We start from the raw sequence: 72,089 nt of genomic DNA, 5'->3' as shown, positions 1-72,089 counted from the left end.
AAGATGAGGAATACGAGCTACCTAATTTTGAGTCCAAAAATGTAGAAAAACTTTGTGACGTAAATATCCAAGAAAGTGAGATTATTGATATTATTTCTATCCTCCCCGTAAATAAAGCTGTGGGCCCTGATTGTATCAGCCACAAAATGTTAAAATCTTGTAAAGAATCCATAGCTAAGCCACTTTGTCTGTTATTTAATAAATCTCTTAGACTCAAAGTTTATCCTGAAAGTTGGAAACTAGCACATGTCCTTCCATTATTTAAAAAAGATGACCCATCAGTCACTTCAAATTATAGACCTGTATCTCTTTTGAGTTGTGTAAGTAAAATATTTGAGAGAGTTGTATTCAAACATATATATAATTTTTTTCACGCAAATAATTTGTTCTACAAATATCAGGCAGGTTTTCTGCCTGGTCACTCAACTGTGTACCAACTTTTAGAAACTTATCATACTATTGTAAAAAGTATTGATGAAGGGCAATATTGTTGTATGGTTTTTTGTGATTTATCAAAAGCTTTTGATAGGGTTTGGCATAGGGGTTTGATTCATAAATTAAAAATGTATGGTATCTCCGGTAATATGTTAGAATGGTTGGAAAGTTACTTGTACAATAGAAAACAGAAAGTTATGTATAAAAATTTATTTTCTTCTGTGAAAAATGTGCATGCTGGGGTACCTCAGGGCTCTGTCCTTGGCCCTCTTTTATTTTTGATATATGTGAATGATGTAGCTGAAAACATGATAACTGTTTGCAGACTATTTGCAGACGATAATTCTTTACAAAAAAGCTCGAGTGACGTTCGTCTCATTGAACATCATCTAAATCATGACTTAAAAATTCTGGATGAGTGGTCCAAAAAATGGTTAATGAAATTTAATCCAAGTAAAACAAAGGTATTATTCTTCAGCTTAAAAAATACAAACCAGTTACCTGAATTATTTTTTGAAGACTGTCAGTTAGAATATGTATCTCAACATAAACATCTTGGTGTTATTTTTTCAACCAAATTAGGTTGGTCAGATTATATTGATAGTATTGTCAGTAAAGGCTACAAAAAACTAGGACTTCTCAAGAAACTTAAATTTTCAGTGTCTAGAGATACGTTATCCAAACTTTACACTTCTTTTATTCGACCACAACTTGAGTATGCATCTGAAGTTTGGTCAGGCTGTTCGCTGGCAGATATTGATAAACTTGAAAAGCTTCAACTGACAGCCGCTAGAATAGTGACTGGTCTTTCAGTATTAGCATCAAGAAATTCGTTGTATATTGAAACAGGTTGGGAACCTCTTGTAATAAGAAGAGACAAAGCAAAACTTTTAACAATGTTTAAAATCCACAATAACCTAGTTCCTGATTACTTAAAAAACATTGTACCGATGGTTAGAAACACTGTTTCAAATTACAATACTCGAAATTCATTTGATTATTCTTTACCTAAATGCAGGCTTGAATTATATAACAAATCATTTGTCCCCGATACTGTTCGCAAATGGAATTCACTAAGCACCGAAACAAGGGAAATAACCTCAATAGGAATTTTTAAAAGAAAATTGAGTAATAATAAGGATAAGCCTCCCAAGTATTTTTCATATGGCAAAAGGTATCTGAACATTTTACATACAAAATTAAGACACAATTGTATTTTAAATAATGATCTGTATAGATGTAATATCATAAGTAATCCAAATTGTTCTTGTGGTATGAAAGAGGATAGTCATCATTTTTTCTTTGTTTGTAGAAAATATTTTGAACCTAGACGCCTAATGATGAATGCACTACTTTTAACTTATAATGTAAAAATGATTAATGTGCACAAATTGCTATGGGGAGATGATTCCTTATCTTCGCAGGAAAATGAAAAATTTTTCGGTATTGTTCAAAAATTTATTCAGGAATCAGGTCGTTTTAATTAACCCTATGTAAATTGTATTATCTCTATTGAAATTATTATATTTTTATAATATCAACACTATATTTATTATCACCATTATTAATACCTGGTAATTGATATTATTTCCTCATTCAGAAAATAATTATCTTTGTTCTTCTATGTATATGTATTTATTATTGTAAAATTTTGTAAAGTATGTTGTATGGCTATGCAGATTTTATATATGGGAGAGGACTACCTAAGTTGTTAGAACTTGTGTCCGATCCCTTTGACATATTGTCAATAAAATATGTTCAAAAAGTGTATACTATATCTGATTCATTAATTTTTCTTAAAATTTTCGTGTCACTTTGAAATCTTTACAATAAAAGTTTGATACAAGATATACAAAAAATTATCTTAAAAAAAAACTATGAACTTGTATAGACTTCTTTAAAAGGGATGGGGGTTCTGGAAATGAAAAATAAAATATCCGTTATTAGGACTGCTAGTTACTATGTACCGGTACAAGCTTACCATTTGTCGCATCTGAGCGACTTGGTTCACCCAGGCTGCCGTCCGCTCTAGAGCTTGAAGACTTTCCACCACGGAAGGATCCATCGGTGATCCAAGATTTTCCGTCTCCCGTCCGGGGCCTCACAAATTCCACCAGACAGGTGTGGTTTACTTTTCTCTAACACACCTGAGGAAATTAGAGAGAGAAAAAGTCAAGTCTCACGATGTATTACGTTGTGAACAAAACAGAGACAGTTTCATTTTTCCCCCATGTACAAAATTTTTCGGCCATATTATTATTTGTTTCTTGACGTGTACACACGTTCAATGTCCACATATTTAACGTCTAATCACTCGGTCGTCTGCCTCGAGGGAAAACTCGGTAGTTTAATCGGACCAATGAAAGACGCGTCAATCAATCTCAATATATCATAATCAATCGCTAATCAGAACGCGGCCGATGCATTATACTATGCTACCGTCTAACACTGCACGAGAAGGAGGAAAAATACCGTTAAATCTGATTAATAGAAGGATATATATTTTGTGGGCAAGTTTTAACATTTTTCTGTCTACGCTAAACAAGACAAATGCCCGACTGTCTCGTGTACTGTCGTCGGTGGGCGGGGCCTGTGCTCGGACTGTTCATTAAATGCATGTATACTGCACACGCCGACATTGACATGAACAGCTGTTTTAATATTACTTAATGTCAACCTCGAGAAAGATATATATTTACTTACATAGGTACATATTTGGCAGTTTGTCTGATACAGAGAGTGCGCGTGTGGCGGATCTTGACATAAAACATGCAGACAAAACGTCAATATTCCATGCGACTTAATCATTATCATGATTATGACTTAGCAATAGTTGAGAACAGGAATCTTTTAATAAATTTGTTTTTTTTAATTTGCAATTAAAACTTTTGAAATATTAAGTACTTTAAATTTCGCATGATTCTGCGTTTCTACACCCCCTTTTCTCTCTCTCATGGAAAGTTAATAAATATAATTTAGTAATTCCTGTAATTAGCATCATGATTAGAGTAGTTAATTAGTATCATATCAATCAATTTTTTTTTAAACTCTGCTTTTGTTTGAAAATCTTGTTCCAACTTATCATATTAAGACAAGTTAAACCACGAAAGTCAGATCTACGAGGGGGTTATCAAAAAGTTCGTGGACTGAGGCGATAACTTTAGTACTATATAGTCCGTGCTTTCAAAATTTATAGGGAACATAAAACAACAAAAAATAAAGAAATGTTGAAAAATTTAGCTTGATACGTTCATTATTTGCCAAATTATTATAAAATAATACCGACAATTTTTTTGATGAAACCCCAAGATGAGTGTGAACTTAAAACCGTCTTGATGATATAACTTTAAAGTGTCTTGCACAGTTGCTTTCCATACATATAATATTGCAGATTGTTGCAAATGGGATTATACATTTGGAGAGATCCTCGCTTGGTTATACCAGCATATTTTGCTTTTTGGAGTTAAAAATCTACCACACATAATTGTGGTAGTGTCAGATAAAAGGCATCCTACTAGCTTGGGCTAGTGGGTTAACCCTTTAGCTCAATCGGTAGAGCACTGGATTGGCAAGCCAGAGGTCCCGAGTTGGATCCCCAACAGAGGCAATAAATTGTCTCTGTTACATTTGGCGCCCATGTTGGGACCCGTGTGTTCTCTGGCGGATGAGAGTGATTGCCCTAGAACTTCACCCCACAGGTGTCGGCACTCCGAAAGAGATGAGGACATCTCATTCTCTGGAGGAGGACAATGTGGTAGTGTCAGATAAACGGTATCCTACTAGCTTGGGCTAGTGGGTTAATCCTTTAGCTCAATCAGTAGAACACTGGATTGGCAAGCCAGAGGTCCCGGGTTCAATCCCCAACAGAGGCAATAAATTGTGTCTGTTACATAATTAACGTCATTTTTGACGTGATTGGCTCTTCACATCACGACTTCAAATCGATATTAACTGTGCATCCCTTTTCTCTCTGAATCTATTTTGGCAATAAAGCAACTACTCTAAATGTATTTCATTTCCCTGTAGCTAATTTTTAAAATTTCTATGTCTCTACCAGTTTTTTCAATTGCAAAACTCTATAGAATGTTGGGAAAACAAACCCAACCCCCTTTTTGAGTTAACTTTCAATCCCTTAATTGTTTGGACACTCCATACAAAATTTATGATAAAATTTCATAGAACATACAACCTGAGGTAAAAATTGTATATCATACGGAGCAGTTGTGTCCCACAATATACCTGAATTAACAGGAGTTTAGATGTCAAATAGTTATAACAAGAGTATTTTCTTAATAACACTGTTTAAAAAAAAAACACCATGTTTGAGGTTGTGCTGCCTGGACATACCATTGCTTACAAAAAAATTACTAATTTATTGAAAAATTAAATTTTTTGTTTTGTGGTTTATTCTATTGATAGAAAAGACTATGCTAAATAATATTTAAAAATTCAATGATATACCCAGAGCAGTTTCAATTTTATGGTGCTATTCCACAGGTATTAGATGGGCTAGCTTACAAAAATTGTGTGGGGAAAAAAAAAAAACATTTTAACACCTCAAATTATTTTTCTAAGCAATCTAAAGGCCTGTGCGCTAGTCCACAAACTTCTGAAACCCCCTCGTAATATTAGAAATATACGGAAATGTATAAATGCAATGAACGAAGAGTAAACAGCTAGCATACCGGTATATGTACAATCCTTTTGAAAAAACCTCTGTATTTATGGTTCCAGCAAATACACCCACAGCACTATCAGTAGTATAATACAAATACAACAGACAAAATGTTTATTCCACAACAAGAACTAGAAAAATAATACTCATGGTAAAACCCTGATTAAATTGGAACATATATAATCATATGATGTTTTGTCAGCCCAAATCAATCAAAACATCACTGATCGAAAATTATTAGCAAGATCGATACATAAATATAATTGATTGATTTTTGATCCATCAAATGCTGCCAACAATAAAATGTTTGCTCTATGTGCAATAAAACCAGCTTTTACAGGAAACTGATAAATATGTGTGGGGGGGGGGGGAAGATGACTGACAAGGAATGGAAAAAAAGCAATCACAAGATCAAATCAGTCTATGACAAACTTATGCAACATTGTACATGTTCACAACATTAGTTTAAAACTGTACACTTTTTTAATAAAAAAAAAAAAATTATGTTCTTTTTTTTTATTATTTATCAATATCATTATAATTATTATGCTCGTTTGAAAATAAAGTACTTTTAATTACTTATTCAGAAAATAAAATTTATAGTTATTCCTTTAAAAATGTGTTTCTCTACAAATCTATACAGGAAAAATTCTAACATTTTTAATGTTTTGCTAAGCGGGCATAAAAAAAATTGATGTTAGACTGCTGAGTCAGAGTGAGATGTTGAACCGCTCGATGAGATGTTGGACCATTAATGTCAGAGAATGGGCGGAGCTTAATCTCATTTTCATTCATTGGTGTTCAGAAGTGACGGACCTGATCTTACATCACGACAGACAGTACAAAATACATTTATGTAAAAAAAAAATTAAAATGAAAGGTATAACAAAACATTTATTGACTGTGTTCTTGGGCAAAATGCATTTTGTCGACCCTCGCACCAAACTGTCTGCCCTCGGCCTAATGGCCTCAGGCAAACAGTTTGGTTCTTGGGTCCAACAAAACGCATGTTGCCCTTGAACTCAGTCAATAAATGTATAATGATATTGAATAGTGAATTAATAGTGAAATCATGACATAATCATGATGATAATGATATAAATATTATATTATAATTTTCTCAGTAAAGTTAACATATAATTCATCTTTTTGTTTTCTAACTTGAATAGATAACTCCCTCCTCTCTGATCGGCTGAGATCAAATTTCTCACTTTTTTCTGTAAGTAAATTTACCATCTCTTTCAGAGGCTAGTCAAGGTTTTTTTTTCCAGGTAGTAACATTATCAATTTTTATCTCCACACAATGCAGTTGGAAGGGATTTAGTGAAGTAATTTTGTTTGTTCATTTTTGACAAACTAGTTAATTGTGTACAAAACAGAAGGAATGTAATTTGCATATAGGGATCGATGTTGAATGCAGCCTTGAATTTTTTTTTTTTGATTTTTCTTTAAGGCCATTCCAAGTTTTTTCTCTGTTTAGCGTCCACCCATCTTTCAAAAACCTACCTACCTATTCGCAAAAAACACACAAGCCAAAATATAAAACACAGGCTTAAAAGTCATAAAAATGACGCCCTTCAAGTGATTTGATCTAACTAAACAGCTTTAATAGAAGAAATATCTATTCTTAAGCAAAAACAAGGCATTAAATGCTTAAAATACACCCAATATAACTTACTGCACAGAATTATTTGGAGAAATTGACAAAATCAAAAAATTTCGACTAAATTAATCAATTTCTGGACTCCTCACATTGTGTGTTTTTTCTTATATGGGGTGTCAAAAACCAAGGTGCACGCGGACACTAAACAAAGAAAAAACTTGGAATGGCCTAATCAATATTTCATATATCACAATAAATGGCAATACCAAATTCCCTGCTGATCAATACTCAGGTACCTTCAAATTCACCTGTTAATGGTGGCTTTGTCATATCTTTCTTATGCCTCTGGATCAGAATGTATAAATATATATTTAATGACGGAGTTCGATCTCTGTTATGCCAACATGCGTTTTGTTGGTCCAGAACCAAACTATCTGCCTGAGGCCATTAGGCCGAAGGTAAAAAGTTTGGTTCAAGGGTCAACAAAATGCATTTTGCCCAAGAACACAGTCAATAAATGTTTTGTTATACCTTTTATTTTAATAATTTGATACTGTATACGGGGAAATTTTTGCCCCTTTCGCCCTCGTCGGAAGTGGGCAAATTTAAAATGGGACGAATTCAATGTAAACAGTATAATATCTTAAACAAAAATCTTTCTGGGCGAATTTAAAACGGGGCAAACTTGTTTCCCAATGTAAAAGGGCGAAAATAACACGGGGCAAAAATAACCCTGTATACAGTACTCTTTTGGCACACATATATCTTGTACTGTCTTCAGTGATGTCAACCTCAGACCCGTCACTGTTGAACTTAAATGAATACAAATGAGATTAAGCTCCGCCCATTGTGTGATGCAAGTGGTCCAACATCTCATGGACAGGTCTAACATTTCACTCAGCGGTCAAACATTGATTTTTTATGCCTGCTGAGCAAAACATTAGAATTGATAGACTTTTTTCATATAAATTTGTATAGAAACAAATTTCTAAAGGTTTAACATTAAACAATATGCAATATATCACAAATGAAATTTAACACGCATTCTGCATACAAACATTTTTAGGTAATTTTAGATATACACATTTCAGGCACAGGTCCTTTACCAGTAACTGTTACGCTAAAATGGAATTGATCCTCTTTATAGTATTGAAAAACATTTATTCATTTTTTAAAAATAACATGACCTAAATCTGTTTATAAAATAAAAAGTGCCTGAAAAATACAATGTGATGAGTTTACACTTTAATATTCCATCCTCGCTAACAAATTTTTGTAATCCTTTAGTGCTATACACAAGAGTAAGATGAGATTTATTTGTACTATGTGTGTTCTTCCAATGGATGTACATTATTATTAATTCAAAAACAGAAAATGTAATAGCTTGGTTTCCTGGAGGTAACATCTTTTGGACATGTTTAGGAATTTAAACTCATGTGCAGCAGTAATCCACAAGTATGACATGTACTTTAAAATTTCTGTTGAAAAATGACATAAAAAGTATAACAAGAGGCCCACGGGCCTTATAGGTCACCTGAGTATTGTGTAACAACTTTCAAACAATTAACTTTGGTTCGTGTTTTAAACCAGAGGCCATGAAATTCACAATTTTGAAAGAGGCACTATTGCTTATCATAATTATAAACTTAGCATGCTTACTCTATTTACTTAATACCCAGAGATTGATCGGAGTATAAACAAAGAGAAAATGCACTTCCACTTTATAACCAGTTTTGTATCTCACCCCAAAAGAACCACTGACCCTGGGGCCACATATGTCAAAATTTTGCAAATTTTATCATAAAATGGTTGATTAATGCCAAATAGCAGATTTCAAAGCATAAATTTAATTTCAGACTATGTAACCCCCCAGGGGGGGGGGGGGCATAAAAAAATAACCATTTTGCTAGATGCACCTTTCTTCATCAGAAATACATATACTTGGATCACTGGCATATAACCCAAAGGAGCAAAGGAAAAGATATTCAAAGAATTAATGTATTTTCACTATATAATCAAAAAAGCCCCGCCCTAACACCATAATACTGATCCTGGGGCCATAAAATTCTGAATTTCGGAAGAGACACTCTACCTCATCATAACTATGTGCTTAGTTCGTTTATTTAATACCCAGAAGCAGAGAAGAAGATTTTCATAGAATACATGCATTTTCACTATATAATCAATAGGGCCCCACCCTAAAACCAGAACCCCTGACCCTGGGGCCATAAAATTCACAATTTTTGTAGAGGCACTCTTGCTCATCATAACTATGTACTTAGTTGGTTTATTTAATACCCAGAAGCAGAGAAGAAGATTTTCAAAGAAATACATGCATTTTCACTATATAATCAATAAAGGGCCCCGCCCTAACACCAGAACCTCTGACCCTGGGGCCATAAAATTCACAATTTTGATAGAAGCACTCTTGCTTATCATAACTATATACTTAGTTGGTTTATTTAATACCCAGGAGCAGAGAACAAGATTTTCAAAGAAGACATGCATTTTCACTATATAATCAATAGAGGGCCCCACCCTAAAACCAGAACCCCTGACCCTGGGGCCATAAAATTCACAATTTTGGTAAAGGCCCTCTTGCTCATCATAACTATGTACTTAGTTGGTTTATTTAATACCCAGGAACAGAGAAGAAGATTTTCATAGAAATAATGCATTTTCGCTATATAATCAATATAGGGCCCCACCCTAACACCAGAACCCCTGATCCTGGGGCCATAAAATTCAAAATTTTGGTAGAGGCCCTCTTGCTCATCATAACTATGTACTTAGTTGGTTTATTTAATACCCAGGAACAGAGAAGAAGATTTTCAAAGAAATAATGCATTTTCACTATATAATCAATATAGGGCCCCGCCCCAACACCAGAACCCCTGACCCTGGGGCCATAAAATTCACAATTTTGGTATAGGCACTCTTGCTCATCATAACTATGTACTTAGCTGGTTTATTTAATACTCAGGAGCAGAGAAGAAGATTTTCAAAGAAATAAGGCATTTTCACTATATACTTATTTAGCCCCGCCCTAGCACTAGAACCCCTGACCCTGGGGCCATGAATTTCACAATTTTGGTAGAGGACTCAATGCTGATTACAATCATGCAAACAGTTTGACTGCTTGATGTCCAGGAGTAAAGAAAAGATTTTTAAAGATTTCATTAATTTTAGTGGTTTTTGCCCCACCCCTCAGGCCCCAGGGGGGCAGGGACCATGAAATTCACAATTTTTGTTCCCCTTCACCCATAGATGCTTTGTGCCAAATTTGGTTGAAACTGAATGAGTGGTTGCAGAGAAGAAGCTGGAAATGTTTAAATGTTAACGCACGACGGACGACGTACGACGACGGACAACAACGGATAGCAATAGGTCACCTGAGTTTACTCAGGTGACCTAAAAAGTATTGACTTATATTGAAAGGGCATTCCTTCTAAAGCCATCTTTGAATGAGTATTCTTTAAATTATTAATATTTCAATTAATTGTTTTCATCCAAAAAAGAAGCAGTGGTATTAAAAATTATTTTTACGATGTCCTCAAAAGAAATTATGTAAAATTAAATTTTAACGAATAATATCATACAAGTTACCAAGTGCTGAACAGTCAGGGGCATAACTCAAACAAGTTATTTTCAAAAATAACTCAAATGAGTTATTTTACATTATTTCACACACACAAATTTTTTTTTGAAAAATAACTTAAATAAGTTATTTTTATATCCTACTTGGATATTGATTTCTTGGAAATTTCATGTTTCCTGCCAATTTGCATTGCATTTTGGGATTCCGTTATGTAATACTAGATGGAGTGCACCGACTGCAATGGAGAATTGGTGAGGTGGAGATAAACAGCATTTTACTCCTTATTTTGTGGTTTTATCCATATGGTGTATATGTCCAATTTTAATCATTAAATAAAAAAAATTCCCACTTTTCCCAAGACTTTGAACACTTTTTCTGCATTAAGCAAGGTTTATATTTAGTCAAACATTTGTTTTCGTCTTGGTGCACGAGCAAAATCCTTTGGTGCACGGGGTGTGAAGTTAGAGAGGAATGACACAAAATAACTTAAATAAGTTATTTATTTATTGAAGCTATTTTGGAAAAATAATGTGTTTGAGTTATTAAGGTTGGGAAAAAGTAGGTCATAGCAAAGAGAAGTAACTCATTGAGACAAAAAAATAACTCATTTGAGTTATTTTTGAAAATAACTTGTTTAAGTTATGCCCCTGACTGCTGAATGTATTCAATCTTCAAGTGCAATTTTAACACAGAAGACTTCTGTAGAAATATTCTATTTAATCGTAGAAATATTTCATCACTCTTTTTCAGCTTTTTGCAGTGATAGATATTGTAGTTTTAAAGCATACATACACTTAATAGACTATAAAAATATTTTGAGGAAGTGAAAATATTCTTGTAGTTCATCATTCAAAGCGAAACACCAAAGATGAAAAAAAAAGTAGAGGGTAAGCGAGTAAAAATTCCTGTATACAGCAATGTGTTTTATATTACTGAAAAGAGGAACAATTTTCTTTTAGCGTAACCATTACTAATAAAAGGAATTGTGCCCAACTTGATAAAGCCTGTGGGGTGTTGATCTAGGAAGAATTCGTTTTTTAGTCTCATTGATTCGGTTTAGTACCCGACCTAATTCCTAAGACGAAATATTATTTTTCACTTGATAAACGATATATGACGTATAAATTGTAAGATTGAAAAAGACATAGCTTTACAAAAAAAATACCCGAAATATTCACAACTTTTGTATAGTGCACCATATTGACATCAACAAAGAAATAGACTTTGCCGCGAGATTATCTTAGAAAACCCAGTTTGAGCTCAAGTTTCACGGGGCATGAGATTGATATAACCCAATAGTGTTTCAAAACAACTTACCTGTACACTAATGTGTACTTTAAAATACAGAAATTTGACGTTTTTTCTTCACAAGTTCGACCCAAGACGGCGGGTGAAGGCCTACCAGAAGTCGTCCACGCAACGTAAATTTTAGAATTCTATTGTAAATAATAAAATTCCGGAATAAAAATGAAACGAATGTTATTATTAAAAAGGTATTTTGTAAGAAACTGTGTGATCCATACTTGAAGGCTGAATTTCTTAAAATAATAGACGTCAAATATATTAGTGTCCCCACCTTTTCCGAAACATGAATTTTACTTTATAGAACATTTTCAAAGGCCTTTTTTGTTTTTGTTTTGGTTTATGATAAGCTCTTTACTTTAAAAGTTATCGCCCTTGACGTTTCAGCTCTTTCGTGTCTATTGAACAACGCTTGAAAAAATAACAGACACAGACGACAAAAATGAGGGTATGTGTCTGATGCCAAAGCCCTTTATCTTCGCAGTTTCAGTCTATTTTTTTTACTGTTACGCAACAGAATGAATTAATTCTAACGGTGAGTAACGTTATCTTCTGTAGATCTAACTACAGGAGTTCGCGTACCTATCAATTTGACCGAAATTTTCAGTAAATAAAAAGATACGTAATACCTATAATGTTATTATTATAGGCCTAGGTATTACGTATTTTTTTTTTATTTACTGAAAATTTCGGTCAAATTGATAGGTACGCGAACTCCTGTGATCTAACGTTAGTGTTTCTAATGGCGGTGTAATGTAACGACGAAAAATGACCCCCGTAGAATATTGGCCAGGGGGTCATTTTTTTTACATAGAAAAATGACCTAAGGTCAATATTCTACGACAAGTATAGAGTATAGACCTAGGGTCGATCGTAGAAAAACATTCCAGACCAGTATTGAGGTAATTCTACGACTCCACTAACAAGTGTTACAACGCGAAATGTAATAACAACGCAAAATGTAATAAACCTAGATTATTACATTTTGCGTTATTAGCCTACATTCTGCGTTCATTTCGACGCAGAATGTAATGACGCAAAATGTAAATCACACTTTTGAGGATTATTTAAACAATAAAATGCTTTCTTTGTTTTGTTACTGGAATGAACGGAAGCAGCTGTTGCAGAAAAAATACATAACCCGCGTAAGCGGGTTATGTAAATTTTTTCTGCAATAGCTGCGACCGTTCATTCCAGTAACAACAAACAAAGAAAGACATTTTATTGTTTATATTTATATATGTTTAAATTATCATTTTAAGTAGGATCAAAAATATTAATTATTGTGTTAATGATGCGAACGTCTTTGTACGTTTCATTGATGGAACGGCCACTGATCAAGAAATCTGTACAGGTGATATGCCTAATGTAGTTTATGCAGGGATGAACGCAATCGGTTTTCTTAAGAAATAAAGAAGAAAATATTCAGTGGATGTAAATATTACATTTTGCATTATTTCACTTTGCGTCGAGATCAACGCAAAATGTAATAACAGGATTTTTTGATTATTACATTTTGCGTTGTTACATTTTGCGTCGAGATTTAGAAAAATGCAAGAACGCAAAATGCAATAACACACTTTTTGGTCAGGCAGATTGAGATTTCTTGCAATTAATGAATTTTATAATTTATTGAATTTAATTAACTACATAGGTAATACATGTATTCAAAGCATAGGTGTTGCAAATTAGTAACGTGTGTGTGTGTGGGCGGGGTTGTTTGGGGAGGGGGGGGGGGGTACTGACGAGTGTGCTTTTTATAGACACATGCAATGAATCTAAAAAAAATCATTTTTACTGGCAGGTGTAAATATACAGCAGGAAGGGGGTTTATTGACAATTATGATACATATATATTATTATAACAGTAACTTGATCTGAAGGGTCGTATCACATCGAGTTGACAGGCGCGGATCATCAGATCTAACGAGACGCGAAGCGTCGAGTTTGATCTGATGATCCGCGCCTGTCAACGAGACGTGATACGGCTCTTCGGATCAAGTTACTGTTATAATGATAAATTTATTATATACCCCCTTGTAACTGGCTAAATATATTAAAATAATCCTTCAGAGACCAATGGTATAATATTAATCCAATAAACAAAGCATTAAAACAAAGGACTTTTTAACGCGCAAGAAAAATAACGTCATGTTTCTGCGTACTACGTCATCAGTTTCAGAGAGTGGTGATATGGATTCAGAAAACCACAGTGTGGTGATCCGGAAAGTCGGATCACGACGTTACGTGATTGCATGAATTCAACAGTAAAATCGAGTGATACACGTTAGGTATATAATAAAATGATAAACATACGAAGTAAACACCCCACTCCTCCTCGCTTGACACACACATACACTTCTAATTTGTTAACCAATGTAAACATTCCGAACATACATATCAAGAGCTTTTAATGGACCTATGGTCAATCTTTGGTAACCCTCTGGCTGCGACGTCAGTGTACAGAAATTATAACGTCACTGCGAGATTAAAACGACGTCACAATTTTTTTTGACGTTATTTTGCGGGCTTTTCTCTATTTCGGGTTAACGCTAAGTGCGCGTCTTTTACAGGAATGTGTACAGGGGAATTAATTCATATGTATGCTATATATCAACAAAGCTATGAAGAAGTTTTTTATTTATACAAAGATTGACCATAGGTCCATTAAAAGCTCTTGATATGTATGTTCGGTATGTTTACATTGGTTAACAAATTAGAAGTGTATGTGTGTGTCAAGTGAGGAGGAGTGGGGTGTTTACTTCGTATGTTTATCATTTTATTATATACCTAACGTGTATCACTCGATTTTACTGTTGAATTCATGCAATCACGTAACGTCGTGATCCGACTTTCCGGATCACCACACTGTGGTTTTCTGAATCCATATCACCACTCTCTGAAACTGATGACGTAGTACGCAGAAACATGACGTTATTTTTCTTGCGCGTTAAAAAGTCCTTTGTTTTAATGCTTTGTTTATTGGATTAATATTATACCATTGGTCTCTGAAGGATTATTTTAATATATTTAGCCAGTTACAAGGGGGTATATAATAAATTGGAACGTATTTAAAAAAAACGTATAGAAAAAAAGCTGCTATTCATAGTGTCTTGTAAAGAGAATTCATTGACAAGCACATTTTATTCTTCCTGCAAAATATCGTATTGTTTCTAACATGAAATCTAATAAACGTGTTGATCACGTTTATTCGATAATTTCAAGCAGGCATAACAGAAAAAAAATATGCATTGGGTAAAGATCCAGTTTAAAACTTATACATGTATTAAATCCTGTTGTTGCTGCATGCTGAATACAGTTCCCTGAAGCATATTCATGCGCGGATCTAGAGGGGGGGGGGGGGGGGTCAGGACCCCCCCCCCCCTTGAATTTACCAGGTTAAAAAATGTATATACTAAAACAAGAAAATAGTTACCATGGACCCCCCTTGGAAAACGCAGACCCCCCTGGTAAACGCGAATAGGTGTAAAATGGGTATGATAAGTGAAAGATTTGGGGTAATAGAAGTCACCACTCCCCCCACCCCCTCCCACCCCCACGAAATAGGTTTTTGACGTTTGGGCGAGTTTACGTTTTTTTTTTTTGCTTGTCAAGAAATTTCTGGGATTGGATTATTTTTTTTGACTGAGGTAGACCACCCTGGAAAAAATTTCTGGATCCGCGCCTGATATTGATGTTACAGAATATATCACAAGATCTTGCATGTTTGTTTACACGATGTTCAAATCGTGTGTTCAGGGTTCATCTTATATTGGAAAAAACAAATAATAAACGTCCATATTAAGGACACAGGTGGGCGAACTATAACCATATACCGATTAAATCCCCCCCCCCCCCGGCATCCCAACCCCGGGGTCGTATTTACATATCATATCACCTGATTGCACCTTGGTGCAGTGTTTCATTTTTTTAAGTGGATTAGTACATCTGAAATATCATTAAAATTAATCGCTTCACTGGCAACGAGGGGGGGGGTTCCAAAATTTACTTCTTTTACATAGTTGTCAGGTCTATATTCAATTATTTTTACAATGAAACATTGACTACCGGTATATAAATTGGAGCTAAATTAATTTTTATAGTAGAATTGCTGTTAAGGTTTGGGGGGGGGGGGGGTACGTAAATTTTGAAAGCTTGATATTGACAATGCACAAAAACTTTGTGTGGTTGTATTAGTGATATAGCAATAACTTCAGAAGTTTTCAATACGATAAAATGAGGGGTTTTAAATCTGACAAGTTAGCAAAAAAAATGTCAATATCTTGAAATGTACAATGACTTTACGAAAACAAAGAATAAGGGGGGGGGGGCAACCTACAGCCAAATAGACAGGAAGAATACAATATATATATACAAATACAATATATACTCAGAAAAAACAGGGGGGAATGTATCCCTTTTCGGGATCTTCTAAAACGAACGCATATAGAGTACGATGCTAACTTCGAATTCGATATTTAAGATTTTTTTTAGCTAGACGAAATAGAAATGTAGAATAAAATCTATAAATAAAATCTAATAGACTTGTGCGTTTGGACATGCCGAGGGGTATCGCATGGAGTCATTGCAATGGAGAAACGCTACTTGAATTGAGTCTGGGGGTCATGTTGCGAAAATAGAACCTGCTCGGCTCTGCAATGTGACTTGTTTCCTCTTAATTCCAAGAAGTCTGTAAAGCTTTTAAATTGATCAGGTACAGATTATCTATTAATTATTCGAAGATTTGACTGGGATTTTTCGATAAAAGTTGGGTTTAACAGAGTCCTAGGTCGATCGAGAAATTGGTTTGCTAGAGTGTGATTGAGATTCGCATGTCCTGTATAGCTACTTCAAAATTGACCCAAAGGCAGATGAAAATCAGTTTCCTATTTAAACTAAAAATCAAGATAGTTTTTAGAAGCAATCTTTTTTAAATCTTGGAAAAAATGTGTAAATGAATAAAAATTGAATATTGTAATTTTTTTTCAAATATTTCTAAATTATACACTGTAATGTGCTTTTACCCCCAAAAGGACGGAAGGAATTCTTAGTATTTTCATTCAGTACTCTTTTGAATTTTTTTTATAACATTTTTTATCAAATTTAATTTCCCTGAACAAAATTGACTATTTTCCTTAATTTATGCTTACAGATACATGTTATGTATAACCGATATTTATGTTAGAACTGAATTGAGAAAAGGTGTTCACTAAAAGAAAAACCTAGTGAATTTAATTAGTGAACATCGTAAATCCTTTGTCGTGAATTGAAAGCTTTCAGATAAGAAAGTGAGTTGCGGAGCTAGGGTCGTATTGATAGTTATAATTAGATACCGGCCTAGTGAAAGTTGCTTATAAATTCTAGATTCACTAATGTTATCTTACTAGTAGATTTTCCCAATACATGTACCTAGTAAAACTACTTTTAAGGTTGTGATTATATGGACAGTAAAATTTACTAGTTTTCTTAGTCTACTTATCTTTACAGTGTTTTGTTTGCGCATTTCAAACTTGCAAATCAATGCATAAAAATGCATGAATTATAATGAAATATTTTTTTGTAACTTTTAACTTTCATTAATAGGTATTTGTTTCGAAATTCTTAAGCTTTTATTGCTGCAAAAACTGCAGTCAAATTTAATTATTTTAATATATAAATTTCAATTAAGAAAGTGAAAGGACGTCACAAACTTTATGACGTCGCCAGGGACATATATGTCCCTCTCGCAGCCAGCGGTAAAAGGACATATATGTCCTTCCCGCAGCCAGAGGGTTAAAATGTGTTATTGGTTGGATTTAATAAGACTGGTTTATCAAAGATATGCCAATTAAAGTTAGATTAATGCTTTATAATTAAGTACAGTGTGTTCAATAAATATTCTAAAGTCAGACTTAGAAAAAAAAGATGCATTTAGATGTTTATTTATATTCGTATAAGCCGTAACGTTGGTCTCATTGTTTTAGTTCTAAATATTTTGTAAAGCGTGTTTCCCTTGTGTAAAATGCAATCAGAAAATATTTTTATTTTATTTTATTACAAATTGTTTTATTACATTTTGCGTTGTTTTCAGTGCAAAAATAAAATAACGCAAAATGTAAAAACGCAAAATGTAATAATCTAAAAATCTTGCTTTTACATTTTGTGTTATTACATTTTGCGTTGATCTCGACGCAAAATGTAATAACGCAAAATGTAATAATCCAGGTTTATTACATTTCGCGTTGTTATTACATTTTGCGTTGTAACTCCACACACGTTGAAAAAAGACTTCCATAGAAATTTGACCTCCTACTTTTTTATACATCAAAACCTTATATCTGTGTCTCCTGATATTTTTTATTCTTTCAAATGTAAGGAGGGGGATTTTTTTTTTCTTATGTATTTTACTCCTTTTCAACATAATTATACTGTATTTGATTTCATATCTTATCAAATATCTTTATAGTTTAGCATCAAAATCATTAATCAATGTATCTGGTATAGATGTTTTTGGCTTGCAGAATCACAATGGATATTAATTCATTAAGGAGCATAAATTTTATTTTGGGGCGTTTTTTTTTATCATTTAAAGGTTTTATTCCGAAAATGGCATATGTATCTGATAACCATAAACTTGTTGGGAGGCCCCCGAAATAAGCACTTTTAAGCATTTGAATTCTTATGTGTTTGAAAATTTTTAAAAATCAAAAACAGCATAGAAGCAAGAAAAGCAACGTAATAAATATATAAATTCAATCCCCTTAGCTCTTACATTTAAACTTACATGCACTCTGCTTTAAAATACATATTTTTTTAACTACCTCATATAAGATACTATACTGTATATACGGGAAATACCATACATATCGAGAGCGTTCTTATATTGATAAAAAAAAAATCAAAACGGGCAAAAAATTACATCTGAGTGAATAATAGTTCACAGACATCTATAAATTCAATAAACTTCCTTTTTCAACACTTTTTAGCCCACAGACACCTGACAAATGGTTGCTGTAACATCCTTTTTCTTCTGAGATTTTCTTAGACACTACACATGCATCTTCGCTAGCCAAGGGTTTCTGATCATAAAGACGCATGTTTAAAAAAAAATTAAATTAAATTTTTTTCAAGAATAATTTAGAAGCAATAATTGAGTAATGTTTATTTATTATTTATAGTACAAATCGGAAGCTTCAATATAAATTCTTAATCACATATTTAGAAGATATTGGATGACACCATAGCTATTTATAGAATTGCATGTTATCTTACGGATCGTTGTTTGCTTGCGTTTTTCAATTCCGAGATTAAAGAGTCAAGAAGTATCCCGAACTCAAATATCGTCATTTACAAAAAACAATTGATGATTGGTCGACAGGTGTGTACTGAAATCCAATCAGAACTCTGGAAAAAAATCCCGATTTTTATGAACACCGTAGGCCAAGGGTTTATGAGGAGAGTAGCGTATCAGAAACCCTTGGCTAGCGAAGATGCTACACAAGCTACATGACATTGTAACTTTGCAAATACAACTGAACTCTTACTCCATCATGTCATTATTACTTCGATATCTAAGGTCCTAGCATATGGCCGTCCAAAAGTTAAGGCCAAAGTAAAAGTTTGGAAATTTTGTGTAAAAGTGTGTCAAACTCCAAGGTCAAGGTCAAAAGGTCAAAATTTGTTTTTCTCAAAGAAAGGTCTTGTCACAAAAAATACATTTATGATAATGAAATATGAAAGCCGTTACTAGTCCCATCCAGTCAAAAGGTATGGACAAGGTTAAAGTTTTTGCGGACAAACGTACTGGAAAGTAAATACTCTATCCCAGAAACTTCGGTGGCATAAATATAATATGTAAACTGACGACTCTCATAGTGTTTTTACTTACTGACTAAGAACATAACCTCAGCCAATTAAATGAATGGATTAAGGGTCCTCCACACACATACAGCTTATGTTCTCATATTATTGAGCATTACTTTTAACAGCATATCAACCTTTAAAAACTGACCAAGGATAAAAATGTAATTTATATGGGATTTTTAAAATAATGATTTCAAAAGTTTCAAAAAATTTTTCCCAAGGAGTTTTCATTTGTAGGACCAAAAATTTTGTCTTACCCTATCGTATATTTTTATGCTCACAGAATAGCCATAAAAATCTAATTTTATCGATCAACATATTTTTTTAGAGAAATTGATATAATTTATAAAAAATAAATAAAACTCTTTTTCTCTCAAATACATCTAGAGAAAAATCAAGGAAGACTTATTTTGTATGGAAGAAACATCAATGAATTAGATTACACCAAAAAATTGAATTAAAATTAAATGCACTGATGCAGAAAAAAATATTTTCAAAATCATTGGTATCAAAGTTCCTTTTTGGAGTTATCTTTCCTGTTGCCCGGGACTCAAAAACTTTGACAAGTCTCCGCAATAGTTACTGGCTACAATCGCAACTTCTCGGGCCTTTCCGACTAGCGGAAAAACGACCTCGAATGTATATGGTAGCCGCCATGACAACCCTCCTTTTTCACGATCTTGGAAATAAATGCATGCAGACCTTTTATCTGTGGAATATGGAGTTTAACTTTATTCAATGTAATGATATTACCTAAAATATACCATAGAAGGGACTTCTAACTCCGTCTATCCTATATTTGAATAAACAGGAAATGTATAAATTTTTAACATCCGGTGATGTTAATACATTCGAGGTTGTTTTTCCGACCTCTGACGGAAAGACCCGAGATGATGCGATTGTACTGGCTACTGAACTAGACAGACGTAAAAGAGGATAACTAGAAACGCACACTATTAATATTTATAAACTCAATGAGATGATGTATTATTGAAACGCACAAATTAGTGTTCAAAAATATCAATTTCCAACACAGACTCTGTTGACGATGTCAGTGGGTTGATCAGCGCATTAGCCTGAAATTATAAACACCCCTACTATTGTTATTGTGATTTAAATTCAAGACACGTGGTTTAGGTTTACCTATTCAAAGGTTATAGGGTAGAACCGGTTTTATAAATAAAATTGGCAGTAAACAGGAAATTGCTATAGTCCGTTTTATTGTTTTAAAAACAAATCCTGTGATAAATGTGTTTCCAGATAGACACTTTCATGATTTTCAACAGAAAAGGGTGACTAAAGGGCGGGGGGTGGGGGGGGGGTAAATAAAAATATATCTTATCATAGTTTACGGCAAAAATTAGAGCTCACTAGCGACCGATACGCCGGTAAAAAAATGTGTAATATCATCTACACTGACAAACCTTTGTTTGCCTTATATGGCTATTCTTATTAATGCGCACAGAGGATCTAACCACGAGCAACTGACCATTTGTTGATTGAATACGTTTACGCCAAATGTATGTTTATATTTCACTTCGAACACGTGGTTCAGGTCAATCTATGATCATGCTAGTGGAGTGCAAAATTAAAAAAAATGTTTTTATGAACAAAATGCATAATTAGAATGATTAGAAACTATGGAAAAAGTCACGGGCGTTTTTAGCTCACCTGAGCCGAAGGCTCAAGTGAGCTTTTCTGATCACATTTTGTCCGTCGTCCGTCCGTCTGTCCGTCTGTCCGTCTGTCTGTCCGTCTGTAAACTTTTCACATTTTCGACTTCTTCTCAAGAACCACTGGGCCAATTTTGACCAAACTTGGTACAAAGCATCCTTGGGTAAAGGGGAATTTAAATTGTTAAAATGAAGGGACATATCCCCTCGCAAGGGGAGATAATCAAGAAAAGACAAAAATAGGGTGGGGTCATTAAAAAATCTTCTTCTCAAGAACCACTGGGCCAGTAAAGCTGAAACTTATGTGGAAGCATCCTGGGGTAGTGTAGATTCTAAATTGTTCAAATCATGACCCCCAGGGGAAGGGCGGGGCCACAATGGGGAATCAAAGTTTTATATAGAAATATATAGGAAAAATCTTTGAAAATCTTCTTCTCAAGAACCACTGGGCCAGAAAAGCTGAAACTTATATGGAAGCATCCTGGTATAGTGTAAATTCTAAATTGTTCAAATCATGACCCCCGGGGGAAGGGCGGGGCCATTATAGGGAATCAAAGTTTTACATAGAAATATATAGGAAAAATCTTTAAAAATCTTCTTCTCAAGAACCACTGGGCCAGAAAAGCTGAAACTTATGTGGAAGCATCCTGGTATAATGTAGATTCTAAATTGTTCAAATAATGACCCCTGGGGGATGGGTGGGGCCACAATGGGGAATCAAAGTTTTATATAGAAATATATAGGAAAAATCTTTAAAAATCTTCTTCTCAAGAACCACTGGGCCAGAAAAGCTGAAACTTATGTGGAAGCATCCTGGTATAGTGTAGATTCTAAATTGTTCAAATCATGACCCCCAGGGGAAGGGCGGGGCCACAATGGGGTATCAAAGTTTTACATAGAAATATATAGGAAAAATCTTTAAAAATCTTTTTCTCAAGAACCACTGGGCCAGAAAAGCTGAAACTTATGTGGAAGCATCCTGGTATAATGTAGATTCTAAATTGTTCAAATAATGACACCCGGGGGAAGGGCGGGGCCACAATGGGGAATCAAAGTTTTATATAGAAATATATAGGAAAAATCTTTGAAAATCTTCTTCTCAAGAACCACTGGGCCAGAAAAGTTGAAACGTATGTGGAAGCATCCTGGTATAGTGTAGATTCTAAATTGTTCAAATCATGACCCCCGAGGGAAGGGCGGGGCCATTATAGGGAATCAAAGTTTTACATAGAAATATATAGGAAAAATCTTTGAAAATCTTCTTCTCAGGAACCACTGGGCCAAAAAAGCTGAAACATATGTGCCCATGGAAGGATCATGGGGTAGTTTAGATTTCAAAATGTCTAAATTATGATCAGTGGGGTAGGGTGGGGATGCATTATGTATAACAAGGGTGAAATCTGGTAAAGAACAGAATGGTCAAAGCTTCTCAGGTGAGCGATGTGGCCCATGGGCCTCTTGTTAATTTGTTGTTAACTAGAAAAAAAAATATGTTTAATAAAGTGATATGTAGTTAGTGTCAATTTCAGAACACTAGCACTTCAAGGGTAAGGAAAACGAGCAGCTTCTCGTATGCATTTAAATGGACAAAACATTTCTAACATAAATATACTCGTGGTCACGTGTTTTGGCCAGAGAATCAACCTGACAATTGTATTCACCGATAGTACAATAAAGGAATTTACCTAGCGTAAAATTCCTGTAGTATTCGTAGTAACCCATGATGCAATTCTCATTCAGCTGATTGGTCAGTTAAAGTCACATTGGTGCCTTATTTGCTAATCTGACGCCAAAAATATAGTCCCGGTTCCCATGCAAAAACATTTGTCAAAAAAAAAATTAATTCATGAAAGCAGAAAATTGTGTCATAGAAAATACTTATAATTTAAATTTGAATGAATTCAAGAGAGATCAATTGAAGTACACTTCTACAGAATGATACTATACTATTATAGGGTGGTAAAAACTAAAACGCAACATAACTTTTCTGTTTACCATGTCTCCACGTGCTAGTCACTTCCTAGCCACATTTCCGTGAATAATTTACCCTATCTCGCTGTAGTCTCGCGAACACTCGCCAGAACCACTGCTAGAGCTACTCTGAACTCATCGGGTTTTATAATTTGTAGAACACCGAAAAATAAAAGGTTCCGAACACATTAGTAGGGGTGATAAAATAATACCGGCATTCGTTGTTTGCGAATTATTATGTAACATAAACCCAGTCATTTGTCTGTCTTTTATAGAAAAAACGGAAATCGTTTTCTTGGTCACTCCGTGACCATGCCATGTGTTCATTGTTATGAGCCTACATGTACGTTCTCTTTCGAAGACTCTTACAAGCGTTTTCCAGGCAATTCGCCGATGTAAAATCTAAGTAAAACCGGAAGTAAAAGTATTTTTTCTCTATATACGTCACAAGTCACATGGTGTGGAGGACCCTTAAAAATAAACTCCTCCCACGACTGTGTCATATATAATGTTCAACTTGACCGCTCGTTGTACATATCGAGCACGCAATCAATATCGAACACACGCGGTTTCAGAATGGACTCCAACATATTCAGGATAACACGGGATTATATGAAATAGCTTGATTTACAGGGGTCGAAATGGTATGGTAAACATATTAAACCCACTGAGTTAAAGAATATACTTGTATATAACAAGAATCTTAATATCTACATTAAAAAAATAATAATAATTGGGTTAGGATGACGATACCCTAGGCAACAGGAGTGGGCATCGCCGTTTAGTGTCAAATAAAAATATGATGAAAATTGTGACTTAAGGGACTCCGATCCTCAGCCAGGAAGGACAACTCTTTGATTTATAATTTAATTCAAAAAGTCTCAAAACGAAGCTTGAAAATTAAATTTTTTCATGCAACAATTTTCATTATATATCTCTCAATGTGCTTCAAGGTTCTTTGAAGTTCTCAGAAAGGTCTAATAAAAAGGCGAAATTTTTACCTCGTAATAGCATTTTAAAGTTACCTATATAGATGTTCGTTTTAAGTTAAACATAGATACCAATGTTTATTGACATGGTATGAAATTAGAAGTGTTTTATGGTGCTTTGCAATGACAGGAGAATCTTTATACACTTTGCATTGTAAAATGATTGAAGTAAATAAAAGAAATTAAAGTATATTAATTTTTAATTTCACGCTCTATATTTGTTGCTTGTTGCTTATTGCGCCTCTAGATAAACTTTTGAATGCACCAGTCTATATTTTTAGAGATGTTTATATTCCAAGATGAATTAACAAAAAGGCATATACTTCACATGGTATCATTTTTATTAAATAAAGATTACTGGATATAAACTAAATAAGACTGTCATTAATTATCTGTCAGGGAACCTGAAACGTCAATAGACGACGGAGTTGGGAGCGACATATACATGTATAAGTTAAAATGAAAAGTCAAACACAAAACCTTGGGGGGGGGGGCAATTTGGGTGAGGGGGTATCGTTGAAACAGTTATTGTAAAAAATACGGGGGGGGGGGGCATATTGCAAAGAAAAAATACTCAGTGCGGCGGCCCTTATAGATATACCGCAATTGTCACTCCTGATCAGTCCCAATTTTCATCCAATGTTTTTGTGTCTGGGGAAGAGCTGTAACACATTTTAGACATACAGTTCCCTTTGTTATTAAAAAAAAATAAACGTTTAACAAACTTTGTTCTCATTAATCCGTATCCATTTGTAAGTTTTCATCATCATCTTGTTAAGGTATATTTTCAAGTATACGGATTCCTTGTAAACGAGTGTTGTGCAAAAAAGTTGCAATGTTCACAAAGTATTTGTATATTCGTTTAATCACGAAAATCCTTGCTTTCAAGCCATAAACGGCATGCAGACTAAATAAAATTAAACAGATATTTCTATTTGTTTTGTTACCTTATATAAATATCGGAATTCCTATAAATAACACATTTTTAAATCAATTGCGTTTCATAGATACTCAGTATCACAGATTTAAAACAATAACCTATTTATTTATTTCCGGCTTGGATAAAAAATATCAGACACAGTTTAAAAGTCAATTTAACCCACAGAAACTTGGGGGTATTTAAGTTCAAATTCTTGAAAAAAAAAAAAATTTGAACGTAGATAGCATATATCATCTTAATCTACACTTAATCTCGTAATTTTTTTTAAGCTCAGATACGCCAAATTTAGCTTTAAAATTTAGTTCGACTTTACATTCTCAATCAATTTAAAATGACAACTTGTTCGTGTGAAGTTATGTTTCTAATCAGAAATATACAAAAAGACACGTAGCATCGTTTTTGAAAACGGGGGGGGGGGGGGGTTGCAGCTAGAGAATTTTTTTTACTCACCTGGAAAAATTGACAAGCCAAAAAAAAAAGCATTGCCAAAACTCGAAAATCCTTTTTCCTGGGGGGGTGGGGGGTAGATGCCAATTTTTTTTCAGGTGCCGAGTTCTTTCAGTACAATTTTTTGCATACAATACTACATTTCCCTTACATCAATTTAACATAGTAAAAACTTTGGGCCGACCAGCTTTTCAATAAACATTTTCAATAGTAAAAGTAATGTTGGGAAATAAAAGTGCCCCCCCCCCCCCCCGTTGCTACATTTACGTGCCTGTATATATCCGAAAAAATCTTTATCCTGCATTTTAATTTTAAAGCATTATTATGTCAATGGAACATAAATATTAATATTATATCGATGTTTTACCTCTCGCGAATTTTTCACTCATATGAAGACGCCACCATTTGCCACGAAGAGCAATCTGGTTAAAATCAGATTTCTTTTTCGCTCCGAAATTCTGATAGTCACAAGGTGTACAGCGACTATCAGAATTTCGGAGCATAACAAAGATCTGAAATAAACATTGAACGCAAGTCGTTAAAAATACCAAGGTTAGATATATTTGCATTTAGTAAACATGATGGCAGATCAGTCTGCAATTAAAGAATGTTCCTCACGTGATCCAAGAAAAGGGGGAGGTTGGGGGTGTTACTAACCATGATTCAATAATGCTGAAAATCCTACCGTAAGGGTGGATTAATGATTTCAAGCGACTTGTCAGAAGGGAAATTTTCAATGCGAATTGCTACCAAAAAAGACATTGTAGCTCCTTTGAATGTTTTTGCATATCATGATGTTCTTTTTTTTTTGTTTGTAATCAAAGTTGGAAAAAAAATATGTTCACGTATGCATATGTATTCTCAAAAAGTAAAAGCCGAAACTGAAAATTGTGTTTTGTTAATTTATATACATGGCATCAACAAATTTAAAATTATGATAGCCGTCTTTATCATAAGAACCATTATAATAATGCACGAACAATATCGTATGCAGTTAATTCATACATGTATAATGTATGTCCTCGTATTTATTTTCTATTTACAAACTTACACTGTCTACACACACACACACACAAATTGAATAAAAGAAAGATATATCGTATATTCAGAATTTTAAGATTTAATCGTGTTAAAAAAATTGGAATAATGGACTTCAAGCTAAAAATTTTGTTCCATTGACTTTTTTGATGAATCGTTTTCTCGGAAAAACTAACAAAATCAATGACCAACAAAATTTCCAGTAAAGACAAATAATTTTTAAATTCAGCGAAATTTAAACTCTCTCCACATTTTAAGAATAGCTCACAAAGGAAACAGAAGAGTAAGCTATAGTTTTTTCAGTTCAAAATTTATTCTTTTACGCTGTATCGGGATTAAAACGTTCAAAATCCGATAACGTCAAGTTGACGTCATAACGTCATTGCGTTATTTTCTTACAAAAACTACCTATATTTAAAGAGCTCTCTTGGAGAAATGGTTTGAGATAATAAAAAAAATTAAAATGACTTAGGAGGTGGTCACCCTAGACATGTGTCACAGATGAAATTGTACCACTGGACATTTTGACAATTTCTTAATTTTGTATTATTTCAATTTAAAATTCTCACATCTGTTTTTAATTTATTGAGCTGTCAATGAGTTGCTTCAATCTGTCAGAATTATCTATTTTGTAATATTTAATTATCTTAATTAGCCATGAGTGATATGACCAGATGGACTGTGCTTTGTGTGACTTAATTATTGTTTATTTAAAATCATATAATCTTCAACTCTATTTGTATATCAAATTAACTCATGCCATATGTTACTAAAACTTGTCAATTATCAGCCATGGCTATAAATACAAATTTTTGTAAACATTCTAAGAGTTGGAATCGGGACGTGCTTGTCCCTGATATTGTCCGACCCGACGAGTGATAAAGGTCTGCAAATCGTAAAGCGGCTTTATCTTCATTTACTAATAGTCCACCCTAGTGGCAATACCGACAAGCACATGCATCTAACGCAAGGGTGTGATAAGTGGTGCAGATAACCGGGTACGACCCCCTCTCACAGCCAAGCGAGTTCTACCATTTCAACAGTTAGCATCAAAGTGAAAGAGATGGCAATAATGTATGCCGATGCAGTAAATGTGATTATTAACCAAGAAGAAAATTTTGGTCAACTTCCGACGAGACAAACACTTTCATATGAAACAACAAATGACAATACCGCCAAAGACAAGAACACCATTTCAGAGTTGCAAACTGAAGTACAAACTCTGCAGATTGAAAACTCCGACCCGACGAGTGATAAAGGTCTGCAAATCGTAAAGCGGTTTTATCTTCATTTACTAATAGTCCACCCTAGTGGCAATACCGACAAGCACATGCATCTAACGCGAGGGTGTGATACATGTTTCAAGAACAATTTAATTAGAATTTGGGACTGGGCGGATTTTTGTTCATACCGTACTTTCTTCTTTGAATTAGAAATTGCATAGCAGGTGTTTTTATTCGCAATTCCTGAAAATATATTTGAGATTTACTAATTTTCTCTATATAATATGATTTACTTGAAAGATGAAGTTTGACGAATTATTGTGGGTAAAAACGTGTTACTTAGAAAATTCAGAGACATTTTTGTGAATATTTTCAATTAGTCAATGCCTGATTTTCAGAACCTGAGGATCGGAGTACCTTAAATCTGTCTTCAAAGACAAGGTTCGTCTCTGATATACATGAAGATGGTTGTATTTTCTGTATGTACCGAAATGTGAAAAATAATATTTAGAAAGGCGACAAAAGATTACAGCAGAAATTAAAAAAAAAGTGTAGCAAGGCCTTGAAAGTTTAAATATCAATGCAAACAGCTTGCGGGTTTTGAATAGTTTCTTTTTGTGTGCTGAACAAAAACCAATAAAGACACGCCCATATAATTGTCCAGTGAACCAATCATACACCGTTAAATATTTCAGAAATAGAAGAATTCTTCACCATGAAGAATCAATTCTTGGCGAGAAATGGAAGCATTTGATTGGCTGAATAAATAGATTATGTTCTAAAAGGTATTGTTTTCCTTTGATGGGGTTAAAACTGTTTGTATTTATAGAATTACTTATGCTAGGCATAGTATAGCTTTGATTTTGTTATTTAAGCTTAAAAGCTTTCAGAAATGTACACTTCATATCGCATTCGACTAACAAGAATATTCCTACCAAAACGAAATGGGATGTTTCTGCTTCAAAAAATGACAAGGGATCATTATTGTACGGGGTCATTTTTCTACAATGCACACGGAGAAAAACGACTCAAGGCCATGATTTCTACAAAAAACGTACAAAAATGACCCCCGGTCAATATTCTACGGGGGTCACTTTTCGTCGTTAGACCGGCCTTGAACTTGATCCCCACTGTGCTCACTTTCCTTATCCCTGTTTAAAATGATTGTTTTGACTGGTATATTTTCGGCCAACTTTGGCTGTAAATGATTAGGATATTTTCCTAAAATATTAAGAAGTTCAAGTTGTAAACTTGCTGTGATGTTCAGAATCACACCTTTCTGCAACCATCCATATATGGTATACATTTTGTCACTTTAAGGTGAAATATCCCTCTCCTCCAAGTGGCTATTCCACTTTTTTTTCAATTTTTATAAAAACAATAGGCCTAGCATTACGCCATTAAAAAGTTTATTTATAATATAGCGAAAAAAAACTTAATGAAATGTTTATTACCCTATTTTTAGGTCACCTGAGTAGTGACCTATTGCTATCCGTTTTCGCCCGTCGCCGTTAGTCATGCGTAGTGTGTTAACATTCGAACATTTTCAGCTCCTTCTCTGCAACCACTCAACCAATTTTAACCAATTTTGGCATAAAGTATCTTTGGGTGAAGGGGAACAAATTTTGTGAAATTCATGGTCCCCGCCTCCCTGGGTCCTGAGGGGTGGGACAAAAACCACTAAAATTAATGCAATCTTTAAAAATTTTCTTCTTTACTCCTGGACATCTAGCAGTCAAATTGTTGGCGTGATTGTAATCAGCACTGAGTCCTCTACCAATACCGTGAAATTCATGACCCCATGGACCGGGTTCTTTTGCTAGGGCAGGGCTATATAGATTATATCGTGAAAATACATTAATTCTTAAAAAAAATCCTCTCTTCTTCTCTGCTCCTGGGTATTAAATAATAACCAAGTACATAGTTATGTTGAATAAGGGTGCCTCTTCCAACATTGTTAATTTTATGGCCCCATGGTCAGGGGCTCTGGTGCGAAGGCAGGGCTCTATTAATTATATAGTTAATTTACATAAATTCTTCGAAAATCTTCTCTGCTCCTGGTATTAAACAAACCAACCAACTAAATACATATGATGAGCAAGAATGTCTCTTCCAAAATTGTGAATTTCATGACCCCGCGGTTGAGGGTTCCGGTGTTAGGGCGGGGCTCTATTGCTTATATAGTGAAAATACATTAATTCTTTAAAAATCATCTTCACTGCTCTTAGATATTAAGCAGATGAGCTACCTATATAGCTATGGTTTGCCCCTGGACCAAGGGTTCTGGTGTTAAAACAGGGCTCTTATGATTACATAGTGAAAATGCATGAATTCTTTGAAATTCTTTTTCCTTTGCTGCTGGGTACTTTGTTAATGATTTTAGTGCATATTTATGATAAAGAAAGGCATCTGTTCCAAAATGGTCAATTTCAGGTCCCCAGAGTCAGGGGTACCTCGGGGGGTGGGGGTGGGATGGGGTTGTTACATTGTCTGAAAATAAATATTAATGTCTGGAAAACTGCTTTTTGGTATTAATCAACCATTTATGATGATATAAAATTTATGATAAAATTTCCAGAATCTGGAAATATGTGGTCTCAGGGTCAGTGATTCCTGTAGGGTGTGGTGCACAACTAGTTATAAAGTGGGAATGCATTTTCTCTTTGTTACTCTGATCTACCTCTAGGTTTGATTAACCAAAGCAAGCATGTTTAGTGTATAGTTTGATAAACAATGGTGCCTCTTTCAAGATTGTGAATTTCATGGCATCTTGTTTAAAATACGAACCAAATTCAATTGTTAGAAAGTTGTTACATGATACTCAGATGACCTATTAGGCCCGTTGGCGTCTTGTTGGATGACGTTAAATGTGTTAGAAAAAAGAAGAAAAGAAGATAGTTAAAAAACACCCTTGGACCCGGGGAATATTTCACGAAAGAGGGGTCCTCTGGTCCTGTCCACAAGCAATAAAATATGAAATAAAGAAATAGAAACTAGAAAACTAGAAATCAATTGAAAACAATCGTTCGAACTTTTGTCCTTCACTAATGATATAACATTGTACAGTAATTTCGTATAAAGTTCCGATTACATCTATATTTAAAATTTTTAATGATCCACAGCAGTTTAAGAAATATTGTATTGACTATATCTCCCCATTAACATATTTCTTTTAACACGATTGTGCTTCAGATTTGGTTTTAATGATGACTGTCGATGGAATTGGTAGGATCACCTTGTTTCTAATGCTAGTGGCACTTCCCTTCGCATCACCCAGTGGTAAGTACCTACATATGTTTTTTTTTTTGGTTGAGTTAAAAAAAGATGTCCCAATACACCTTAATTTATCAAGTTATCAATATTAATTTTAAGGAAATTGTTTCTCAGATTTGAAAAATTCTGTAGGCACTCTTCATTTATCATCTTCGCTAGCCAAGGGTTTCTGATACGCTACAAGGGTGACCCAACTCTTCCTGAAAACTATAGACCGATAACATTACTAAGCTGCTTAGGAAAAGTTTTTACCAGCATTTTATGTGAGCGTTTGAATACTTTTGCTGATGAATTCGAATTGATTACTGAAGCTCAAACTGGCCTTAGAAAAGGATATGGTACAATAGATAATATATTAATATTAGATTTTTTGTGTAAATTTGTCATGTTTAGTAAGAAAAAACTTTATTGTGCATATATTGATTTTAAGCAAGCCTTTGATACGGTATGGCGTTCTGGTTTGTGGTCCAAAGTGTTGAAAAGTGGGATAGATGGTAAATATCTAAGATTTATCAAAAATATGTATAGTGGTATAAAATCGATGATATGTATTGACCAAAACACCTCAGAGTTTTTCATGTGTAATCTTGGGGTAAGGCAGGGGGAAAATTTATCCCCATTTCCTTTTAATTTGTATATCATTGATTTAAAAAATTATTTACTGCAGAATAATATTGATGGGATTAAGAGCTTAAGTGAGAAAATAGAAAATAAAATGCAGATTATGTTTAAATTATTTATACTTTTCTATGCTGACGACACAGTTTTACTAGCTGATAACCCTGATGACTTACAAAGAGCGTTGAATATTTTTTCTGATTATTGTGACCACTGGAAACTTCAAGTAAATACAGACAAGACTAAGATAGTAATTTTTTTCTAGGGGAAGGATTCCCCCCCAATTTTTTTTTGTACAGAGAAGCACCAATTGAAATTGTAAACGAATTTAAATACCTAGGTGTTATCATGTCCCGTAGTGGGTTTTTCAAAAGTACCGAAACACACTTAACTAAACAAGCTTCAAAAGCAATGTATGGAGTACTTAGAAAGATAAGGTATTTTAACTTGCCAGTAGATTGTCAAATAGATCTTTTTGACAAAGTTATAAGCCCGATTCTGTTGTACGGGTGTGAAGTTTGGGGCTATGAAAACATCTAGATATTTTAGAAAAGGTACACTTGAAATTTTTGAAATTTGTTTTGCATGTTAAGTCGAGTACCCCAAATTGTATGGTGTATGGGGAAAATGGGCAATATCCTTTAATAATACGTATAAAGGTACGAATGATTACTTACTGGGCTAAACTTTTGATGTCACATGAGAGTAAGCTGACATACATAATGTATTGCTTTCTTTATAAACAATTTTCTGACGGATCAATTATGCACCCATGGTTGAAATGTATAAGAGATATCTTAATTCCTGTGGTCTGTCTTATGTGTGGATGAATCAAAATTTCAGTAGTATTACTTGGTTAAAATCTATTGCGAAAGAAACGTTGTTAAATCAATTCTTACAAGACTGGCATATGAACATAGAAAATTCACCTAAATGTTTAAATTACAGGATTTTCAAAAACAATTTTGGACGAGAAATTTACTTAAGTAAACTCCGAAAAGATTTAAGAATTGTATTAACAAAATTTAGAACTTGTAACCACAAACTCCCAGTCGCATCTGGTAGATGGACTAATACTGATAGATCTTTAAGATTATGTAATTTATGTAACAAAAATACTTTGGGGGATGAATTTCACTATGTAATGGAGTGTCCATATTTTTTGTCTTCGGGTAAAACTTATTGATAAGAAGTATTGTTCTCATGTACATACTTATAAATTTGAGAAAATTATGTCCATCACAAATGTTGATTCACTGTTTAAACTGTCTTTGTTTGCTAAAAAGATATTGGCCTGCTTTTAGTAACTATTTAATTGATACTACTCTTCCTCACTTGACTTTGTATTTTGTATATATGTAAATATGTTCCTGTACCTCATATACCATTGTATGGTCTGAGTGTAAATAAACAAACAAACTCTCCTCATGAACCCTTGGCATACTGCTAAGTCAAAAGATGGGATTGTTTTCGTCACGTGGTCTCAAATCTATCAGGTACGCACAGATTGCGTCATCGACAGAAATTAACAAGCCTGTTTAAAAAAAATTGAATTTTCAAGAAAAATTAAGAAGAAATAATTGAGTAATAATTATTTATTATTTATATTTATTTATATTAGGTGATATTATTTTTCTTATATATTCCAAGCTCTCTGACTGGCTCAAACTTGATCACATGATCAATTATATAACAGCATAAAGACTTGAGTTACTAAATATAGATTCTTAAATATCGACTTAAATTAATGCTTTTAAACATGGACAATTTTTTCTGTAAAACAACATTTGTGCTGAATTCTTAACAGCTAAGACAGAGTATGACTTGATTTTTCTAAAAAAAAAAAAAATACTTCAACTCTTTATTTATAATTGTGATGTTCTGAAATAATTAGTAAGACATAGGATGCATTGAATAAGAATCTACTTTATGTTAAACAGTGTTAAAAGAGATAATAGTTGTTTTTTGAAAAATCAATACAAAACTTAATTAGACAAATTAGCCTTTTAAAAAAGGAAATCCCTTAAATTATTCTATCAGTACAAAGAGTTACACACATTACATTATTAAACAGATTTTTTTTTAATCTCTAGTCTCTCAGTGTTGAAAAAAGACAAGCGAGTGGTGATTTTGTCAATCTCTGTAAAAATAATAATATAACAAATGTAGCCCTTTAATTCGGTCAAACCATAGATATATCGACTTCACAAAAAAGCAAATATTGCTTCGTGCTCGGTCGATATGCTTTTCTGTGAAGTCGATATATCTATGGATCGACCTCATCAAAGGGCTATATTTATATAATATCACCTATTCGAATTGGTGATATAACCTATTAATTTCAAATAGGTGATATCATCTATTCGAATAGGTGATATCACCTATTAATAATAATAATATAATAATAATAATAATGCTTTATTTAGAGAAGGTAACCCGATTAGTACCAGGTACTATTCTTCCCCGGGGCCTTCTAATTTCAAACAACATATTACATAAAATGATACAATCAAAGATAAAACATGTAGAGTTCGTTAGTGCATAATGTAATGTACATCTAAATGAGATATAGATTCAAAATAAAGAAGTCAATATTAATTGTTCAAGAGACATTGTCTTAAACAATAGTAATTGTCAAACATCTTGTACAAAGGGCATATTCAAACATTTATTTACATACGTTGGCTAATTATAATTTTTTCTACATTTCGTCTAAAAATAGGTAAGGTTGGTGATAATTTTATATGTAATGGTAGGTTATTCCATAAATTTACACCTGAATATTGAATAGAATTTGTAAATAAAATTGTTCTATGTTTTGGTAAACGAAGATTATAATTTAGTTCTGAACGTAAGGAATAGGAATCATTGCTATGAAAAACAAAAAGGTCCTGGAGATATTCGGGGCTCATACCATAAAAAGTTTTGTACAATAAAATACACTTATGTAATGTGACTAATTCAAATACATTTAGCCATCCCAGTTTTTCAAACAATGGTTTTGATGGTTCGTCGGGTGCTGCATCAAGGATAATTCTAGCAGCCCGTTTCTGAAGTTTATGAATTCTTTCAATGCTAGTTTTAGATGCATTGCCCCAAATTGTAAGACAGTAGTTTATTGAAGGCAAATATATGCATTATAAAAAAGTTTTCTGGTATTTAATGGAAGAAATTTCTTAATTTTACGGAGTGTAAATAACTTGTATGTTAAGGATTTACAAACTGAATCTACATGATAATTATAATGAAGATTTTGATCTATATAGACACCTAAGAGTTTTTCAACATTAACATTTTCAAGCTTTTCTCCAGAAATTTCTGTATTAAGTTCTGGAATATCTAACTTTGACCTTTTTTGTTGTGTACACATAAGCATAGATTTTGATTTGTTCGTGTTCTGAATCATTTGGTTCTGTAAACACCAGTTTTCAATTTCGCATAAATCATAATTCAAAAATGTTTCAATATTATGTACATTGTTATCAGATAAATGCAGAGTTGCATCATCTGCAAACATATCAATATTACAGTGATTGACACATAGGGGGAGATCATTTATATACAATAAAAATAGCAGTGGACCTAAAATAGATCCCGGAGCACCCCTGCTGTGATAGGTAAGATATCAGAAGAACATACACCAATTTTAACACTTTGGGTTCTTTCATTTAAATAAGACTGAAACCATTTAATTGTAAGTGAATCAAAGTTATAGTGCCTCAATTTCTCAATTAAAAGATCATGACTGACTAAATCAAATGCTTTACTGAAATCTAGAAATGCTATGCCAGTGAGATTCCCTTGGTCCATTGCATGCAACCAGCTGTCAGTAAGTTTGGTTAGTGCCGTTTGGCAAGAATGGAATTCCCTAAAACCACTCTGTGAGTTTGTAATGAGGTCAAAAGCTCGGGTGAATTCACGTACTTGATTAGCAACATGTTTTTCAAAAATTTTTGAAAGATGAAGTTTGAAGAATTATTGTGGGTAAAAACGTGTTACTTAGAAAATTCAGAGACATTTTTGTGAGCATTTTCAATTAATTAATGCTTGATTTTCAGAACCTGAGGATCGGAGTACCTTAAATCTGTCTTCAAAGACAAGGTTCGTCTCTGATATACATGAAGATGGTTGTATTTTCTGTATGTACCGAAATGTGAAAAATAATATTTAGAAAGGCGAAAAAAAGATTACAGCAGAAATTAAAAAAAAGTGTAGCAAGGCCTTGAAAGTTTAAATATCAATGCAAACAGCTTGCGGGTTTTGAATAGTTTCTTTTTGTGTGCTGAACAAAAACCAATAAAGACACGCCCATATAATTGTTCAGTGAACCAATCATACAATGTTAAATATTTCAGAAATAGAAGAATTCTTCACCATGAAGAATCAATTCTTGGCGAGAAATGGAAGCATTTGATTGGCTGAATAAATAGATTATGTTCTAAAAGGTATTTTTTTCCTTTGATGGGGTTAAAACTGTTTGTATTTATAGAATTACTTATGCTAGGCATAGTATAGCTTTGATTTTGTTATTTAAGCTTAAAGGCCGAGATTTTTACCCGTACGGTTTTCTCAGGTAAGGGGAGGGACTAAATTCTAAATTCTAGCAGCCCGTTTCTGAAGTTTATGAATTCTTTCAATGCTAGTTTTAGATGCATTGCCCCAAATTGTAAGACAGTAGTTTATTGAAGGCAAATATATGCATTATAAAAAAGTTTTCTGGTATTTAATGGAAGAAATTTCTTAATTTTACGGAGTGTAAATAACTTGTATGTTAAGGATTTACAAACTGAATCTACATGATAATTATAATGAAGATTTTGATCTATATAGACACCTAAGAGTTTTTCAACATTAACATTTTCAAGCTTTTCTCCAGAAATTTCTGTATTAAGTTCTGGAATATCTAACTTTGACCTTTTTTGTTGTGTACACATAAGCATAGATTTTGATTTGTTCGTGTTCTGAATCATTTGGTTCTGTAAACACCAGTTTTCAATTTCGCATAAATCATAATTCAAAAATGTTTCAATATTATGTACATTGTTATCAGATAAATGCAGAGTTGCATCATCTGCAAACATATCAATATTACAGTGATTGACACATAGGGGGAGATCATTTATATACAATAAAAATAGCAGTGGACCTAAAATAGATCCCGGAGCACCCCTGCTGTGATAGGTAAGATATCAGAAGAACATACACCAATTTTAACACTTTGGGTTCTTTCATTTAAATAAGACTGAAACCATTTAATTGTAAGTGAATCAAAGTTATAGTGCCTCAATTTCTCAATTAAAAGATCATGACTGACTAAATCAAATGCTTTACTGAAATCTAGAAATGCTATGCCAGTGAGATTCCCTTGGTCCATTGCATGCAACCAGCTGTCAGTAAGTTTGGTTAGTGCCGTTTGGCAAGAATGGAATTCCCTAAAACCACTCTGTGAGTTTGTAATGAGGTCAAAAGCTCGGGTGAATTCACGTACTTGATTAGCAACATGTTTTTCAAAAATTTTTGATAAAGTCGGTAAGATTGATATTGGTCTGTAATTACTTGGATCTTTTTTATCGCCCTTTTTATATATATAGGGGTGACTTTAGCTTGTTTCAGATGCAAAGGAAAGATGCCATTAGTAATGCTAGTGTTAATTAGATGAGTTATAGGCTTAGAAATTATATCGGCAGAAAGTCTTAAGAGGCGGGGACCAATGAAATCTATACCTGCCGATTTATTAATGTCAAGTTTGCATAGCATTGAGAAGACCTCGTCTTGTCTTATAGGAAGTAAGCTAAATACATTTTCATAATTAAGTTTTGACTTTGTGAATTCTTTTAACTTTTCTGGTTTAAAGTTACGTTTTGGTAATTCATTTAATAAATTGCTAGAAATTTTTGTAAAGTGTTCATTAAAAACATTGACAATACCTTGTGTATCGTTAATTTCTGATCCGTTGTCCTTAATATGAGTAGGAAAAAAATATTTTGGCTTTGAGGATAAATGGTTCAGATAGCTCCAGAGTTCTTTAGGATTAGAGCTCTCCTCAACAGCTGATTTATAATAAGTACATTTAGCATTATTAATCAAAAGCGTGACTTTATTCCTCCAATGTCGAAAATTTTCAAAGTCTTTGTGTTGATGATAGTAATCTCGTAATTGTCTAGCATCATTAATTTCTTGTGTTAACCATTTTGGACGAGACTCAGTTTTCACACGTTTAGTCTTTACGTTAGCGTGACTATTTAGAATAGTATGAAACATATCGTAAAAGTTCGCTAAGATATCGTTAGGATTGTCCAAATTCGTAAGGGCATCAAAATTGACACTTTTTAAATCGGAAAGAAATTTTTCTTCGTTAAAATTCTTAAAGTCGCGGTATTGAATTTCAGTGTGTTTTCCCTTACGCTGCATTGGAAACGAATAGGTGATATCACTTATTTGAATAAGTGATATCACCTTTTTGAATAGGTGATATTACATATCACCAATTCAAATTGAATAGGTGATATCTCCAATTCGAATAGGTGATATCAACCATTTGAGATTCTTACAATAAAGAATGAATGCTCCCTATAATATATAGATTAACACTGGAACCAAGAAAAATCGGACTATCCATTTTTTGGCTGTTTTCACGATTTTCTTACAGAACACATAATATACAAGTGAAATAGATTAATTTGTGAGCAGACCAAACTACACTTTCTATTGGGGTTGCTTTAAATTAAATGCAAAACTGTAATCCATTCCCCGATAGCATGGCTATGTTGGGCCAACACTGGTAAAAGGTTGTATGGTTGGCGTTTTGGGGACAACGCATTGGGCCAACGTTGGACCAATGTTACCATGTCAACCCTCTCGACCATGACAGAATTCCTATGTTGGCCCAACGTTGGTCCAGCGTAAGCAACTTCCATTCATTTTACTTTCCAAGGAAGGAAGGATGCTGATGTTGGCCCAACGTTGGACCAATGTTTATAATACACCCTAAAAGAAAGTGTTATTTCAAACTGGTAGTAGTATGTTGGCCCAAAGTTGGCCCGATGTTTGAAATAAACCTTTGAAGAATGTGTCTTATAAAGTTGGTAGTAGTATGTTGGCCCAAAGTTGGCCCAATGATTGTAATACACCCTTAAAGAAAGTGTCTTATCAAATTGGTAGTAGTATGCTGGTCCAACGTTGCCCAATGATTATGATACACCCTTAAAGAAAGTGTTTTATCAAGTCGGTAGTTGTTTATTAGCTCAACGTTGGCCCAATATTTGTAATACACCCTTAAAGAAAATGTCTCATCAAGTTGGTAATATAATGTTGGCCCAACGTTGGCCGGATGTTAGCAAGAGTTTGTTTAGGTGTTTCAGAGATGGGATATTTATATTGGGCCAACGTTGGTCCAATTATTATACTGCCAACTAAATGATGGTGTCAATTTTATAATTAGCTGCTGAGCTTTACGTTGGGACAACGTTGGTTCCAAATATTTATTTAGATGCACATTCTTAAATAATTAAGAGGACATTCTTTGTGCTTGCTTTTCATTGAATGACTGCTTTTGTTTAGATATGATATTTTAACTTTGAACTTAAGTGATCACAGCACCAAAGAGTGTTTTATTCTATTATTTGAATTGCGTGTATGCTTATTATTTGTAATAAAACGCTTAAAATTATGATTTTTTTTTCATGAGCGTTGTATTCATGAGAATTTAGAGAAGACTGAATTAATGCTAGTTTAAAGTTTTAGGAACAGGATGTGAATAATTATCTTCTAGAATGATGAGTCATAAAACGAAAGTGAAAATAAATAAGATTTAGGGACCTATAGCCTTGGGGCTGTTGTTATTTTATAACTAATTTGAAAAGGTGATATCACCTATTAGAATAAGTGATATCACATATTCAAAATGATATGGTGATATCACCTATTCGAATAGGTGATATCATCCATTGAATTTGAATACGTGATAACACTTATTCGAATAAGTGATATACCTATTCAAAAGAAATAGTGATATCACCTATTCAAATTAATTATATCACCTATTCGAATAAGTGTTATCATCTTTTGAAATAGGCGATATCACAATTCAAATCAGATAGGCGCCTTATAGTATTACCCCCCCCCCCCCCCCCCAACAAACAAAAAAAAAAAAAGCTGACGCATCACATGAGGGACCAAGAGGGTCCAAACGTCTTAAAATTCTCTATGTCTTTTATGATCGTTATTTTGAATTAGTGAAGCAAAAATGTTTATTTTCACAATATACAGTTATTTTACCAGTTCCGAGTAAGAAACGGATTTGGGGTTGCTATGAATATACGAGGCATTATTTCAAAATCTAAGTTTTTTGTCAAGGTAATTCAATGACTTGTGGAATTAAATATTTTTCATAAAAGTTCAGCAATTAAATCCAAAAAATTATTTTGCAAGTTAACATAGGTGTTTATTTTACCAACTGAGAATAAACCGACGAGTTCCGGTGTAAAGACGAATAATGACCCCCATCGAATAATGACCTGGGGTCATTTTTCAACGACAAAAAATGACCCCCTACCCGTAGAAAAAAAATCATTTTTTGTAGAAAAAGTGACCTAGGGGTCATTATTTTATATGTTAGTCCTATAAAAAATTGACCCCATTGAAAAATGACCCCTTTTAAAGTGAAAAGAGATTCTTTAATTGTCAAGTAAATAAAATTTCCTTTAGATATTCCTCCTTATAGTGTTTGCTTGAAGAATGGTATTCCACTTGTTTTTAGAAATCAAACAATGCAACAATCAGGTTCCAATACTCTTTAATAAAAAATTAATTAACTTTTCCTTCATTTCAACTTTTAGCTCGTAAAAGTTTTGCAAATCCGATTTGACAATGAAAGAGGAGGAAATTTTTATCCCCCCTCCCCCCCAAAAAAGAACATTACGTTATATCAAAACAAAAATATAATAAATGAAAAGCAAAAATATAATAAAACTCTATACCTTTCAATAATACTGAAAGAGGCTCTAGATAAAATATTGAAATGAAGTTAAGCCTTCACACAAGTTCTATGATATCATAATTTACTTCGCCATGATTAAAGCATACTTTATAAATGTTGGTGGGGGTATACTTAATAGTATTGTGGCAAAGTAACAGTTGAAAATTAGTCGAATAGTGGATTATTTTAAGCTTATTTTTAGTCCCTCCTTATAGAAAAATAAAGGTAGATCTAGGGTAGTTTTTTTTTGTTGCTTTTGTTGATAATCGACTTCCTCCTAAATAAGTAAGGGGGTGGGGTGGGTATAACACCTAAAAATATGCACTGTAAAGCTATGGGCTAGTGTAAAATACAAATTCTAATGCAAAAACTATACATGTAGACATAACCTTTTGATTTAGCACACAGTATTCATTACATTTCTTAATTCTTGTTTTACTCCACGATTGAACCCAGTTCTGAGTATATTTTTCAGAGAATTTAATATGAAAATCAGAACAAACATTTTCATTTTTGTAACGTCTTCTTTATACTGTGTCATAATATGAAAAGTTAAGGTCATACGCAACGTAGTTTGAGCTTTATTGGGTTCTTCCCTGGAGTTGAAGAGTTCCACTAAATGAAGGACCTGTGTGATATACTTTAAATGTCTTCATATGGATTTATACGCCTCTTCTAAAACAAATTTGATAGGAAAAAAAATCTGTAATTTATGTTTTGTAATTTTTGTATATTTTTCTTTGAATAATACAAAAATTTTCATAATTTGATATCTTCCAAAAAACACAAGTTGCCGAGCAAAGGTCAAAATTTGTAGCCCTCCACCGGCAAGTGGTGGCGTCTCCATATGAGTGAAAAATTCTCGAGAGGGACGTTAAACGATATACAATCAATCAATCAATCAAAAAAAACCCCTGGTAATGCATGCTGAATTTTTGTCTATGAATATCTGATGGCACTATAATCTTAAATTAAGAATATCTTGAAAAGTTATCAGTAGGTAAGGTACGTTGCGTATGTCCTTAATTGAAGACCATTTCTTTTTATGTCCCTGTAATCGAAGATTCGGGGGTATTATTAGTTACACAATCAGTTAGTGATCTAATACGGATTCATACAGTGTGTGAAATAGAAATCCGTATTGGGCGAGGCGAAGCCGTGTCCCAATACGGATTTCCATTTCACACCCTGTATGAATCCGTATTAGGTCACTAACTGACTGTACATGTGTTACGAATTTATCCCGCTGAAGACCTTTATCGATATAAAAAAGATATATGTGCATATTATGAAAATATTAAGTTTTAATCCAATAACAATCAACATAAAATATCGTTACAGTAACAAGAAATTTAACTAAACTACCTACGTATACCGTTTCTTAGCCGCCATTTTTATTTATAATAACAACAATGCGAACGGAATCGCGTGCCCGATTTTCATATTACGCCTCGACGGAGACGTAATACGGAAAATTTCAGGGCGTCATGTGATCAGCTTTTATCCAATCAGCAATCTACAAATTTGTCTGAAGCGAGATAAATAGTTTTATCGTGTCCGTCTGTATGTCTGTCTGTCTTTCTGGCGGTCTGTTTCTCCGCAAAATCTTTAACCTTTACCATGACTTTTTAGCTCACCTGAGCCGAAGGCTCAAGTGAGCTTTTCTGATCACATTTTGTCCGGCGTCCGTCTGTCCGTCCGTCCGTCTGTCTGTCCGTCTGTCCGTCTGTCTGTCTGTAAACTTTTCACATTTTCTCAAGAACCGCTGGGCCAATTTCAACCAAACTTGCCACAAAGTATCCTTGGGTGAAGGGGATTCAAGTTTGTTCAAATGAAGGGCCACTCCCTCATTCAAGGGAAGATAATTGGGAATTAATGAAAATTTGGTGGTATATTTAAAAATCTTCTTCTCAAGAACCACTGTGCCAGGAAAGATGAAACTTATGGGGAAACATCCTCAGGTAGTGTAGATTCAAGTTTGTTCAAATCATGACCCCCGGGGGTAGGGCGGGGCCAAAATGGCCGACCAAAGTTTTACATAGAAATATATAGGAAAATTCTTTAAAAATCTTCTTCTCAAGAATGACAAAGCCATAATTCATCATATTTATATGGGAGCATGCTCATGTAGTGTAGATTCAAGTTTGTTCAAATCATGACCCCCCGGTTAAGGGCGGGGCCAAAATGGCCGACCAAAGTTTTACATAGAAATATATAGGAAAATTCTTTAAAAATCTTCTTCTCAAGAATGACAAAGCCATAATTCATCATATTTATATGGAAGCATGCTCAGGTAGTGTAGATTCAAGTTTGTTCAAATCATGACCCCCGGGGGTAGGGCGGGGCCAAAATGGCCGACCAATGTTTTACATAGAAATATATAGGAAAATTCTTTAAAAATCTTCTTCTCAAGAATAACAAAGCCATTATTCATCATATTTATATGGAAGCATGTTCAGGTAGTGTAGATTCAATTTTGTTCAAATCATGACCCCCGGGGGTAGAGCGGGGCCAAAATGGCCGACCAAAGTTTTACATAGAAATATATAGGAAAATTCTTTAAAAATCTTCTTCTCAAGAATGACAAAGCCATAATTCATCATATTTATATGGAAGCATGCTCAGGTAGTGTAGATTCAAGTTTGTTCAAATCATGACCCCCGGGGGTAGGGCGGGGCCAAAATGGCCGACCAATGTTTTACATAGAAATATATAGGAAAATTCTTTAAAAATCTTCTTCTCAAGAATGACAAAGCCATAATTCATCATATTTATATGGAAGCATGCTCAGGTAGTGTAGATTCAAGTTTGTTCAAATCATGACCCCCGGGGGTAGGGCGGGGCCAAAATGGCCGACCAATGTTTTACATAGAAATATATAGGAAAATTCTTTAAAAATCTTCTTCTCAAGAATGACAAAGCCATTATTCATCATATTTATATGGAAGCATGTTCAGGTAGTGTAGATTCAATTTTGTTCAAATCATGACCCCCGGGGGTAGAGCGGGGCCAAAATGGCCGACCGAAGTTTTACATAGAAATATATAGGAAAATTCTTTAAAAATCTTCTTCTCAATCATTTTCTAAAAAATAGCAAATCCATGATTGGTCATGGGACTACTTTTGGATTTAAACTTTTTAAAGCCATTTTATACTAGTCCTACCCGTGGTGCTCAGGTGAGCGATGTGGCCCATGGGCCTCTTGTCATTTATTGTAGCTATGTCTTTCATATTTATTATGTGTACATTCCTTGTGACAAGACCTTACTTTGGGTACCACCAAATTTGACCTTTTGACCTTTACCTTGGAGTTTGTCCCATTTTACACAAAAATGCCAAATTTTTAATTTACTTTGGTTATAACTTTTAAACGGTAGGTACTAGTACTCTCATACTGCACAAATGTAATCCTTGTTACGTTAAACCTTTCTTAAGAAACCATCAACTTTGACCCTTTGACCTTTGAGTTTGACCTACCTTTCAAACACTTATCCTTAGCCATTAATTTTGAACAAGTGGTGCTAGGGCTTTCCTATTTTGCAATTGTATTTCTTGTGAGAAGACCCTACTTTGGTTACCATTATATTTAAATTACCTCTAAGAAAAGTTTAATCTTAGCTATGTTGCCATACAAGGGCATAGCTGTTTTACAAATATATCTTTTTATATATACTGTAAGAGGAGTTGCGGATAACAGATGGATACCCCAAAGCGTAACAGACGGACGAACATCCCAATCACTATATACCCTTCCGCTTTTCAAGCAGAGGATATAATAATATATGATACTGCTGATTTTTTCTGTCAGTACGATGATTTTCACCATCGAAAAACAATGTTTACCTAACCCTTTAGGCTCGATAAATCTTTACTCCTTTAGATTCTGAATTATCGCATTGACCTTAAAATATAGCTATAATCGTATGTTATGAGATCAACATATCATCAATTTATTCCAAATAAGCTCAGGTGAGCATTTTGGCCAATATGCTTCTTTATCTAATATTTTTTTTTGCCCCCTAAAAATTTCAGCTTTAATCAACAGGGAGTCATTTTTCTACGGGGGTCATTTTTCTTCACGTGGGTTCTGCAAATTTTAAGGGTGGTGACACTTTTTCTACGGGCAAAAGTGTCATTTTTCTACGTCGAATAATGACCGGGGGTTATTTTTCGCCGTAGAATATTGACCGGGGGTCATTTTTCGCTGTCGAAAAATGACCCCCGGTCATTATTCGATGGGGGTCATTATTCGTCTTTACATGGATACCCTAGCGGTACCCATTCAATTCAACCCTAAATTAAGAAATATACGCCCCCACATTATCCATTGGCATGCCTAAGAAAAGTTAAATAAATTGCTCACCAATTAGTTATTTGTATTTCCAAATGTTAAAGAGAAACTAGGGGTGCTGTGAACACTGAGCTCACTTTAATGATACCCCACTCTTCCTATATGATTATTATGACAAAGTCCATGTTAAAAAAATATAATAAGAGGTCACATGTAAAATGTAATTAAGAATCTATGAAAGTATCATTAATCTTATTCAGTGGAATGGAGGAATTGTGGATAAGAGATGCATATACCCTTCAATATTAAAAAGAAAGGTTCAAATGCTAAGGGAGTCCAAATTAAGTGCCAGATCAAAAAATAAAAAAAGGTGTACTCTGGCACTTTTTAACAAAGATTCTGTGAAAGCCTCAATAAATTCTACGAAACCTCATTAATTTTCATTCAGTGGTGAAAGAGGAGTTGTGGATAAAAAATGGGTACCCCAAAGCGTATCAGATGGACGGACGCACAGACAACTAGACAGACGTACAAAAGGAAGAATGGACAAACATCCCATCACTATCCTTTCCCACTGCTTTTCAAGCGTGGATATAATGAGTCACGTTTACAATGAAGAAAACAAAGAGAATGAATTTATAATAATGTTTAAAATGGGTATTCGGAACTGGTAAAATGACAACACGAAAATATTCCGATATCTTCCAGCGTTCTAAATATTTATTTTAGAAATCTAGCTACCGAAACGAAACAAAACCTATCGAAACGAAAAAAATGGGTATGTTTTCTTCAAATCAAGGTGTATACATGTACATATAGTCATATATAATGTGTTAATGCATATGGTCTATATTTACTTCATATGAAATTTATATAGTTCAAGCACTTGTTAACACACTGAGGCAATTGTTTCACTTCAAGCTCACACATAGGCGTCGGAAGGAAATTGAAAAGGGGGGAGGGGGGCTTAACCAACAAAAAAAGTAAACCCAAATTTTCAATGCCTATATAATAATTATATACCTTTGCAAAAAAAAAGTGAGGGGGAGGGGAGGCTAGCCACTCCCGCTTCCGACGCCTATGTCATATTTTGTAAATATATCACTGAATCATTGATCTACTAAAAATAACATCGTTCGCATCGAAAGACTTTTTTCTTCTCAGTTGAATCGTTAATACATTAGAGGTCTTTGGTCGAGCCTCTTCATTGCAAATCACTCATTTCTTCCTTTAAAAATTACCTCGATACAAAATTGGACCGTATGTCCGTAGAAAGGATACACGAGACATTCATGTAGGCGTCGGAAGCAAATTGAAAATGGGGAGCTAATGGAAAATCGGAGGGGTTAAACCAACTAAGAAAAGGTAAACTCCAATTTTTAATACATAAAACGTGTATCTTTGCAAAAAAGGGGGCTAAGCCCCCCTAGCCCCTCTCTGGTTCCGACGCCTATGCAAGATTCCAGCTGGAGTTATATGTATAATTGAACGATAAAACCAGCCATCTCGGAGTGGAATACTCGAAAGTCCCTGGTTTATCCGATGTTTAATGACATTCGCACGCAATACAACAGTACCGTAACTTTATTTCGACCTGTATATAAACGGGCCTTATTGAAATTATACATGCATGGTACGCTGATGCATATTTGCAGCTGGCATAGTACACTTAACAAAACTTTTAAGTGTTCACGTTAATAAATCTATTTATTTAAAAGCTACTTTTTAGAATGGTGTGGTGTGATATTTTCACATTATTACAACAAATGAGTCTTCTCAACAATTGTAGAAAGAAAATCAGATACCACCAATGAAACCAATGTTCCGTGACGAAGCTTAAAAACAATAAATCTGTACTTTGCTGCATGTGTTTTGTGTAATTAGCATCTTTTTGTAATCATTATCAAATTTTAAAAACTGGTTTCACTAAAAACACTCAAAATATTGGCAACATGACCATTGAGACAGAAGGGAGAGCCGTTGGAATGTTGTTATCTGGACCATCCTTGCACCAAGTTTTCCTCACTTTTATTTTAGTGTTTAATTGTCCTTGATATTACTTTTAAAAATTAACAATCAGTATCAAAACCCTCTATAACACATTTTTATATAGGCTGTGGGTCATTTTCATCTTCAATTTACAAAATCGTGTGGAAATGATAAGAAATCGGTGCTCGTGACGGTCTAATATCAGCTCAAGCAGTCTGAATCATCCTTAAAGCGGTGCACTTAAGTGCTAAACGCCCAAGGATGTTGGCCAAAAGGCCTCTACGTGATGATGCACTGTTAAATTCCCGGATCTGAATCCGGTTGAACACTTTTGAGGTTTTTCTAAGGAGTGTCAAAGCCCCCCCCCCCTTCCACACAATTTTAACGGTTTGGATAGATCTATGCAGTTAGTATGACAGCAGATGGTTCAATCTCCTATTCAGGGGTACATTGTATCCAACAGTAAAAAAAGTCTTGTGGTAATTAGAGCGATTGGTGGTCTTACTCCATAGATATTATTTAGGGTGAATTTTCATTTTGAGGGTATATCATTTCCTTGACACTTTGCTTAATTCAAATTCTGACGATATACTTACATGAAATTTATGCAACATCGAACTGAAATATGCTTCATTAACCATGAATTAGAGAAATTATTTATTATACGCATTTGTTCTTTAAAACTTAAAAAATGTTAGGTGAGCACTTAGAAGTTTGATTCAGTGTAAATGCATCATTAGAGAAGGGAACATAATTTATCGGTAATTAATTATTATATTAACAATTTAATTGAAGTAAAAAAAAAAGTCCACATGCAGTTACACATAAAATTACATAATTATATACATGTACCTTGAATTGAAAAAAATCCTCCAACATTTTGATAGTTTTGTTTTGTTTCGTTTCGGCAGATTTCGTTTTGATTCCGTTTCGTTTCGTCTTGATTTCGTTTCGTTTCGGTAGATTTCGTTTCGGAAGATTTCGTTTCGTTTTGTTTCCTTTCTATTTCGTTTCGCACTTTACAGGTACCCACATTTGTTACATAGAGGCCATAAGGAGCAGCACTTAGGAATATCTTAAAGGGGCATGAACACAGTTGAAGCTAAAATTTCAAAATTTATTTTTCCATTTTATAAATATTTAACTATGGTCTTTCTAATGATCATCAAAAATTTGAACGCCAGTTTTCCAGATACAAGACAGATTTAGAGCTCCAAACCTTTGTTATGTAAACAAGGCTAGTATCATGTTTATGTTAACACAGGTTTGCTTAAAAATTTATAACTTCACACAGGATTATTGAGGAAAAAACAATACTTTTAACTTTTCATTTCTAATTTAAAATTGTCTAAAATCTCATATAAAGTTTGACACCTGGGGTATTTCATGCTGTATTAAATCACTATAACATATAACTGCTAGCCCCAAGGCAGAGATTTTTTACCGGGTTTAAAACAAGGTTAATATGCTAATATATTTTAAAATTAGTAGTAAAAAAGTTTTTTTTTATATATTGTTTAAAAAATATATAACTTCAAATTAAAGTTAATATAACTAATCGACATTCTATATTTCACAAAAAAAGTTACTATACATGTATTATGCTTCAGTCACATGAAACATCTAAAAAAGATTATAAATGTAAATTATCTGAATTAATGTGTAGAAACATTTTTTTAAAAATTTAATTACTTCAACAGTTTGTTTATAAATATGATATTTTCTATATGTTAACAAAACAAGGCACGAGCCTTGTTTACATTATGCGGAACTATAAGTTCTGCATCTTGTTTGTTAAGAAACAAATGATGTTCAATTTTTTGCAAATCAATAGATGATGCCTTAGGTAGAAATCGTAAACATTAAAATTGATTTTAAAAAATCAGCTGAAACTGTGTCCAGGCCCCTTTAAGATACGTCTTCTGGTGTAAAACGAAAACATCTTAAGAATATCCTAAAATGACTTCAATTTCTTATTACTTTTCTTATAGTAGCATGAAAAACTACCAAAGTGCTTAATTCCCAGATTCTACTAGGTCAGCAAATTTGAGTGGGGATAATAATACAGGTAGCATGCGACCGCATTCTCCTAACCCGCCCCACGTTTTCCCCAGTAAAAAATTATTGCCGCTATATTATATGTCTTTTTCGAAAGGGATTATATAAATTATCTTTGAAACGTTTTCAGCTTTTGCTTAATTAAATGCATAAGTGTTTTAATGTAGCAATTAATGAAATGCATTTTTATAGATTTGTTAAATTATTTTTCTCCATTTCTATTTATACATGCACATGCATACTTTTACACGGTACAATGTTTATAAATTGATTTAAGTACTAGTAATAATGAATAATTTACGAAAAATATTGTATTTGATTACGTAAAAATAATTTTTGGTTGTTTTCCTGACGCCAGCACTTCTTAAAATCGACTATGATGTGTCTCAGAACATCACTGATAATTGTAATTTATAAAAGTATTAACACAAAGAATATAAAGCCAACTTCTTTTTCAAAATGGAATTCAGAAATGCATTTTAAAAGGATTTCAAGAAATGGAGTTGAGAGATGTTTTAAATGAGTGTTTAAGGTACATGTGTCTTTAAATTCAGTTGTCCAATAATACCTGTAAATTACTACCTGAAAAAGATTAAAATAAATGAAAACTAGAGGTACTGCGATCAATGAGCTCACTAAATGATACCCCCGCCTACCATTTGAATTTAATGTCAGTGTCCATGTTTTGTTGTGAGAAAACCAAAACATGTGTTGTATCAAAAAAGTAAAGCAGGAGATGAACAAAGGCAATCATCGTCGAAAACCCACGGGTGATCTCGTCTTTACTTATCACCCTTGGGCAAACTAGCTGAAATATCGCCGTAAAATATGCTAATTTGTTGTTTTAGTGAACCAATCAGAAAGATGGAACTCTTCAATTTTGAAGAATACGTTTATTACTTTGCTATTTATGGTAAATATTTTTACTCTCGTTAAAACTTGCGAAGTTTGATTTAAAACAATGAAAGTCAATTCGTACAGGTCACTGGCATTAATTTCCGTCAGATATTATATAGGAGCACATCTTCCTTACTGCAAAATGCACTGGTGAGGGGATTTATCAGCTGTGTTAACTACGGAATGAGTTTTTCATGTTTTTGGCAATGCCGAACATGCATACGTAATGTGATTCGTTGTTTGGCATCGCGACTCTGTGAAGCGGCCAATCACATGACCCATGCATATTTAATTAGATACGGCGATTTTTCGGCGAGTTTGCGCACGGGTTATAAGTAAAGACGAGATCACCCGGGGGTTTACGATGAATGGCAATATGTAATAATAAAAGATTCTGTCAAAATTTCATCAAATTTCATTCAATGGTATGAGAGGAGTTGCGGATAAGAGATGGATACCCCAAAGCGTAACAGACGGACGGATGGGCGGGCTGAGAGACAGAAGGACGGACATCCCGATTAATATATACCCCCCTCCCTCACTTTTCAAGGTGGAGTTATAGTGATATTTCTCTCTTTGAATACATGTATGGTAGTTTTTGCCGATTTTTAAATCTTCTTAAGGTCAGACGACACGTTCCTCAAAAATATATTTTCTTAAGAATTTGTCATTGAGATAGAGGTACTTAATTAAGTTTTCTCACAAAAAATTAGGGTACCTTACCAGGCATTTGACCAAGATACGATAGGGTCATATTTCTTATATAACCCTTATGGGTAATCTTCTAAATGGCCTAAAACACAATTTTGGGTGTACTTAAATTTAAAAACAATGTAAAAACAATGTAGAAATCGGAAGAGAATGACAAATATGAATACTTTTTTTATATAATACCAAGAGATACAAAACATTTATTTGAGGAACGTGTCGTCTGACCTTAATCAGAGGTTCTATATGAAACTTTTATTAATCATGCTGTACGTTGCAAGACTATGGAACATGGACGCAGACGAAAACTAGAGGTACATTGCACTGTGAGCAATTAGCTCACTAAATGAAACCCCCGCCTCCCATAATGTCCATGTTTTCCTATATATTTTTTTCGATAACGTTTAAAGAGGAATAACTCGTCGTATCAACAAATATTATTCAGAAAGCGCCATGTATGTGACGTCATAGGTAGGAATATAATGGCGATGTCCATGTTTTGCTATGGGAAACCTAAAATGCGTCTCGAATAAAAAAGTAAAATAGGAGGTGCACAATGGCAATATGTAATAAATTTTACTCAGTAGTATAAGAGGAGTTGCGGATAAGAGATGGGTACCCCAAAGCGTAACAGACGGACGGAAGGACATAACGATTACTATATACCCTTCTTCTTTTCAAGCGGGGGTATTAAAATAACATTCAGTAAAACATTTTATAAGATTAATGTTATTTTATAAAAAGCATATATTTCTGGAAAAAAAGTTGGTCGCAAGACCATTTGTTGCCTTAGCAACAAGAAATGCATGTAACAGTACGACATTTAACTCTGGACACGACATAGTCCAGACTTTTTACTACCATTTCTAATTATGATATCCAAACTATTTTTATATCACTTTTATCCCATTTGAACAAATTTGTTGGAGAAAAAATCCCACAGGAGAAAATATCCCATCTGACATTTTTTCTCCCACGGGAGAATGGTGGGATAGTTGGTGGGACTGAAAATCCCACCATTCTACCATGGGATTCTGATTTTTAGGACTTCATATCTATAGAAGTGGAGATGTTTATGCGTTCAACATGAGACCCTGGGATACTGCAAAGAAATCCCACCAAGTGAAATAAAAATATTTTGGATATCATAATTAGAAATGGTAGTAAAATGTCTGGACTATGTCGTGTCCAGAGTTAAATGTCCTATTGTTAATTGTACACATGTAGTTTTTTAATATATATTTTTTTCTTTGACAGCCCAGTTTAAATGTACCGGCAACTGGTCATCTTTCAATGGAAATTGCTACCAGTTTAATGACAACAATTTATCTTGGCCTGATGCCAACCAAACTTGTCAAAATATAGGGACGTATCTAGTAACCATAAACTCAGCAAACGTCCAGTCTTATCTTGGAAGTAAGTTTTCTGTAATGGATATGTCGAGAACAGTTCTGTATGGAACAAAAATATCAGACAGTTTGAGGCCCTTTAAGATCGAAAACTGTCTGATATTTTGTCCATACATAATTGTATTAGACATCTATCGTACTTAAAACATTGCTCTCTAAATGACACCCTGATTTACCTGCGAGTCCGATACTTTAACAAAAGGCAAAAGTGCGAATGGCCAATAAAGCAATTCGTTCAAGAACTGCATGGTTGAATGAAAACTACTAAAGTCTCACAAGTTTATTGCAAATTTCTTGAATTTAGAGAGATCATGTTTAAATCTTTTAATTTTATACCTTTCTAAATATTTCAGAATAAATATTTCTTAGTTTTTTAATTTTTGCAATTCTATATGATCAGTAAATAATTTTATGTTTTTAAAAAAGATATATACATATAACTAAGATCAAACATGGATGTTTGCTAAATATTTGTGTTTAATTTTTTTTTGTTCATAACAGTACAATTTAGGATATAAGTACTGAGGCAGTCTGATATTACTTAGTACACTTAATGTTTTAAATACCAGTAATTGCAAACTAAAACATCAATAACATATTCATCTGTTTTTTAATGTCTGATTTTGCTCTTGCTTTGGCATAAAATACGCATTCTCCATCTTTTTAGCACAAACACAAGGAAATCCTAGTTATTGGATTGGACTTAATGACAGGACTCAGGAGGGTACCTGGCAATGGACGGATGGAACAGTAAAATCCTGATTAATATCAAAATGACATTAATTGTCAGAATTAACTAAATTAATCATTGAATTTTTTTTCATGGGAATATTCCAGTACACTGTACATGATTAAAATTCCAATGTTCTATTATTTTTGTACTGTAATGTTTGTGAATTAATTTTGTAGGTCGGCACATACTATAACTGGTATCCTGGGGAACCAAATAATTATGGTGGCGTAGAGGATTGTGTGGAATTATCACCTCAGGCTCCTTATCAGGGAAAATGGAACGATCACGATTGTTCATCTCTCTATGGTTTCATCTGCCAAAAACCCGCTGGTTACTTTTAATTCAGATTCTTCAACCTTGTGATAAAAAGATTTTTACAAGAAAAAAAACATTCTTTTTTTTATCTAAATAAAACATATTTCCACTTTATTAACTTTTTGCACATTTTAACCAGATTTGTACCCCCCCCCCCCACCCCATACATTGCTTCATTTTGTTTAATTTCTAATTGCACAGATTGTGTAAACGGACTGTATGGAGAAAACTGCAATCTTATCTGTGGACATTGCAATTGCGATCGTCACGAAGGGAATTGTATAGGCAGTTGTGACATGGGATGGAAAGGGGTTGAGTGCAACACTTGTATGTATTTACATGTTAGTGATATATAATTTACAACATGTTAACAGTATTCAAGTTCTAACATGGACCTCCAAAACATCGGGGTGGAATCATGTGCCTTGGAGAAGTGATTATCCCCTGCCGACCGTCACAAACGTCGTGTGCTCCTCGTCATGATCTTAAAATAGCCGAAAAGCCGTCGACAATCCAGAGTGTAAATAATGGCCCAACAATGAGTATGAAAGACAACAGTCAGCATTTAACTCGATGATAAATTTTATTTGCTGACAAGGTCATTGTATCGACCACAGAACTTACAAAATGATGACTTTAAACGAGAATGCTAACATTCTTGTTTCAACACATATGCAAAATTACATGGTGATATCACCTATTCGAATAGGCCATATCACCTATTGAAATTGAATACGCAATATCACTTAAAATATTCGAATTAGTGATATCACCTTGTCGAAAGGAATACGTGATATTACTTTTTGCCGTAAATAACAAAATTGCACCTCATAGTATTACGCCAAAAAAAGTTGACGCATCATATGAGGGGCCAAGAGGGTCCAAATGTCTTTAAATTCTATCATTCTTTAATGATCGTTATTTTGAAACACATTAGTGAAGAAAATATGTTTATTATCACAATATACGAAGGGTGATCAAAAAGTTCATGAACTAGGCCTATCTCTATATTTACAAAACCACAATTAAGATAAGAAAAAAATTGGTACACACATAGCCATACCCAAGTTCTGTAAATAGCATATGCAGGATAAAGTTTTGCTCCTTGTTTGTGACGTCACAATGTGAAAATGACGTTACTATGTAGGTAACTTGTGACGAAAAATGGTTTTCTCAGTTCTACTCGTTCAACAAACGACTGTATAATTTATTGTATATCTTAGACATCCCTTTGAAGTAGCATATAATAATTTACACATAGTTTATTAAGACAAATGACTTCCTATTAAAATTCAGTCAATGATTGGATTAGTCGTTTTAGTGAAGGAAGGCAGATGCTTGAAAATGTTACAATAAAATAAATGAGGTTTTAATTAAGCAATGTGCTATGAAAGACCTCCAGTTTACACTTTCAAAAATAGTTGAATATTTCAACGATAATATAATTAGTAACCTCCTAAGATATCGGTTTATTTTAGATTTTAAACATATTAGATATGATAAAAAGGAGACACCCATTCTCTATCTACCTTGAATAAACGTCTCTCCAGAGACAGAAGATTTGGGTTTTGATGGTCGCCATGCTTATTTTTGGAAAAGATATTCTTATCCATCCATTCTGATTCCCGAGAATTTACCATTCTGACAAATAAACTGTAAAAGTTATCTTACTCGGAAAGAAATATAAAACTCAGAAAAATCTTAAAGCTTTTGTGACAGAACGCTTCAGAGGAAGTCACGTGACCGCCTATTTCACGTGATTCGTGCATGAGCAGAACGATGCAGATGTGCATTAATATCGGAAAGGACTAATTTAAAATATAATCAACATCGAAACCAAATATTGTTTCTTCTATGGAAGTTAGTCAATTAGTTCAGGAACTTTTTGATCACCCAGCGTACAACTACAATTTATGACTTTTACGCCAAATGTTACATTTGTTACATAGAGGCCATAAGGAGCAGCACTTAGGAATATCTTAAGATACGTCATATGGTGTAAAACGAAAGCATCTTAGGAATATCCTAGGCTAAAATGACTTCAATTTCTTACTACTTTTCTTACAGTAGCAAGAAAAACTATCAAAGTGCTTAATTCCCAGATTCTACTCGGTCGCCGTCAGCGAATTCGAGTGGGGGTAATAATAAAGGTAACATGCGACGGCAGTCTCCTACCCCACCCAACGTTTTCCTCAATAAAAAAAAATTAATTGCTGCTATATTACTAGTATATGCCTATTTCGAAAGGGTTTAAATAAATTTTCTTTAAACGTTTTCACCTTTAAATTAATTAAATGTATAAGTGTTTTAATGCAACAATTAATAAATGCATTTTTATAGATTTGTTAAATTATTTTTATCCATTTCTATTAATACATGCACATGTGTACTTTTAGCAATGTTTATAAATTGATTTAGGTACTAATAATAATGATTCATTGTGTATTGTTTAACGTCTCTCTGGAGAATTTTTCACTCATATGGAGACGCAGTACTAGTAATAAAAAATGAATAATTTACGAAAAATATTGTATTTGATTACGGTAACAAATAATTGTTAGTTGTTTTCTGACGCCAGCGCTTATTAAAATCAACCATGATATGTCTTAGAACATTACTGAAAATTGTAACTTATAAAAGTATAATACAAAGACTTTAAAGCCAACTGCATTTTCAAAATTGAATTCAGAAATGCTTTTAAAAGGATTTCAAGAAATAGAGTAGAGAGATGTTTTAATGAGTGTTCAAGGTACATGAAACTTTAAATTCAGTTGTTCAATAATACATGTAAATTACTACCTGAAAAAGATTAAAATAAAAGAAAAAAATAGAGGTACTGTGAGTCATGAGCTCACTTAATGATACTCCCCACCTACCATATGAATTTAATGTCAGTGTCAATGTTTCGTTGTGAATGTGTGTTGTATCAAAATATGTGTTGTATCAAAAAAGTAAAACAGTACTTGAACAATGGCAATATGTAATAAAGATTCTGTGAAAATTTCATCAAATTTCCTTCAATGGTATGAGAAGAGTTGCGGATAAGAGATGGGTACCACAAAGCGTAACAGACGGGCAGGCGGACAGCTAGACAGACAGACGGTTGGACATCCAGATTAAATAAATATAACCTCCCACTTTTCAAGGGGGGTATAGTGATATTTCTCTCTTTGAAAACATGTATGATAGTTTTTGTCGATTTTTAAATCTTTTTAATCAGAGATTCTATTTGAAACTTATTAATCATGCTGTATGTTGCAAGACTTTGGTACATGGTACATGAACGCAGACGAAAAAAATCACATTCAGTAAAATAATGTTATAAGACGATGAAGCATATATTTCTGGAGAAAAGTTGGTCGCAAGACCATTTGTTGCCTTAGCAACAAGAAATGCATCTGCACATGTAGTTATTTTAATATATATATTTTTCTTTGACAGCAACCCAGTTTAAATGTACCGACAACTGGTCACCTTTCAATGGAATTTGCTACCAGTTTAATGATACTAAGTTATCATGGCCTGATGCCAACCAAACTTGTCGGAATACAGGGGCGGATCTAGTAACCATAAACTCAGCAACCGTCCAGTCTTATATTTTCAGTAAGTTTTCTATAATTTTGACAGTTTGAGGCCATTTTAGACCGAAAACTGTCTGATATTTTGTCCATAAAGAATTGTATTAGACATCTATCGTACTTACAACATTGCCCACTAAACGACATTCTGATGTACTTGCGAGTCCGTTATTTTAAGGACGCCCTAAACACTGCACACGCAAGAGCTCTATTTATTTGGTAGTTTTATGCAATTAGAGTGATTTGCCCCTAGATGTAATATTAAAGAAATTGTACTTACTGTCAATTTCATGATTTATAATAGATTAAAATATTTTTAACATTATATTAGACAAAGAGTAAGAATTTTAATGTATTTTCATTAATTTTCCCAATGTAAGTAAGCAACAGTGGTTTCTGCTCACAAATAGTCCATTGTCTTTGAAAATTTTCCCTGCGCAAATAAGGCACGTACATGTACCCTTTGTTCTAAATGAATGAAAAAGTCTCAATATGCTTATCTTTATATGTTATATTTTTCCCGGAGTCTAAAAACAGTTTCTGTTAGTGTTTAGAGCTTCCTTAAAAAAATCAAAAGTGCGAATGACCAATAAAGCAATATTTTCAAAAACCATATTATTGAAGAAAACTACTAAAGTCTCTCAAGTTTATTGTAAATTCAGAGAGATCATGTTTGAATCTTTTATATTATATCTTTCTATATATTTCAGAATAGATTTTTTTTTATCAGTAACAGTCCAATTTTGAAGGATATAAGAGGACTTTTATGAGGAGCGATGACTTTTACAATTGATGGTTTACTTTTACACTAGGACAATGTACGGAAGCCCTTTTACGATATAAATATTTAACATTTAATGAAACGAATATTTTAAAATTTCAATGCACATCTAAGTTGTCCTTGAAGAAAATGAAAACCACTCAACCTTCAGCTCCCGGCCTTCACATCTAAGTGCCCCTACCACCATACCTATGTCCATTAGAAAGATTTTCTTATGTATTATCAATTCTGTTCCTCCATACATGATACAAGTTTAAATGTCCAAGTAAACTGTCAGCTATGGACTTTAACGAGAAGCACTTTTACAGTTGACGTTTACTTGGACATTTAAACTTATATTATGTACGGAAGTACAGAATTGATAATGCATAAGAAAACCTTTCTTGTGGTCAAAGGTATGGTGTTCAGGACACTAACATGCGAAGACCGGGAGTTGAGGGTAGGGTCATTGTCGTTTTCTTCAAGGACAACTTATATGTGCATTAAAATAACCCGTTATTTCCGTTTAATTAAATGTTGAACTAAATATTTATATCGTAAAGGAGCTACCATACATAGCCCGATTGTAAAAGTAAGCGTTATCTGTAAAAGTCAGCATTCCCCGTAAAAGTCCTATAGAAGTCAGTGCTTCTCGTAAAAGTCCAGTACTGAGGCAGTCTGATATTACACTTATGTTTTAAATACCAGTAATAGCAAACTAAAACATTAATAACATATGCTGTTTTTTTAATGTCTGATTTTGCTCTTGCTTTGGCATAAAATACGCATTTTCCGTCTTTTTAGTACAGTCACAAGGAAAACAATATTGGCTTGGACTAAATGACAGGACTCAGGAGGGTACATGGCAATGGACGGATGGAACAGTAAAATCCTGATTAATATCAAAATGACATTAATTGTCAGAATAAACTAAATTAATCATTGATTTTTTTTCATGGCAATATTCCAGTACACTGTACATGAATATAATTCCAATGTTCTATTATTTTTGTACTGTAATGTTTGTGTACCAATTTTGTAGGTCGGCACATACTATAACTGGTATGCTGGGGAACCAAATAATTATGGTGGAAAAGAGGATTGTGTGGAAATAAATTTTATGAACGATCAGGGAAAATGGAACGATCGCGAATGTTCAATTCTCGAGGGTTTCATCTGCCAAAAACCAGCTGGTTATTTTTTTTTTATTCAGATTCTTCAACCTCATGCTAAAAAGATTTTTACAAGAAAAACATTTTTTTTTTTGAACTAGAACATATTTTCACTTTATTAACTTTTTTCACATTTTAACCAGATTTGAGCCCCCCCCCCTACATTGCTTCATTTTGTTTAATTTCTAATTGCACAGATTGTTTAAACGGACTGTATGGAGAAAACTGCACTCTTATCTGTGGACATTGCAATTGCGATCGTCATGAAGGGAATTGTACAGGCAGTTGTGACACGGGATGGAAAGGGGTAGAGTGCAACACCTGTATGTATTTACATGTTAGATGTATATAATTTACAACATGTTACTTAGGTGTATGGAATATTTAGAGATAACAACGGTATACAAGTTCTAACAAGGACTTCTAAAACATTGAGGTGGAATCAGGTGCCATTGAGAAGTGATTATCCCCTGCCGACCATCACAACCGTCATGTACTCCTTGTCGTGATCTTGAAATAGCCGAAACATCCGTCCACAATCCAGAGTGTAAACTAGAGGTACTGTGAGCAATGATCTCACTTAATAATACCCCCTGCCACCCATATGAATATAATGGCAGTATCCATGCTTTGCTCTGGAAAATCCAATTTATATGTCAGATCAAAAAGTAAAATAGGAGATTACAATGGCAATATGTAATAAAGATTATGTGAAAGTTTCATTAAATTTCCTTCAGTCGTATGAGAGGAGTTGCGGATAAGAGATGGGTACCTCAAAGCGTAACAGACGGACGAACGGACATACCGATTACTATATACCCTCCCCCTTTTCAAGCGGGGGTATAATAATAGCCCAAACAATGAGTATGAAAAAGAAAAGTCAGAATTTAACCCGATGATAAATTTTATTTGCTGACAAGGTCATTGTATTGACCATAGAACTTACGAAATGATGACTGCTAAAAATCTTGTTTCATCAGCTTGTTTGTCAATAATTCACATCGATTTAGAAATTGTATATGTATAGAGCATGCTCTTGAGTATCGAATCAAATGAGGGATATAAACCCTGTATGCAGTAATGAAAGAAAAGAAAGTTGACGATTGAAAAGTTAAATTCATCACATTTATTATACAGCTTGGTTTAAAGCTCTACTGGAGGAGCTTATGCGATAGTAATGCATTCGGCGTCCGTTCGTCTGTCTCTCTGTCTGTCTCTGTAAACAATATTTCAAAATGCTACTCCTCCTACAGTTTTGGTCTGATTTCATTATAACTTGGCACACAAGTAGACCACACTAAGATACATAATTCTATTTATAGATTTTGATTTCGATGAATGATGTTGCCATGGTTACTATAATTGAAAATACTCCAAAAGTTTATAAATAGCTACTCCTACAGCTGTAGCTTTATTGCAGTATCTTGCCACAAAAAGAGCTCAATCAAGCATCACAATTCTATTTATTGCTGTTGTAAAGTTTCAAGTCCCAACTGCTACTTTTTTTGCATTTGTTATAAGTACAATACAGTAGAGCTTCAGTCTCGACAGAGACTTCTGGTTAGATTGCCATTCACTTCTTTTTCAAGTAAAATATCAAAATATGAAACCGATGTGTCAGACTGTATGGTATCATTGTTTATTGACAATATGTCGTCGATATTATTTAATACCAATGTCATATTTAAATGTCGAGTTGAAGGCCACGGCAAGTATTTTCCTTTTTGAATTATAACGTACAAGATTTTGGATAAATTCTGCTTTGTTTGAATACCAAACTGTCTGCTAATAATGGGGCGCAACTTATACTCATAGGAATTCCAATAGATTGTTGAAAGACCTGATCTCCAAAAGCAAAAAAGAAAATGTCAACCAGAAACTCAACCATCTTTTAAATGTCAACTTTAGAATACTTGTGTGTACAATCAGAATGTTTTAAACAAAATAATTTTGCAAATGAGCAATGACAAGGAGAGTAAATTTAGGAGTTCCTTTTTATTGAAAAAGCAGTGCCAATGATATAAAAAAGCCTGGATTTCAATTTATTATGGGGAATGGTTGTGTATAAAGTGGAAAAGTCGTTAAGTTTTTAAGCTGTCGATTTTGATTCTGATTTCAAAATTTTCAAAAATTCCTAGGAATTTTGAAGTCTTCACATCTAATTTACGCCACTTCTCGAATATATTTTTGCACAGTACTCTTGAAGCTCTCCTTCACTAATGTTAATATCTTAGTTTGGAGTAAAAAAGGATCTTGGAACCCGCTATGTATTTTAAAGTTTGCATGAAATATTGGAATCCAGTATAGATATGGTAATTCAAATTCATTCTTAGTTGTTTGGAATATTAAAAGTATTTAAAACTGGCATATGATATTGAAGAATTTCTTCAATAGAAATGTTAAATATGCGGAATACTGTTCTTTATTTAAAATTATATGACTGTTTTCGGCCCTAGCGGGCCTAAAATAGTGCATTCTTGTATATGTTACTTAAAACATTGCCATTTATTTGTCCAAACAGTTACCTGGAGAAATCCTATAATTACACAATAGGATTCAGGCATCAATTGTTTTCTACCTGAAGCTACATATTGTATCTTATTACATGTATTAGTAAACAAAAGAAAAGAGAAAGTATTTTTTCTTTAGACAGTACAAATAGTGAGCGAACTCCTTTGTTTCATTCATTCATTAAATGGCATTCGTTTTTCTTACTTATAGAAGGAGTAATGGACAATGGTATTTTTTTTATGAATATGATTCAGAATTTTTTTTAATTCAGTGCGCTTGAGATTGATAGAGACACATTTCGGATGATAACAACACTATTGAAAGTAAAAATGCGGGGTTTTATCCAAAACCTTTATGTGGATGAAAGTCTCGGGTTATGATAGTGTGGCCATGGACGAGCGAACTTCGTAAAATGAGAGATTTGCAGTTTTGTTTTCATGAATGGATTTTAATTCGATTATTTACAGTGCTTTAGCAAAAACACACACACACACAAAAAAAAAAAGCCAAAAAACAAAACAATGGAAAGTGTTTCTTTGCGTTCTTTTTCCCCGAATTTGTTTTTTTCATAGCTTTTTTTGTTTCTAGATATATTAAACCTTCACAGGTTGTTGTTTAAATAATGCCCGATTTTGTTATAACTACTGTCCGTTGATATATTATCCATGTTATTGGACTGGTAAATTTTATTATTGGACGACTAAAATTAAATTTATAGACTGCAAGAGCAAAGGCATGATGTCTTAGCAATGTTTTAAAACATGTTAAATGTATATTGGATCTCCCTTGATTTGTAGTTGATGATTTTTTTTATCCAACGAGTTGTGTGTTTTATCTAAAAACACACATCGAGTTAAATAAAAGTCATATCCAACTAAAAATAATTGGAGATTCTTTTTATCCGATGTTTTTGAAATACTTCACAAGCAATGTTTTACCCTGTTTTTATAAGAACTCCACTTTAACGCAAAAACCATCGTGACATCACAACTGCACTTAACTGTGTGATATAAAAAAATATCCAATGAACCATGTCCTCGAGAGAAATGGGTAAACATGGGATAAATGTAATAATATACAACACATAAGGCTTATATTATATACAATATATTAGGTGGATGGAATATACGGAATGTTAGGTTATGAAATATGTAAGTAATAACTAAATATATTCCTTCAGCCTGTGACAGCGGCGAATATGGGAGAGATTGCTTAGAGAGATGTAGTGGAAACTGTTTGAATGGTGAAACGTGCGATCGTTTTAATGGAAACTGTAGTTCTTGTTCTGCAGGATGGAAAGGTTCAATGTGTAATATTTGTAAGTATTAACATGTTTGTTACCTTACATATTTCCAAATATTAAGTATCATATGAAAATTGTTTAAATAAAAACCTTGCGAATATTTTCTTTGTTATTATACCAGGCCAATTTGATAAGACTGGATGAAATTTTTGTTTCGTTAAAAGCAGGTTCACATTACATATGATCTATTGAAACATTCGATTGAGTTTACACTCAATATTTTAGGCCAAACGCTCGATCCTTGGCTTAGGGTAAAGTACGCATTTATTGCAATATTAAGAACATACATGTTTACTTTTGTCATATTAGTAAAAGCCTTTTAATCATAATTACATGACTAAAAAATACCAAAAAAACGCTTAGATCTCCTTTTTTTTGAGGGGGGGTATAAGCCCTTCAAGAAGCGGTATATGGTGCATGTTTTAAACGAAATGAAAGACACAAGAAAGTCAGACGCTTTAATTATGTAGAAGCTGCACGTTTTAGGGTCTGTGATGAGAATTATTTGGAAAGTTAATGAATTGTTCTTTTTTTTGTATCAACAAAGATGACTCTTCATGTAGATTTGGATGTGGTTCGGCATGATGTTTTCACCAGTGGAAATACATGTTATTGTTTACATCATATAATGTTGCCAGCAAATGTATCTTCTCACAAAGGATAACTTTGAAATAAAAAAAATAATACAATGATAAAAGAATTACTTCATTCATGTTTAAAATCCCTAAAAGGGAAGCTTTAAAACATTAAAGGTCAAGTATAATATTTTTGTGAAAATTCATAATTATTCATTATTGTCAGTCTCTGGAGCAATATGAATGACATTCTGAGGTCTATTTAAATTTTTGTCACCAATTTCCATCACTAATAGTCGTTTAGACTTACCTGTATGACAAGTGGATCATTCATTGTAAATCTCTTATCTCCCTTGTTGCGTGACGTCATCAGAGACAGCGTGAAATAGGAAGTGCATGCTGTATTGTCGTGTTTTGAACATTATTGTTTGCGAGATGTTGCCATGTGGGCTTTTAACTGTACCAATAAATCGGAACAAGACATGAGTATATATTTAAATTCTTACGCACCTGAACTTGAGGGAAATATGGACATTCAATTTAAAAAAGAGATGGTTATGAGCCCAATAAACACGAAACACTATAAATATTTGTAAGCGACATTTTACATATATACCAGTTTAGGCTACAACAGGGGCGGATCCAGCAATTTTTCAAAGGGGGGGGGGGGGGTTCCAGGGTTGTGTCCCTCTAACCCCCCCCTTTACACACTCTCAAGCAAAGATTTACACACACGTATTGAAAGAGATCTTATGTTGTGATAAATAATATCTTTGTTTACATCCCTTTTTTCTTTGAAAAGGTACCCCAAGTCAGAATTAAAAAAATCATTTTAAATACTAATGAAGCCTTATAAAATTGAATGGGTCTGCTGCATTTCCGACAAAAAAATCTTTTGGAATTTAAAAAAAAAACTATTTTGGGGTAAGATGCGGATGGGGTTTAAAACAAAGATTTTTATATTAGTTCATTCAAAACATATGCTAAGAAAGGGTACATATATATAGCCAACACAGCCAAAGATCACGGGAATATCATATCAAATTAAACCTCGCATGTTACATACCATATATAAGATATACATGTATAAAAATAAGTAGAATATTCTCTACCATTCGCTCATAAAAAGGTATAATAATGAAGGTGAATGGAGGAAACTAAATATGTGGGAATCCAGCTATTCAATACATAAGTTAGATGTACAAATATTTTTTCTCAGATAACGTTTTATCTCTTTCTCTCTCTCTCTCCACTTGGAAAAAAATAAAGGGGGGGTTCCAACCCCCGGAACCCCCCTCTGGATCCGCCAATGGGCTACAATTAATTATAAGATTATCTCACGAATTTCTTGTTTTTTTTTTCTAAATTGCATTTTTCAATTTGTCAGTTTAGGCATTTATAGCCGCAATACTGTTTTGAGGGAAAGTTTTTTTTTAATTCTTGTTACAGTACTCAACAAGATCACAAGTACCTGACGATTGGTTCTTGTACTTTGCCCCTTCCCCCTACTGAAAATAAAACTAAGCAAAATATACATGAATTCCTTGTCTGTTCGATATTTTATATTTTCCACTTTTGTCAAGTTTTAGAGATTGGCCCTTTACATTAGAGCATGCACTCGGTATATAAACATGACTGAACATTACGCGGCGCCAAGTCAATAGTACATTTTCGGCGTGAACCTCGAATAGGCTGTCCAGAGTAAAAAAAAAAAATAAAGCAATTTTCATATACTGTGGAGGAACAATCCCTAAAATTCGATTGATAAAAAAACGGAAGGTGTGGTATAATAGACAAGGAATTGACTATCTGCCAAGTTATCGTGTCTAAAAAAAATCTCATTTGGGATGGGGTATGTCCCGGAAATTCCCCCTCTAAATCGGCGCATGATATCTGTCTCAGAATTTACTTACTCAATAATGCGTTCATTTACTTCCAGTTGTCCCTTTTTCTAGAAAATCTTTATATTAAAATTGTTTCCATTACATATTTATTCAAACATTAAAACCCCAGTGTTCATGCACGCAAGTGATTGTTCCTCAATTTTCTGCAATGACCCTTGTCATTTGTGTTATTTTAATTTCCACTTTCACCCGTACCGGCTTCGGACGAAACGGAATCAGTCGAAGAAGAATAATCAATTTGCGTGCTTTCTTAACTCAAATATACAAAGCCTATTCTTAACAGACAGATTTATGCATTACTCTGATATATCAACATTTCTGTTCCTCAAAATTTGCCATAATTTAGATAATCAAGAGCACTTTTTACTATACTTATGTAACTAGATTTTGTCGAGTGTCTCTAATGACGTCACAAAAAGGGGAAGTAACTCTATTGATGAACGTTATTTTTAGCGATATTTGAACAGGAAATTAAGAAAACAACGAGGTTTAAAATTAAACGAATATTGTAATTCCTTCTTTTTAACCATTGTTTACAGCATATATTACATACACGTATATCTATTTCCTTGATATTTGACCTTTAATATTGATCCGACAAGAAAAACTACCAACAAGGACTTTTTTAAATGTATTAGAATTTTTGAAAAGTAGAACCTTCTGCCTAGATAAGAGAAGAGAGTATTAAGTTTGCAAAATAAAGAGCATACTCGTTTTATGACTCAGCAAAGTTAATTATATCTGATAGAAGTAAAAGATTAACAGAAACTTGTGTAACTATGTATTCCTTTAAAGCAATTGGAGCTGCATGTTTGACATCGGAAAAAAAGTTGCAAATTTGTAATTAACTATTTCAATGACAGAAAGATAGAACATTTATAAAGTTCTGTTGTTCATATTTGCTATGAAAGAACTTTTTGTATACTTTTTTTGAAGAAAAATTGAATTATTGTCATCCTGTACAATAATGATTTCTTATATAATACTCTATATTCGGTTGTACTGAAATATTTCTTCTGAAACATTTTTAAACTTTATTTTGGTTTTATTTATCATAAGGGTTTAGATTACATACTGATTAATCTAAATAACACATTTTACCAGCGAAATAAAAATTTCAAAAATGCAGCTCATATTGCTTTAAAGCACAAAAGAGAAATAAAGAAAATAAGGGTACTGCAAAGTGAAGCACTCCATCGCAAACAGTAGGTCTATAAATCAAGACAGCGTTCGACCTCGATCCCTTTGCAAGTAACGTCACTTCCCTTTCGCACAAGAACAATACACATACACATCCCTCACACATAGAAACATAAGTGCGTTACTATAATATCATAACGTCCAACTCTGTTGCAATAGGGTTATGATGGAGAAAATTTTTGATGAGAAGTATAACTTTATATCAACATGTTATTTTAGCTTGTGACAGTGGAGAATATGGGAAAGATTGCTTAGAGAGATGTAGTGGAAACTGTTTGAATGGTGAATGTGATCGTTTCTATGGAAACTGTAGTAATTGTCCTACAGGATGGAAAGGTCCAATGTGCAATATTTGTAAGTATGGACAAATGATTTCAAATTACGCGCAACTCTGCTTTGACAAAAGAAATTGCAACAGCCTGAAGGCGTTTCTTCCGTCAATAATTTAGAATAATTAACTCTTTTCTGTGCACCAAAGAATTTGTAGAGCAGGACAATTTATTTCTTTTCGTTTTTACTTCGGTATTCTCCGTGAAACTTCGTATCTAAAGAATCTGGGTTTTATTCATGCACCGCGATTTAGGGCTCACTATAAATACTTTTACCGGGGAATGTTCGATTACTGTATAGCAGGTTAAAATCGCGGTTTTATTTATCATAAGGGATTTGTTCAATTATAGCAAATCGCGGTCGTTTGAATTCGCGGAAAGGAAAAATTAAATTTTTTAAAAGTACTTGCAAGCCTTTTTCTTTAAAGTATATAATGAGAAATGATATTTCCCGTGTCTGTGTTACAAAATTTGTACATGTATATCCCGTATATCAGATAGGAAAGTAAAGTCTACATATTTGGTCGATTTTAAGCCCGATTGAATAACAACGAAACACTGGACTGATCCCGATTTGAAGTCAAAACAATGTTACAGCATTAAGATTTTTATTTATTTCCAGGTCCAAATCAGAAAAAAAAAATGTATCGTAGTCAAAATGTTGAACTTTTAATCATATAATTGAAATTAATTAATTGTTTTTACTCTGTTTACCAGTAATTGCCTTGATTAAAGAGATGTAAGTGACAACTGTTTTAAACAAGTATGTTTTGATAAATAATTACATCAAACGTCTACTAGATGGCAAAATTAATCGTTGGCTATAGAAATTAATTTAACAATTAACAAACTTTAAAATAACGTCAACTATGTGTTTGTAATTGATCCATACACCCGCAAAATTATAAAGACAGTCTACATCTCGGATAAATTACTGCCTTTGTGTGTACGGAAAGACAATTTGAAATAGATTTGAAGAATCTAATTACAGATAATAACAAAATTTCAATTTATCCTTATAAATCTTTAAAGAATTATTCACTGTATGTTGAATTCGCGGAATTTCTTCTCCCGCGAATATAGCGAATATTAACTCCGCGAGTTAATTTCCTGCTGTACAGTAATGCGACGTTCGTTACAAAGAATCGCAGGTTGTTTTGTGTCTTTGGTTTTCCCTGCCCTCCCTGCCCTTGCATTGTTTATCATGTAAAATTTATGAGTTTGATTTGTATGTTTTTAATAAAAAAGCGATTTGTAACGAACGCAACAATCCTACAGTATATTCTTTTTCTTTGTTTTCCAATAAATTAGCCAAGAAAATATTTCTTTGCGGAGGAGTGAAACGAGGGAGAAAATAAATTCTTAATATCTTGACCAAGGTATCTTGCAAAAAGGCCAATGTGTTTAATATCGATGTTAAATTTATTCGTTTTTTCGACTGCATCAAAAGGAATTTTTAAAACGGGAGGATTTCTCTCAGGCTTGTACTAAAACGATTTTTTCTTCTCTTTAGTCGATAAAACAGTTCAGTTTTACATGCATGAATTTTAGCGGATGCATGTAAGTTATATCTAAATATTTCTTCAGCTTGTGACAGCGGCGAATATGGGAGAGATTGCTTAGAAGAGTGTAGTGGAAACTGTTTGAATGGTGAAACGTGTGATCGTTTTAATGGAAACTGTAGTTCTTGTTCTGCAGGATGGAAAGGTCCAGTGTGTAATATTTGTGAGTATGGACAAATGATTTCAAATTACGTGCAACTCTGCTTTGACAAAAGAAATTGCGACAGACTGAAGGGGTTTCTTCAGTCAAAAATTTTGAATAATAAACTCTTTCTTTGAAATCCTATTCTTGTACACAAAAGAATTTGTAGAGCAGGACAATTCTTAATATCTTGACCAAGACATCTTGCAAAAAGGCCAATATGTTAAATACTGATGTTAAATGTTATTCATTTCTCGACTGCTTCAAAAGGAATCTTTAAAAAGGGGGGATTTCTCTCAGGCTTGACGTACTAACACGAATTTTTCTTCTCTTTAATCGATAATACAACTCAAGTTTTACATGAATTGTAGCGGATGCATGTAAGTTATATCTAAATATTTCTTCAGCCTGTGACAGCGGCGAATATTGGAGAGATTGCTTAGAGAAGTGTAGTGGAAACTGTTTGAATGGTGAAACGTGTGATCGTTTTAATGGAAACTGTAGTTCTTGTTCTGCAGGATGGAAAGGTCCAATGTGTAATATTTGTAAGTATGGACAAATGCTTTTAAATCACGCGCAACTCTGCTTTGACGAAAGAAATTGCGACAGCGCTCCAGAAGGGGTTTCTTCAGTCAGAAGTTTGGAATATTAAACTCTTTCTTTGAAATCCTATTCCTGTGCACAAAAGAATTTGAAGAGCAGGACAATTCTTAATATCTTGACCAAGATATCTTGCAAAAAGTCCAATGTGTTAAATACCGATGTTAAGGGTCATCGATACTCTGATAAGAGAGATAACTTTTAATGACATAAATGTATATCATTCCTTTATAGATTTGCCAAGTTGAAGTGTCTTTTTTGTCGAATTTTGCCCCACAAGCTATGCTATAATTGTTTGTATTTTACTTATAAATTACATTTCTTTTGGAAATTCATTAAGGTTTGAGCAAAATTTTATATGAGTGAGCAGAGGGTTTATGAACCTTAAATGCTATTCATTTCTCGACTGCATCGAAAGGAATCTTTAAAAAGGGGGGCTTTTTCTCAGGCTTGTACTAAAACGAATTTTTCTTCTCTTTAATCGATAATACAACTCAGTTTTACATGAATTGTAGCGGATGCATGTAAGTTATATCTAAATATTTCTCCAGCCTGTGACAGCGGCGAATATGGGAGAGATTGCTTAGAGAAGTGTAGTGGAAACTGTTTGAATGGTGAAACGTGTGATCGTTTTAATGGAAACTGTAGTTCTTGTTCTGCTGGATGGAAAGGTCCAATGTGTAATATTTGTGAGTATGGACAAATGATTTCAAATTACGTGCAACTCTGCTTTGAAAAAAGAAATTGCGACAGTCTGAAGGGGTTTCTTCAGTCAAAAATTTGGAATAATAAACTCTTTCTTTGAAATCCTATTCCTATGCACAAAAGAATTTGAAGAGCAGGACAATCCTTAATATCTTGACCAAGATATCTTGCAAAAAGGCCAATGTGTTAAATACCGATGTTAAATGCTATTCATTTCTCGACTGCATCAAAAGGAATCTTTAAAAAGGGGGGATTTCTCTCAGGCTTGACGTACTAACACGAATTTTTCTTCTCTTTAATCGATAATACAATTCAGTTTTACATGAATTGTAGCGGATGCATGTAAGTTATATCTAAATATTTCTTCAGCTTGTGACAGCGGTGAATATGGGAGAGATTGCTTAGAGAAGTGTAGTGGAAACTGTTTGAATGGTGAAACGTGTGATCATTTTAATGGAAACTGTAGTTCTTGTTCTGCAGGATGGAAAGGTTCAATGTGTAATATTTGTAAGTATAAACATGCTTGTAACCTTACATACTTCCTTACATTTATTTAAAAGTATCTTATAAAAGAATTAAAAATTAAAAAAAAGAATTCTACCAGGCAAGTCGGAAAGGACCTAAAAATATATATTTTTAAATTAGCCGCAATGTGAAACAAAAACAAGATGTGTTTGTGAGACACTGATGCCCCCGTATGCCAACATAGGAAAGATTAAACTTTTCTTATATGCAAATTTAATTAATTGGTACCAAAAGTAGGGTATTCTCACTGGAAAACAATCGTGAAATTTGAAAGTCGGCCAATGAAAGGTCTTGCCACATAGAATACTTTTGTAGAGTATGGAAGCCGTGGCTCTAACTGTTCAGAAGTTATGGCCAGGTTTATTTTTTTAAAGTAGGTCAAACTAAAAGGTCAAGGTCAAAGTCCAAATTTGAAATGGGTTATTCTGAGGGCTTTATTTGGTACCAAAAGAATGTCTTTGTGCTGAAGATTCCTATTTAGTGATACTCCAATAATATTTCAATAACATAAATATCAATCTGATAACAAGACTTGAAATAGTAACTTCTCTCATGTATTTTATTGAAACTTGTTGAAAAATGGAATCTTCTGTCTTAATATCAAGAAAGAATACTAAGTCTACAAAGTAAGCAATGTGTCTCTATCTTACTGAACAAAGTTAGGAATACCTCGGATAGGAACTAAAGTTAACATCATCAAATCATTAAATTACTTTAAACAATGAATAAATAAAAGGAATAATGGCGGAAAATCTTGATGTTTAAATACAATCTAATTAAAATTAGATGTTAGATACTCTCGCATACTTGCTACACGTAGGTGTAAATGCAAACAATAACTTTATATATCATTTTTGAAGAAGTTTTCCCATTATATCAGAAATTTAATATTTTTATCCAAATGCCCTGAAAAACTGCTGAATCACGCCGGATACAGTTATGTTCCACCGGAAACAGTTATGTTGCCCTCCCGAACACAGTTATGTTCCTTCGCGTGCAATCATTCTGCATATCAATTACGTCGGGTTCGAAATTCACAGAGGCAATTGCTTAGCAAACGTAGACAGTTCCGCGAAAGTTAAAAAGTCGAGACAACGTCTGCGATTTGTTTATTTGAATTCAGAGGAATAAGATAATTTAATTGAGGAGAAAATTCTTTAAATACAACAAAGGTTATCAACACAAGTGTCAGCATACTGAACACATTTTGCCGTGAAACAGGACGGGATATTTTGGAATTATACTCAACGTACATATGTGTACATAGTGTTCAATAAATATGTTTGATGATCGATTTGGGTTCAATGCTTAAAAATATTACATACCATATATTACATGGCTTAATTCTCTGGCCGAAATACCAGAATATTTGCTCCTCGGTGCCAGGAAAGCCCTGGAGTGTTATGTCGCCCTCTGCCTGCGGCATCGGGCGACATAACACTCCAGGGCTTTCCTGGCACCGAGGGGCAAATATTCTGGTATGCTGCCCTCGAAGCCATGTAATATATGTATAATGCCTGCTCGTTGTTTTAGCTTGTGACAGTGGAGAATATGGGAGAAATTGCTTAGAGAGATGTAGTGGAAACTGTTTGAATGGTGAAGCATGTGATCGTTTCTATGGAAACTGTAGTAATTGTCCTACAGGATGGAAAGGTCCAATGTGTAATATTTGTAAGTATGGACAAATGATTTTAAATTACGCGCAACTCTGCTTTGACAATAGGAATTGCAACAGCCTGAAGGTTTTTCTTCTGTTAAAAAATTGGAATTATAAACATATAAAAATATATCTTGCAAAGAGGTAATTGTGTTAAATAACGATGTCATATATTGCATAAAAAGAAACCTTTAAAAATTAGGACAATTTCTTTCAGTTTTGTAATGACACGAATATTGTTTTACTTTTAAATGGGTCATCTTGGAGGCTATTTTTGGGTTAAAACCTTCAAATGAACCAAAATAATGACGCCATAGTAACAGATGGTCTTTCTTTATTCAATATTCTTTCTTGATTCATCACCTTTATACATTACACTGTCCAATTCATATTTAAGCCGTCATCCTCGTGGCGCATTGATAGAGCTTCTACTCCAGAGTTGCATAGTAAGGACTTTATCCTAACCTTGCGGGATCAAATCACAAAGTGCGGCATGGAGACAGGTCCGTCGAATGAGACTGGATACTGTAGATTCCTTATTTTTTGCGAGTACTTTTTATCG

The 72,089-nt window shown here is 33.7% G+C and overlaps 2 protein-coding genes across 2 annotated transcripts in view; one reads left to right on the top strand and one right to left on the bottom strand.

Annotated features, from left to right (window-relative positions):
- Window positions 1-2,567, bottom strand: part of LOC134257630 (uncharacterized) — a 9,591-nt gene extending 7,024 nt beyond the window's left edge. Inside the window, exon 1 of the mRNA XM_062740222.1 lies at window positions 2,417-2,567. Coding sequence (XP_062596206.1) covers window positions 2,417-2,500 — 84 coding nt within the window. The 5' untranslated portion in view covers window positions 2,501-2,567. The remainder of the gene's footprint in view (window positions 1-2,416) is intronic.
- A 9,475-nt stretch (window positions 2,568-12,042) lies between these two features.
- LOC134257631 (protein draper-like) lies at window positions 12,043-71,541 on the top strand (the record flags this gene model as incomplete). The annotated part of the gene is made up of 17 exons (XM_062740223.1): window positions 12,043-12,148; window positions 30,929-31,015; window positions 51,805-51,963; window positions 52,624-52,706; window positions 52,866-53,019; window positions 53,206-53,331; window positions 56,446-56,607; window positions 58,147-58,226; window positions 58,385-58,535; window positions 58,712-58,837; window positions 62,206-62,343; window positions 66,227-66,361; window positions 67,924-68,061; window positions 68,448-68,585; window positions 69,192-69,329; window positions 69,715-69,852; window positions 71,404-71,541. Coding segments are annotated over exons 2-17 (2,080 nt in total), but the record flags the coding sequence as incomplete, so codon positions are not given.
- Between the last annotated feature and the right edge of the window lie 548 nt (window positions 71,542-72,089).

This window comes from Saccostrea cucullata, unplaced genomic scaffold (assembly GCF_032062105.1).
Source record: "Saccostrea cucullata isolate Sc308-1 unplaced genomic scaffold, CSIRO_AGI_Scuc_v1 ctg941, whole genome shotgun sequence".
NCBI classification, from domain to species: domain Eukaryota; kingdom Metazoa; phylum Mollusca; class Bivalvia; order Ostreida; family Ostreidae; genus Saccostrea; species Saccostrea cuccullata.
This window is presented reverse-complemented; position numbering and strand designations above follow the sequence as displayed.